This window comes from Equus caballus, chromosome 12 (assembly GCF_041296265.1).
Source record: "Equus caballus isolate H_3958 breed thoroughbred chromosome 12, TB-T2T, whole genome shotgun sequence".
NCBI classification, from domain to species: domain Eukaryota; kingdom Metazoa; phylum Chordata; class Mammalia; order Perissodactyla; family Equidae; genus Equus; species Equus caballus.
In genome coordinates, this window is record NC_091695.1 from 43,059,769 (window position 1) to 43,112,016 (window position 52,248).

General features: G+C 52.9%; 2 protein-coding genes across 4 annotated transcripts; both read left to right on the top strand.

Annotated features, from left to right (window-relative positions):
• The first annotated feature begins 17,131 nt into the window (after positions 1 to 17,131).
• On the top strand, positions 17,132 to 25,282 carry TSGA10IP (testis specific 10 interacting protein). Of its 3 annotated transcripts, XM_001491029.5 has the most exons (8): positions 17,132 to 17,351; positions 18,068 to 18,210; positions 18,307 to 19,031; positions 19,193 to 19,340; positions 21,013 to 21,183; positions 24,003 to 24,102; positions 24,318 to 24,442; positions 25,132 to 25,282. In XM_001491029.5, the coding sequence occupies exons 1-8, from the start codon at positions 17,205 to 17,207 to the stop codon at positions 25,253 to 25,255; spliced, it is 1,683 nt and encodes a 560-aa protein (XP_001491079.2). In that variant the 5' UTR covers positions 17,132 to 17,204; the 3' UTR covers positions 25,256 to 25,282. The 3 variants fall into 3 exon arrangements, 2 of the variants coding, with proteins under 2 accessions (XP_001491079.2, XP_023510244.1); XR_011424124.1 differs by lacking the exon at positions 24,003 to 24,102 and having other exon boundaries at positions 17,184 to 17,351; XM_023654476.2 differs by lacking the exon at positions 18,068 to 18,210 and having other exon boundaries at positions 17,201 to 17,471.
• Positions 25,283 to 25,753: 471 nt separating this feature from the next.
• On the top strand, positions 25,754 to 42,578 carry SART1 (spliceosome associated factor 1, recruiter of U4/U6.U5 tri-snRNP). Its single transcript, XM_023654474.2, has 20 exons — positions 25,754 to 26,703; positions 28,537 to 28,594; positions 28,981 to 29,036; positions 29,597 to 29,723; positions 29,845 to 29,950; positions 30,212 to 30,289; positions 30,383 to 30,482; positions 30,573 to 30,715; positions 30,807 to 31,013; positions 31,735 to 31,859; positions 31,939 to 32,072; positions 32,171 to 32,313; positions 39,556 to 39,729; positions 39,911 to 40,021; positions 40,297 to 40,384; positions 41,138 to 41,228; positions 41,338 to 41,473; positions 42,089 to 42,178; positions 42,280 to 42,401; positions 42,494 to 42,578. The coding sequence occupies exons 1-20, from the start codon at positions 26,202 to 26,204 to the stop codon at positions 42,510 to 42,512; spliced, it is 2,610 nt and encodes an 869-aa protein (XP_023510242.2). The 5' UTR covers positions 25,754 to 26,201; the 3' UTR covers positions 42,513 to 42,578.
• Positions 42,579 to 52,248: the final 9,670 nt, after the last annotated feature.

Sequence of the window (52,248 nt, forward strand, 5' to 3'; positions counted from 1 at the left end):
AATGGGGCTGTTGATACTGCCCCTCGAGCTTGAGAGGGGCCCCAACATGTTGCAGCAGCTCATTGCCCTGTGCTGTTACAGCTGAGTCCATATTAGGGTCCCCTGCATCCTGAGCCCTCTAGGAGAGCTGTCCTCATCACCCCCATTTTGCAGATGAGGAGACTGAGGCTCAGGAAGTAAGATGAGTGGCCTGAGTTTGCACATTGGCACAGAGGTAGGCGGGCCGGGGCTTGTACACAGACCTGTTAACAACTTCCTCCCACCTGAGGTCCCCCGTCCCTCTCAGGTGGCATAAGCTAGGACATAGACGGGACCAAGTTCTCATTCTTCTGGGCTCTGGGCACTGCAGCAGGGGAGTGGCACCCATGACCCAGGTGCTTTGGGTTTGGTCCCTCCTTCATAGGACAGGACCTTTGGTGAGAGTGGCTGGAGGCTCTGGACTCTGGAGGCTCCTCATAGCTGGGGGTGGGGCAGGGGCCATGTGAGCCTCCCTTCCTGTCGTTGGAGTGAGCTGCCTTATTCTGAAATCTTGTCCTTCTTATTTTGTGTGTGTGTGTGTATGTGTGTGTGTGTATTCACATGTCATGTGAAAAAATAGAATAAGGGCTAAGATTTCTGCACCCACCCCAGTAATCAGAGAGCTCCAGAGCAAAACACAAGATCCCACACGACACCCATCGGATTAATCAGAAAGAATAGGAAGACAGATGAGACCGCTCGCTGCAGCGGCGGCGGGTAAATGAAGTCTGGTGCTTTCGGTGGGATGTTTGAAAGGGCAGTTTGGCAGCTAAGTGCCCCCTGGCAGTTCCACTCCTGGGTATACCCTCTCACAAATAGAAAGACGTGTCCCAGGGGTGCTTTGAGGTGGCAGAGAGGCAGAGGCTGCCTGGGTGTCTGTCACTGGGGAACTGCATGGCAGATAGCCATGTGGACAAAGCTTAAACCCATAGTGTTGAGTGAAGAACAGAAAAACACAGAACAAGATCTACAGCACAGCGGTGTTTAGAGAAACGAAAAACAGACAAGCACAACAGTCCCGTGTGTCTCTGCCATCTACTCTGAGACCTTGGGCAAGTGACTTAGGCTCTCTGTGCTTTGGTTTCCTGATCTGTAAAGTGGGGACAACAATAGCTCGTCCTTCAGGGACATGTAACGATTAGATGAGATAATGACACATAAAGTACTTAGCACATTGCCTCGCACACAGTAGGTGGTGCCTCCTGTTACTGACGTGCATGGAAACAAGTGCCTGGAAAGCAGATTGGAAGGACGTGTGTTAAACATGTAAGATTGGGGGCCCATGGGGAATAGGATTGGGGACGAATTGAAGGGGAAAGTCCATTTAAAGGGAGGATTTTGGTGACCCTGGTGATGCATGGAGTGCCCCAACCCAAGGAACATGGACTGCTCGTCTGTGCACCCCATGTTAAAAGAAAACACAAAAGATATTGCCAACTGTCTTCTTCCAGAATGGGCTAAACCAATTTATCCTCCTAGACAGTGTCAGGTAAACAGTGGCGCCACAGCGTTCATGGGGTCGTATATGTTTTCTTTGCTCACTCAACAAATATTTCTTGAGTTCCGCCCTCTTCCTTGTTCCGGATGGAGGGCTGCCTCTGTTTCCAGCTGCAGACTCTCACCATCCCCTGCCCTGGTGCCCAGGGGAGGTTTCACTTTCCCCTTCCCCTGAGTCTTTGAGTTTTGTTTCTGCCTGTGGGTTCCCTGCCCCCGCCACCACCTTTGTCTGGAGTCACCTCGAACGTCACAGGGAAGGCAGTCAGTTTCAGGGTAGGGGGGCCGAGGATGGGGTAGGGGCCTGAGCCCTCTGTTCCTCCTCAGAAGGCCCCGCTTCCTCGCTCATCTGGTCCAGTCTCCCCTCGGGATCCACCTCCCTACCACACTCGAGAGGGGAGAGCACCCCGGGAAGAGTTTGGGGTGCTACTCGTTGTATTTTAGTTCTAGCACCACCCCTTATCAGCCTTGTGACTTTGAGCAGATAACTTGACCTCTCTGTTCCTCAGCTTCCTTATTATAAAATGGGCATCATGGTTTTCCCTACTTCATAGCGTTGTTGTAAGGATTAACTGCTGTTTACAGAGATCTGCTGACCACCTATTTTGTGCCAGGCTCAGTTCTAGGCACTGGCATTCGGCTGTGAACAAACCCCGCCCCTGGCCCCACATACCTGACCTTTGGGGAGGGCGGGAGTTCTCAACCCGACCGCGCACTGGAGTCACTGGGGAGCCTTGAAGGTGACTGATGCCCAGGGCCCGTCTCCAGAGATTCTGATCTAACTGGCTGGGAGGCCCAGGCCTTGGTAGGTTCTGGAAGCTCCCCAGGTGCTTCTACTGTACAGCCAGGGTTGAGGACCACCAGGCTGAGATAATTCACAAAGCCACTTGGAGCGAGCGGTGCATTGCTCCTAAGCCTTCAGGAGGCGGGGCTGTTCTGTCTCCCGTGCCACCATCATCTCTTGCCTGAATTACCCCAACAGACTCCTCACCAGCTGCCCTGCCGTCAGGGTCCCCACTGCTGGGTCTTTCTCCACTGCGGGGCCAGATCCTCTTTGTAAGCTCAGATTTGATCCCATTTAATCTTGGGTCTGCCCCTGTGGACAGGGAATTCCGTTGGAATTCCGTTGCCCTCATGACAGAAAACTCCTCATCTCCCCCCAAAGTAGTTATCTAACCACAACTACTGCCAAACCCCACTTACACCCCACCGCCAGTGTGATAATTAACTCCTTGAATGCACTCACCACACACACACCCCCGTTCTGACTCAATGTCTTTGCCCACGCGCGCTTTCCCGGTCTTCATAGTCCCAAATACTACACAGCCTTTAAAGCTCAGCTCAAATGTCACCTCCTCCAGGAAGGCTTTCTGGAGGCCTGGCTGAAAGTGTTCTCTCCTTCCTTTCAATCTTGGGGATTGTTTGCATCGTATATCCTTTCCCATCCTTTTACATTTAAACCCATCTGTGTCTTTACACTTAGAGTGGGGTTCTTGTGGCCATAATATGATTGGCTCTTGCTTTTTTAATGCAATCTGACAATCTCTTCCAATAATTGGTGTGTTTACGCCATTTACATTTTTTCTTTATTCTAGCAAAATACACGTAAAATTTACCACTTTTGCTATTTTTAAGTGTCCAGTTCAGTGGCATTACGTTCTTTCACGTTGTTTTGCAACCATCACCACCATCCACCTCCAGAACTTTTGCATCATCCTAAATTGAAACTCTGTCCCCATCAGACACTACCTCCCCATCCGTTCCTGCTGTTCCCCCAGCCCCTGGTGCCCATTATTCTACTTGCTGTGTCTGTGTCTTTGACTATTCTAGGAGCCCTGAGTGAGTGGAATCATACGCTATTTATCCTTATGTGTTTAGCTTATTTCACTTAAGCATAATGTCTTCAAGGTTCATCCATGTTGTAGCATGTGTCAGAATTTCCTTTCTTTTTAAGGCTGAATAATATTTCATCAATATATATACCACATTTTCTTTATCCATTCATCTGTCAAGAAACACTTAGGTTGTTTCCAGCTTTTGGCTCCTGTGAATAATGCTGCTATGAACATGGGTGTACAAATATCTATTCCAGTCCTTTTAATTCTTTTTTCTTTTTTTTAAGGATTGGCACCTGGGCTAACAACTGTTGCCAATCTTTTTTTTTTTCTGCTTTATTTCCCCAACCGCCCCCCCCCCCCCACCCCGTACACAGTTGTATATCTTAGTTGCAGGTCCTTCTAGTTGTGGGATGTGGGACGCCGCCTCAACGTGGCCTGACGAGCGGTGCCATGTCCGCGCCCAGGATCCGAACCCTGGGCCGCCGTAAGCGGAGTGTGTGAACTTAACCACTCGGCCACGGAGCCGGCCCCCCAGTCCTTTTAATTCTTTTGGGTATAAACACAGAAGTGGAATTGCTGGATCATATGGTAATTCTATGTTTAAGATTTTGAGGAACCAGCGTACTGTCTTCCATGGCAGCCACACCATTTACGTTCCCACCAGTGATACACAAGGATGCCAATTCCTTCAAATCCTCATCAACACTCATGAGTTTTGTTTTTGTTTTTTGCATTTCCCTGAAAACTAATGATGCTGAGCATCTTTTTATGTGCTTATTGGCTACTTGTATATATTCTTCGGAGAAATATCAATTCAAATCCTTCACCCATTTATAAATAATAATTTATTAAATTATAAATTGGGTTATTTGCCTTTTTATTGTTGAATTGTAAGAGTTCTTTATATATTTTGGATATAAGTCCTTTATCAGATATATAATTTGCAAATATTTTCTCCCATTTTGTGGGTTGTCTTTTCACTTTCCTGATCCGGTCCTTTGAAACACAAGAGTTTTTAATTTTGATGAAATCTAATTTATGGTTTTTTTCTTTTTGTTACTTGTGGAGTTTTTTTGAAGATTGGTGCCTGATCTAACATCTGTTGCCAATCTTTTTTTTTTTTCTTCTTCTTCTTCCCCCTAAAACCCCCCAGTACATAGTCGTTTATTCTAGTTGTAGGTCCCTCTGGCTGTGCTATGTGGGACGCTGCCTCAGCATGGCCTGATGAGTGGTGCCGTGTCTGTGCTCAGGATCTGAACTGGTGAAACCCTGGGCCACCGAAGCAGAGCGCGCCAACTTAACCACTCGACTATGGGGCCAGCCCCATGTTACTTGTGTTTTTGATGTTGTATCTAATGAACCATTGCCTAATCCAAGGTCACTGTTATGCTGTTTACCTAAGAGTTTTATAGTTTTAACTCATATTTAAGTCTGTGATTCATTTTGAGTCAATTTTGGTGTATGGTGTGAGGTAAGGGTCCAAATTCATTCGTTTGTGTGAGCAAATACAGCTGTTCCAGCATCATCTGTTGAAAAGACTATTCTTTTCCCACTGAATGGTCTTGGTGCCCTTGTCTAAAATCAATTGGCCATAAATGTAAGAGCTTTTATTTCTGGATTCTCAGTTCTATTCTACTGATCTCTATGTCTATCCTAATGCTAGTAACACACTGTCTTGATTATAGTAGCCTCGTACTGAGTTTTGAAATTGGGAGATATGAGTCTTCCAACTTTGTTCTTCTTTTTCAAGATTGTTTGGCTGTTCTGGGTCCCTTCACTTTCCATATAAATTTTAGGATCAGCTTGTCAATTCCTGCGAGAGGCAGCTGAGATTTTGATAGGGATTGAGTTGAGTCAATTTGGAGAATATTGCCATCTTCTCAGTTTGTTTTTATTGACAGATATTTTCTCCTGGTTATGAATCACATTTTCCTTCTTCTTTGCATGTACAGTCACGTGTCGCTTAACGATGGGGATGCGTTCTGAGAAATGAGTCGTTAGGCGATTTCGTTGTTGTGCGAACATCACAGAGTGCGCTTGCACAAACCTAGATGGTATGGCCTACAACACACCTAGGCTACATGGTACTAACCTTATGGGACCACCGTTATATATGCGGTCCATTGTTGACCAGCATGTTGTTATGTAACACATGACTATATAGTAATTTTTTATCAAATGCCAAACATTGTGAGTTTTGCATTATTGATCTAGATTTTATTGAAGTCCTTTAAAGAGTGTTGAACTTTTCCTGGCAATTTGGTTGTTACTTGTGGGTTAGTGTGACTATTTGAAGATTTGTTTCAAGCTCTTTTAAGGGTGGGTCGAGAGGAGCCTTCACTAAGGGCTGAATTAGGCCAACTTCTAAGACACGGCCCTTCGGGGTCCTCTACTGACTTTTCTGTGTATTCAGTGAGATTTCTCTACTCTGACTGGAGAGGATCTTCTTCCACAGATTTCTAGTGCTGCGTGAGTTGAGCTCTGGAAGTTAGTTGTTTTACCGCTCTGCAGTAAATGTTCTCCTCTTGAAGGGTGTTCTTGTCCAGCCTGTGGGGTTCCACCCTCTGCCATGCACAGGTTAGTATGCCTCCCAAAGCTGCAGGGGGCCCCTCTATAGGGTTTGAAGCTCTTTCTCTATGTCCATCCCTCCTCTTAGATATTCTGCCCCGCAAATTCTAGGTGCCCTTTGCCCCTCCAAACTCTAGTCTCTGTCTCCTTAACTCAGTGAGGCTGATAGACCCTACTTGGTTCCCTCCCTGCACTGCAGTACGGGAGTTTCCTCTAGACAGATGGCAGGCGTAGATGCCTGGACGATGGCTGAGCCCACCTCGTTTGCTTCCCTTTCCTCAGGGATGACAGGCCTGTGCTATCAGTTTTCTAACATCTGAGAGTAGCTGTTTCTTAATTCCTCATGACCAGAATGAGAAGTCTTTCTCCCTCCTTTGAGCTCCCCAAGTCCTTTGCCTGTCCCTCTTCCAAGGATCTTCCCATTCTCTGATGTGGATTATAGTGATGTGTGCGTGTTTGACTTCCCCCACTGGACTGTGACCCTCTCAAGGGCGGGGGGCTTATCTATTCATGTCTGCATCTCCAGTGTGTCTCACAGGGCCTGGCACGTGGTAGGCATATGGCGGGCTTGTTTTGTGCTTTGCTCTGCCCTGCCCTTAGTCCTTCAGGCCACCAAAAATCACATCCCCATCTTTAGAGAACTGCTGCCCCCACTCCAATGAGGTGGTACCATTAGAAATGCTGGGCAAAGTCCCCGCCCCACTGGGTCCCTGTGATTGGTGCAGGGATGGCCGTGAGGCTCAAGGCAGGACATGTCGGAGGCCTTCCCTGGGCTTTTTCTACCTGTCACAGACAAAGTCTGTGTTTGTGAGAAGAGGCCTCTACTCTGGTAGTAAAGGTACAAGGACAGCAACCTGGTGCTGCCTTCAGCCAACATCCCCGTCAGAGAGAATGAATCCGACAGAGAGAGAGAAATGGAGAGCAAAGGAGGAGGAAAGTAAGACACACACACACGCTCACATACACACACACACACAGGCAAAGGGACTCAAGTGCCTCTATCCAGGGAGGGATAAATTGAGGTCAGGCCCTTTTTATGATTTAGTAAAATAAGCCAATCACTTATTTTATCTTTTTTGGTTTAATTTAGTTCCTTCAATTGCAAACCAAAGGGACCTAACTAGTATAAGGCATCTGTGTATATTTGCTGAATGATGGAATTAATTTGCATACCTGCCTCGTTTGCAATGCACCTGAGGTAGCTTCCAACAAGAACAAGGAAGATAAATAGGAATGGAGACTCAAGAATGTGAAAATATTAATGAAAACAAGAACATGACGATCAGGAGCAAGAACATAAATATATAAATATGCAGTCCATAAAGCACTCTGTTGATTGAACGTCAAATTTGGCTCTGAGCATCCTGGCAGCCAAAGCAAAAAGGGAGATGTAGTAACTTAGCTCCTCCCACCCCACCTTGCCCCCAGAGAAGACAGAGCCTGCAAGTTCCTCAAGGGAAAGAAAATTTTACCTAGATTTTAGCTCCAAAGGAAGAGTTTCAGATGGGGCTCTGTGAGGAGGTGCTGACTGCTGTGGTGGAAGCCGACCCCAGCCACATCCCAAAAGACAAAGTCTGTAATGAGCCTTCTACATCTGGTCCTTGGGGTCTGAGCCTAGGAAACAAGTAAGGTTGTCAAATTTGGTTAACTCTGCTGGCCTTGCCTTGACCTCTTAGTGGCTCTTGTCACAGTTGGTCACTCCCTCCTCTTTGAAACACACTCTTCACTTGGCTGGGAGCCTCACGCTCTTGGCTCACGTCTTCCCCACTGGCCTCTCTTGTCTAGTCTCCATGGCCATGTCTCCCTGACCTCTCCTTACCTCTACATGGTGGCAGGCTCGATCTCCAGACCTCTCCTCTTCTTTCCTCTCTCTGCCTCCCTGGTCCAAGTCCTCCGGTCCACCCTTCCCTGGATGACAGTCCCTCTTCCCACCCTGGCCCTCCAGTCTAATCTCTACACAGCAGCCAGAGGGATCTTCGAAAAACATAAATCAGGGGCCAGCCCAGTGGCGTGGTGGTTGAGTTCACACATTCCGCTTCAGAGGCCGGGGTTCGTGGTTTCCGATCCCGGGCACAGACCTACATACTGCTCATCAAGCCGCACTGTGGAGGTGTCCCACATACAAAATAGAGGAAGACTGGCACAGACGTTAGCTCAGCGACAATCTTTCTCTAGCAAAAAGAGGAAGGTTAGCAACAGATGTTAGCTCAGGGCTGATCTTCCTCAACAAACAAACAAACAAAAAAACGTAAATCAGCTCACATCATTCCCCCTCTTAAAACCCTCTACTGGGAGGGCTGCTTTGACCAAAGAAGACTCAGGAGGTATAGTGAAAGATTATTTTTGTCTCCCGACGTCCCTCTAAGATTTATATGGAACTTCTCTCTCTGCCCCCATGTGAAGTCCTGACTTTCCAGCCCTGCTTTCTCACAGCGCTATGGTCATCTGACGTCATGAAACAGGTTCTATTAGAATGCCCAGTTTTGTGGTGTAGACAAATCTCTAAACTGGATGAAACAGTCTCCACTGCCCCAGGCATTTTGGCCCCGGCTGATGGGGAGTGAAGTCAGGTCTGCGCCTTCCCCCTCCCCTCCTGCTCCCCCAGCTCGGGAGCCCCCTGCTCTTGGAGTGCAGCGAGGAAGGAAGGGAAGTGGGTGCAGAAAGTTCTTCCTTGATTGGCCTTGATGAAAGTGGGCCCCTGTGGGGCTTTTATGGCTCCTTTATGGGCCACCCCCTTGACCGCAATTCCTGGGAAGCGGGAAGGACCTCCCTTAGAGCTGGCTCTGGTAGCCTTTTGACTGGCACACACAGACCCATGATGTTGGATGCCCTGTGCCAGATAACAGAGAGCCCCTGGGCAGGCTCACCTGCTGCCTTGCCACTGGCCAGGTCCCACTGCAGCTTCCGCAGCCTGTCTGGAGGTCTCATGTACCGCTGCCCACCCCCCACCCCCCCAGCCCCCGGACTGCCGTGACATCAGGGAGCCCATCTTGAGCTCTCCAGGTGCCTCCTTGAACCACTTCTCCCCAGATTCAGGATTGGAAGGCAGGCCCTAGCCCCACCCTCTGAGGGAGGTGTTGGAACCCAGCGTGACAGCAGCTCTTTCTAAATCCATCTCATCATGAAATTCTCCTTTCAGAATCCACTCTCCATCCCTTTATACTCTTGAGGTGGTCCAGCAGTTTCAAGAGTGGCAAAATAAGTTCTTTCTCTGTTCTTTAAAACCTAGCTCTTACCCAGGAGCAGCTCACTTTAGAGTTTCATATCCTTTCTATCCTGGAGCCTCAGTCGCAACCTCCAATGTCCTGTCCATCATGTTTAGGACGAATCCAGAGTCTTTCCCATGGCCACCAGGCCCCACATGCTCTGACCCCTGAGTCCCCACAGAAGTTTGAAAGATCGAAGAATATTACAAATAATTGTATGTCAGTAAATATAACAAAGCAAATGTCTTTCTAGAAAAATATGAAATGCCAAAACTGGCACAAAAATATCGAAAACTTCAATAGATCAATAACAAGTAAAGAAAATAATTATCTAAGACTCTAATGTGAAAGAGCCCTGAAGGGGACACTTTTACAGGGAAGTTCCACCAGCCTTTCAAGGAACAGATGGTCCTTATCTTCTACGAGTTGTTCCAGAAGACAGAGAATGAGAGATCGCTGCCTGTTTCCTCACATGACTCCCAAGCCGAAAAGGACAGCATCAGAAAAGGAAAGTATAGCGCACTTCGCTCGTAGCACAGATGTTAAACTATAATCTAGCAGAATAAAAGATAGGAGAATGTCCCCTCTCGGGACGGGGAAAGGACTGCTTAAGACATTCAAAATACAGACTCTGATTCGGAACACTTATGGATCTGGCTTTATCAATATTAAGGATCTCCGGTCCACAAAGACCCTCACAGAGAATGTTAACAGACAGCTGGTTGCGCTCTAGTGAATAAAGAAGTCCTGAAAGTCAATAAGGAAAAGACAAGATACACAACAGAGAAATGGGCAACAAACATCAACAACCAACTCACAGAAAGTTTGGCCCAAATGGCAGAAAATGAATGAGGATGGGGTCACAGAAGTAATGAAGGCACTTCAATTAAAATTACAAGATACCATTTTATAACCAGCGGTTAGTGAAAATTCATAGGGTGAATAAAACCAATGTCCGGTGAGGGTGTGGGCCGATAGAAATCCTTGTCTCTTCTGTAGCCATATAAACTGGTACAGCCTCTCTCTCCAGAACAATCTGAAATGAGCTATACGTTTGTTCCAAGACCCCACACTCTCAATCCTTGGTAAATAAGTTCACATGTGTTCACTGTAGTGTCCTTTGCAGAAACAGAAGTTGGGAGTGACCTTGGCATCCGTCTTCAGGAGAATGGCTGAGTAACGTGTAATAGAGGCCACCTGTGGAACGCCAAGCGACAGCATCAACAGCTTTTAAAAACATTGTGTTCGAAGAAAAGAATGAATAAAAATGAGATCGATAGCCTGCTACCATTTATGTGAACTAAAACCACAAATGCACAAAGATGATACTAGCTGTTTCACAAGGATCCATTCATATTTAAGTATGGTGAGAATGGGGATCGAAGATAAAGGAGAAAAAAACTAAACCAAAACAAGAGAGTGGCCCTTATCCATTGATGATTCTCATACACTGCAAAATAAGAGTTCCAGTGAACTCAGCTCTCTGCTCCAGAGGACCAGAAGAAGAGACACATGCACAGGACACAAATGGGCAATTCACAGAGGAGCACGAATGGACCATCAACGTATGAAAAGACACAAATCTCACACATAACGAAGGGAATGCAAGTTATAGCAACAAATGAGATATTTTTTCATCTATCAGATTAACAATGATTTAAAAAAATTCTAAGATGCTTTGCTGGTGAGGGTGTAAACACTGTTGATGGAAATCTACATTGACTGAGCATTTGGGGGCAGTAATTGGGCACTATCAAAATGTAAACTGCTCAGAGCCAGCAAGTTTGCTTACAGGAACTTACCTTGCAGAAATACCCAACGTGCAATGGTGCATTTACAAGGACGTCTGCTGCTGCCGTGTCTGTGAGCAGGGAAGCTAGCGGAAGCCACAGGCATGTTTGACAGGAGGAGACGGGTTTAGTAATTATTTCGGTCATAGTGTGACACCCAGTGAAGATGGTAAAGACTGAGGTGGCTCTGCATGTACTGACATGGAAAGATGAGCGCAACATACTAGTAAGCACGATAAGCAAAAAAGTATGATCTCATTTTTGTTGAGAAATTGTATATATATATATATATACACACACACGTATAAAATCACAAGATATTAAAATAGTCCACTGTCTCAGGTCTCAGTTTTTGCATCAAAGGCTAAGCATAAAGCAATAGTCAAGGGCCCCCACGTCCAGACCCCCTTGTAGGCAGAACAGGGGGGGAACTGAGAGAGGGCACTGCCAGCCCCGGCACCCACCCTACCCGGAAGGCGTAAAAGAAAGTAGGGTAGAGGGCCAAAGGAGAGGAGTCTGTGGTGGGGAGCTGTGCTTCCCTCTCTCCTCAGGCTTTGAGAGGGGCTCAGAAGTTAGAAATTTCTTTGTTCTTGGAAATTTGGAAGGACTCAATGACTGGAGTCAGATTGGACCCAGGGAAATAGAAAGGTGACAGACTTGGGCAGCCACTGTCCTCCTGGTGACGCCAGGGCCAGAAGAGCTGAGGGGTAGCAAGCCAGGCCAGGGCCAGCTTAACAGGAAGTTTGTCCAAGCGAGCCCCTGGTGATGGCGGGGGTGATGAGGACCACGCAGGGTAAGGTGTGTTCTGGGTGCAGGGCAGCTCCCGGTGCCAGGGGCTGCGGCTGAAGCTGGAAGCTGGAGGCCCACCCCAGGAGAGGCTTGCCCCCTTCCTGCCAGAGGAGCTTTGGTTGAAAGTTCCCAGAGGGGTCTCTGGGGCACCCATAAGGTACCCCAAAGAGAAAGCCTCAGCATGGGTCCTGCCGGTCCCCAGGGTGCCTTCCTGCCCCTCGGCTACTCCTCCCTTTCCCTGCCTCAGAGGAGATATATTTTATACCCATGTGTGTGTTTACATATTTCAAACGATGCTGGTGTGTGTGCCCATCACTTATTGCAAGGTCGTGTTGAGTCCACATCACTTTAGTAACACACTATTGGGTCCTAATCTGGAAGCCAAAGAAAAGGTCCTGAGAGGCAGCAACTGCAAACATCCGTAAGTTATTCCCAACAGGTTTCTCCATGAGATGCTAGGACTCTGCTGTGTATTTTTGTCCATTCATTCACGCAAAACATCGTTACTGAGAGTCCATTATGGGCAGGCTCTGTGCTAGGTGCTAGGGGTACAGCTGTGAACAAAAATTCAGACTCTGCTCTCACGGAACTTAGAGCTAGCCGGGAAGGACAAACAGTGATCATAACAAATACATGAATTTAACAGCAGATGTATTCGTCTGCTAGGGCTGCCATAACAAAGTACCACGGGCAATAGAAATTTAACCAACGGAATCTGGAGGCCAGAAGTCCACAGGCGAAGATGTCGGCAGAGCTGGTTTCTTCTAAGGCCTCTCTTCTTGGCTGGCAGACGGCCGTCTTCCTCCAGGGTGTTCACACGGGCTTCCGCCGTGTGTGTCTGAGTCCTGATCTCCTCTTCTTGCAAAGACCCTGGACATAGGACGCAGTGGGTTAGGGCCCACCCACATGACCTCATTTTAACTTAATCATCTCTTTAAAGACTGTCTCCAAGTACAGTCACATTCTGATGTCCTGGGGTTGGAACTTCAACATATGAATTTGGGGGAGGAGGAATTCAGCCCATACCAGAAGGCGAAGGGTAGAAAGTGACAAGTCCAATGGAAGAAAAGAAAAAAGAGCAGAGAGAGAGGGGTCGAGTGTGTGTGTCTTTGGGGCAGGTTGCAGTTCTAAGTAGGGTGGTCAGCGTGGGGTCTCTGAAAAGTCAACATTTGAGCACGAGCTTGAAGCAGCTGAAGGACTGAGCCACACAGATCTCTGCAGGAAGAGCATTCCGGGCAGAGGGAACGGCCAGGAAGAGGGGAGACCTGGCCTGATGGATCCCAAAGGACGGCTGGGGGCAGGGCCGGCGGGCAGCAGAGGATGAAGTCGGAGAGGCGGTGGGGTGGGGAGCCAGATTACATGGGCCCTGCAGGCCACCGGAGGACTTTGGGTTTGCGTTTTCAAAACCACTGCAGGTCACATCCCCAAGGAGGCTGCTATCAAAAAAACAGAACAGAACAAGTGTTGGCAAGGATGTCAAAAAATGGGAACCTTTGTGCATTGCTGGGGGGAATATAAAATAGTGCATTGCTGGTGGGAATGTAAAATGATACAACCACTGTGGAAAACAATATGATGATTCCTCAAAAAATTAAACATAGAATTTACCATATAAGCCAGCAATTCCACTTCTGGGTATGTGCCCAAGAGAATGGAAAGCAGGGACTTGAACAGACATCTGTACACCCATGTTCACAGCAGCCTCATTCACAGTAGCCAAAAGCAGGAAACACTCCAAATGCCCATCAACAGATGGATGGGTAAACAGAATGTGGGATAGACATACAATGGGATAGTCTTCATTCTTCAAAAGGAAGGAGATTCTGACACACGCTACAACATGGATGAAACTTAAAGACGTTACGCTAAGTGAAATAAGGCAGACACAAAAGGACAACTATTGTGTGGTCCCACTTACAGGAGGTTCCTAGAATAGTCAAATTCATAGAGATGGGAAGGAGATGGGTAGTTACCAGGGGCTGGGGAGATGGGGGTTAGTGTTTAATGAGTGGAGAGTTTCCATTTGGGGTGATAAAAAGCTCTGGAGATTGATAGTGGTGATGGTTGCACAGCATTTTGTGCACATACTTAATGCTACTGAATTGTAATCTTAAAATGGTTAAAATGGTGAATTTTCATGTTATGTCTATTTTACCACAATTAAAATAAAAACACCATTGCAGGGTTTTAAGCAGAGCTTTTGAAAGAATGGTTCGGGTTGCTGGTTTGAGAGCTGGCTGTACAGAGCAGGATACAGGAGACTATGGAGATTCAGGGGAGAGTGGAGTATGGTCTGAACTGGGGTGGTAGGAGGTGTTCAGGATTGGAATACACTTCGACATGAGGATTGACTGCTGGAGACGATGCAGCAAGGAAGAGAATGAGGAGTCCGGGTGTTGGCTCAAGAAACCGGAAGCATAGACTAGCCATTAGGCTAAGATGATGGGGGCTGTGGGGACGATCAAGAGGTCAGTCTTGGATGCGTTACATTTGAGATGCCTATGGGACATCCAGAAGGAGCAGCGGAGCAGGCAGGCAGAGTTTGGGAGAGAGGAATCGAGTTCCCAGTTTGAGAGAGATGTCTGGACTACTGACAAATTTGAGACTCATTTGCAAATAGCCCTTAAACATGAGCCTAGAGGAGGCCACCAGGAGGTGAGCATAGGCAGAGAGGACTGTGGGCCGAAGTTTCTCCTGGGAAGGAGCAGCTGGTGGGGGAGGGCCCACGGCACCTTGGGGTGAGTAATGGGGGGGCCATTGGTGATCAAGGCAGGAGCAGTCTCACTGGGCAGCTGGGGCAGCAGGGGTGATGGGAGCGGATCCAAGAGAAAATGAGAGGGGGAAATTGACGTTGGCAAATAAAGTCAACTCTCAGGAGGTTTTGCTGCAAAGGGGAACAGCAAAATGGGGCAGTATTGAGGATGGAGAAGTGGGATCAAGAGAGAAATGACAGCACATTTGTGCTGGTGGAAATGATTCCAAAGAGCATAACAAGTTGCTGAGGAGAGAGGGGCCAATTGCTGGAGCCACATCCTTGAGCAGGCAATAAACAAATGAATATATATAAAGTGTTGAGAAGTAAAGTAGAGTGAGGGCACAGTGCTACTTAGGTAGTCTTTGACAGGTGACATTTTAGCAGAAACCTGAAGGAAGTGAGAGAGTGAGCCATATGGATTCCAGGGAGAGAACGTTTCAGGAAGCAGCAGCAGCAAGTGCAAAGGCCCTGAGGCAGGACTGACTGGTATACAGAAGGAACAGTGTGGTTGGATCAGAGTTAGTGACGGCGTTAGTGATGGGACCTGCAGTAGATAGGGCAGACGGTCAGGCAAGACCTAGGGGGCCATGGTAAGATGGCCTTTTACTCTATGAGATATGGGATACACTTGAGAGTTTTGAACAAAAGCATGACATGCTCTGGTCTTAACAGGATCTCTCCAGCTGCTAAGTAGAGAACAAAATCAGGGCAAGAGCAGAAGCCAGGTGAAGGGGCTACTGCAGTGATCCTGACAAGAGACGGTGGTGGTTTGGGGAAGCCTATTCATGGTGGAGGCGGGGAGAAGTGGCTGGATTCTGCCTGAATTCTGCAGGTGGCGCCAGCAGGGTGTGCTAGCGCACGGGGTGCGGAGGATGAGAGAGAGGAGTCCAGGGTGACGCCAGGGTTTTGGTCTGAGCAACAGGAAGGATGGATGTGGCCTTGACTGAGGCAGGGCACACAGAGAGGCTGACTTTCAACAGGTCGAATTCAAAGGTTTACTCATCATCCGAGTGGAGACGTCCAGTGCCCGTCGGATATGAGCCTGGACTTTGTGGGGGAAGTCGGGGCTGAGATACGTAAACTCGGGGTAGTTGGAAGGCAGCAGATGTCCCTCAAGGCTGTCAGACAGGGTGAGCTTGCTTGAGAAGTGAGTGTGGCTGGAGAAGGAAAGAGGCCCGTATGCGCCTCGTGAAAATAGTGGCCCGAGGAAGGAAGGAAGTGGCCCAGAGTTTGTCCAGGAAATCAACTGGGCCGGGACCTGGAGGGGCTTGCTCTCTGAAAATGGAGCAGCCTACACATGTACCTTTCACCTGGGGCCCCGGGGGTGACGTTCGGATGGGTAGGGATGGCAGTCCACCAGAAAGAACAGAGTTGACCTATTTTGAGTGGTGAGAGAGCTTCACCTGGAGCCTTATTTAGACAGTTAAATGGGATGCGCTCCCTGCAGAGGTGTCACTGGGATGGAGTCTGAGGGCAGACGAGTGTCCACAGGAACAAAGCTCTGAGAAAATCATGCCTGTCGGACATCTTTTTTTTTTTCTGGGATTTACTTCCGTGACCTGCCTCGCTGGGGCCGCACCATTGGCTAATTAATAACAACTCTTACATAGCCGTTACGAGCCGTGGAATGTTCTGTGTGCATCTGTATATATTAACTGATTTAGCCCTCACCGCAGCCCTGGGAGGTAGACACGACTGTCACCAGCCCCACGTTGCCCGTGAGGAAACAGAGGCCCCCAGAAGGTACGTGATGAGTGGAGGAGCTGGGATGCAGACCCCAGCGCTCCCTCTGTGCTCTGACCATCATGCTCTGTTGCCTCCCGATAATGAGCAGTTATTATTAGCGGTAATAAGAACAAACGTTTACCGAATGCGTTGTCTTTGTGATTTCATTTAAACCTGGCAACAAACCTACAGGATGCGCCCGTGATTCCAGGTTTGCAGAGGGAGAAGTGACTTGCCCAAGGTCACAGAGCCGGTGAGAGCCCGAGCCGGGCCTCCAGCCCTGGCCGGACGTTCCATCTGCAGGGCCTCAGCTCAGCACCATGTCCCTATGCTGCTGGTCGTAGTGTTGGTAACAGTAGTGGTCAGTGCTGGGCGTCCCGCGGGGATTTACCAAGTCAAGCATTTTTCAAGATGCTTAGAGGTTCGGAGTAAGATTGAAAGGCTCTGACTCCCTCCAGAGCCTCCTCCAGGCTCTGGTTTGCCAGCTGCCTTTTTCCTGGGCATGGCATTCAACTTCCTGGCCTTTCCCACCCTGTCAGGGCCTGGGAGGGCACGTGGTTTGAACAGTGTCTTGTGAGAGTTCAGTGTGGCTCCCATGGGGCCTCAGCCGGGGCTGGGGGGCAGCCCAGGAGGCGGGTGGAGGGAGAGGGCCCGCCTCAGGGGCATCTGGCCCAGTTCATAGGGTGTGAGGACCCTTCCAGATGGCTGAGTCCTGAGCTCCCATTTATAGATAGATGGGGACACAGGCCAAGCGAGGTCAAGGATCTTATACCAGGTCAACGGGGAGTCCTGCAGAGTCAAGAGCAGAGGCAGGACTTGGCCCTGGGTCTCTGGACTCCTAGGCCTAGACTATTCCTCAGTATTCTGCTGAACTCTCTTCCCTCTGAGGAATTTGGCTTCATATACCTTGGCTGACGCTTCCTGGCCAGCTTTTTGCCAGAGCCCTGGAGCCTGGCTGAGGACTGGTCGCCATAGAGATGGTAGGGAGGGCAGTTCCAAGGCTGGCATATGGGGGTGGGGGATGGGGCAGGATGTCAGTATGCTAAACACCCACCAACAGTCGGTCAGGACCACACTGGGGAGACCAGGGCAGGACACACGGCTCCAGGATCCAGGGACACCCACAGGGCTGCTCAAGCTTCTGGCCGGCATCTCCCAGACTGAGCAGGTGAGGGAGGCTCCGTGGGGGGACTTCCAACTGCCTAGAGGCAGGCTGGCTCTCTGGGTCAGGGGAGGCCAGGGCTGAGGCAGGCCCTTGAGAAGCCATGAGACTGGAGCTGAGGCCCAGGTAAGAGTTAGGGGGGCCCAAGGGGGGCAGGAACCTTGGGGAGGCCTAAAGGGTGTGGGGCGAAGACAAGGATGATGCCCGGGGATGACTCCCAGACTTCCGTTGGAGCAATTTAGGGAACACTGCAGAGGAGCAGGGTTTCGGGAAAGATAATGAGTTCCTTCCACCTTGGCTTAGTAAGTCCAGGGCCCTGTGGGGCATTCAGAAGAGCCATCCAGGGCCCAGAGGCAGCGCAATGCACTGGTAACTAATCCAGGCCCTGGGGACAGACACAACGTGTTCAGGTCCTGGCTCTACTTACCGGCTGTGTGACCTTAGTCAAGTGATTTCACCTCTCTGAGCCTCAGGGTTCTCATCCCCATGATGGGGTCATAGGGTCCTTGAGTTAATGCGTTAATGCGTGAAAGTCCTGAGCACCCAGCAGGTGCTGAGTAAATAGCTATTTTAGTATGAAGAATTGAGGTCGTGATCAGTTTCAGGGCTAATGAGGGCAGAGGGGCCAGCCAGGGTGCATAGAAGAAGAGGGTCCCTGGGGGAGGTGTGAGGTGGTCCAGGAGGCTTCTCGGAGCTGGACCTCCTCTCCTGTCTTCCCCCAGGGGAGTCTTGGGAGCAGTGATGGTGTAATTCAGGGCCAGCAGCAGAGGTCTCAGAGCGCAGAGCAGACCTCAAAGAAGGACCAGAAGGACCGGAGGCCTAGGGGCCAGAACAAGAAAGGGCATGGCTGTGCTGAGGCTGAGGAGTAAGCAACTGCGGGCGGGGCTGGGAGGGATGCTGAGTGTCAGGCCCCGCTGGGGGCCGGCGCCCTGACTCTGCCCCCTGCCCTCTCCCTCCTCAGTCTCTTCCCCTCTCCTCCTCGGAAACCCTCCTTCCCCTTCCAGTGGGCCTGGGAGAGCTTCAGTGCAGATGGCCGGGCTCTGCTTCAGTCTGGCTCCTCCTCGGCTCCTGGCCACCAAGACCTGCCCTTGCCCCCAGTGGTCCCCCAGCACAAATCCAAGTGCAAGGCCACAGCCAACCTCCTAGAGGCCCCTGGTTTCTGCTGGAAGACGGAGGTTCTAAACCTGGAGAAGAGACAGCAACTGAGGTCCCGGGGCTGCATCTCCATCCCGCCTGGCAAAGGAGAGAGCCAAGAGCTGGAGCCGCCCAGCGAATGTGGCCTCCAGCTTCCCGAGAAGAGGCCAGGATCAGGATCAGAATCTGAGGAGGCCGCTGAGCTGGAAGCCCCTGGTGCTGAGGAGGCTGAGAGGGGTCTGAGCCCTAGGGAGCTGCCCCAGCTTGCCAGCAGGGGCTTGATCTTGGAGGAGCAGTTTGCAGAGGCCATAGAGGAGGCTGAGGAGGGGGCACAGAGCACCCCCCACAGAAGGAGGGCCAGTTCTCAGAGAAAGGGGCGGAATTCTGGCAAGGAGGCCTCAGATGAGGGTGAACCGCAAGGCCAGTGGAGCAGCAGCGCCAGCTCCAACATCCTCCGAAGGCCGCGGAGGAGGAGGTCACGGGCCAAGGAGCTGGAGGGGCCGTGGGACCTGGAGAAGCTACAGAAGCCGTTACAGCCAGACTTTGACAGTGGTGAGTGTGGGGCTCAGCGCCTAAGCTCCCTAGGAAGCTTCAGAGTGTGGGCAGAGAGGTCGGGGAGCCGGTGGCCTGGACCAGGAGCTCAGACAGGGCTGGGTGGGATTGCCCAGTGGGCTGGGAGAGAGGGTAGTCCTTGACCTCTCTCCTGTGGATAGGCCCCGCAAAGCAGCCCTGGAAGGTGCTGCAGGCTGCCGTCCAGGCTTCCCACCTGAGTGGGAAGACCCGTGCCTTGGGAAATGACGAGACTTTCCTGTTTGCCAACTTCCCTAACCGCACCTTCCACAAACGACAGGAGGCCACCAGGTAAGTGGAAGAAGAAAGAGGGGGGAATCCACGAGCAGGGAGCAGAGAAGGGGCCAGTTCTCCAAGAGACACTGTCATTCATCTTCTCATCCATTCCTCCACTTACCCGTTCACCCAGTCTTTCTGATCACCCAATCATCTATTTAGCCAGCCAGCCAGCCACCCGTCCACCTGTCTGTCTGCTTGGCCAGCTGTCTATTGACACAGCCGCTTTTCATGCAGTTCTCATCTTCTATCCATGCATTAATCTGTGAACTAAGTGATTAATGCAACAGACACTGAGGGATGGTAAGGGCCTGAACCAGGTGGCCGTGTGAAAGGAAAGAGGGGGATCCATTTAAGAGATATTTGGAGGCTGGCTCAGTGGGACCCTCGGTTCTTACCCCATCATTCCCTGCTTGAAACCCTCCCATGCTTCCTAGTGCCCTTGGGACAAAGCCCAGATACCTTAGCAAGGAGGCTCCTGTCTCCCATGACAGCTGGTCAGAGCGGCTGTGCCCCATGCTCTCCCTCCCTCTTGTCCTGGGACTGCCCCTCTCCCTCATTCACCCGGCTAACTCAGGTGCATCTTTCAACTCCCAAGTCAGGTGCCCCTCCAGGAAGCCCTCCTCTGTGCTCGCCTCCATCGTGGCTTTTGCCACCCTGCATTGCACTGGAGTGCTGGGCTGTCCGTCCATCCCTTCTATGGGTTGAGGGCTCCCTGAGGGCAGATGCCAGATCTTATTGATCATGGCCTCTCTGGTGCCCTACACAGGACCTGGCACATAGTTGGTGCTCAATAAATATGTGCTGACTGAATGACTGCATCTATGCCTTTATTTGCCTGTCAGTCCATCTTCCTATGGGACCACAATTCAATTATGCATGGATTCGCCAATGTTGAGTTTCTGGCTGTGATAGGCACTGTCCTAGGTGCTGGAGATACATTGGTGGTGAACAGGACAGACAAGGAACCCTCCTCTCATGAGGCTTACCTTCTACTTGGGAAGAAGGATAATTAGTAAAGAAATGACCAAAATGTATAGCTAGAGACTGAAAATCCCTGGGAGGTAGATGGGGTGGTCAGGAATTCTCGCTTTACTTGACATTTCAGCAAAGACCTGGTTGACAAGAAGGAACTGGCAATGAGATCTGGGAGGAGAATGTCCCAGGTCCAGCTAGGTGCTGTCTGTTCCACCATCCAAACCATTCATTCATCCCTTCATCTGCCCATTGATCCCGTCACCATTTTGTTTCTCTTTCTCATCCATTCATCCATTGGTCTGTCCCTCAAACCAAAAGGCATTCACCTAGTTCCTACCAGATATGGGGGTGAGAGGGAAGAACGAGATCTGGCCCCCGCCCTCCAGAAGAGCTGCTTTGCAAGTGAAAGTTAGCAATACAGGTGAGGTCACAGGTGTGGGCATTGAGCTCCACAGGGCGCAGGACGTTCAGAGTTGGGACACACCGCTGGCTGGAGTGGGTAGGAGGCTTCCAGGAAGAGTGGAGAACGGCCTTGAGCTGGGCCTGAGGGCCGAGCACTTCCACGACAAAGCGCATCCCCCAGGCCCTTGGCTCTCTGGGCTCCTGCCATCCCTCCCTCCAGGCCCCGTCCTCCCCTCCCCGCCCCGACCCTCCATGAGGTTCCTGCTCCCTCAGACTTCTCCCACGCCTCTTCTTTCCCTCTCCCCAGAAGCCTGCTCCAGGCCTGGGAGCAACAGCAGCAGGAGGAGCGGCAGCTGGCTGAGCGGCGGAGGGCCCGGGAGCAGCGGGTGCAGCAGCAGGTGTCTCGCTGCCTGGCGGCCTACGCACCCAGAGGGAGCCGGGGGCCAGGGGCTTCCCAGCGCAAGCTGGAGGAGCTGAGGTAGGAGGCCGGGGCTGCGGAGGGCCTGGTGGGGAGAGCCAGGGAGGCAGTGCGAGGTGTCAGACAGGGACCAAGGAGAGCCAGCGCTCGCCTGCCCTCAGGGCTGAAACTCCCCGGCCATCCTCCCGCCCCAGCAGGCTGGCAGCACTTGACACTAAGCCATGGGAGGACAAGGGGCTGGGCCACGGTCACCCAGTTAATAATAAGCCCTACAGCTGTGGAACGCTCAGGTTAAAATGTTCTACCTGCATTATTACACTTTCCAATCTTGGTTTTCCAATTTCAAGTGCCAGGCATGCTTACTATAAAAAATCAAATATTACCAAAATCATTCTTGTAGAACGGGAAGAGCGCCTATGATCCCACTGCTGGAGACAACCTCTGTTCATGGTCAGGTGAAGAGTCATCGGTGTTCTTCTCTTCCTATAGTTTGACCGTTAAAAAAAAGGCGAATGCATCCTTAAAAGCAAATGTTTTTTAGATTCGTAACAGGCCCATGAAGTAGGTGTTATCACCACTCCCATAATTCTGCAGAGGAGGAAACCGAGGCTCTGAGAGCTTCCATAATTTGCCAAAGGTCCCAAGTGAGCAGCGAGGCTGGGATTCCAAGGCACGCAGCCATTTAGCCACCAGCTACACTGCCTCAGAGCGCCGAATACCCCAACTTTAAATAATGTGCCCCAGGATCTTCCCCTAAAGTCCAACCTAGCAGAACAGGTAACACAAATAAAAATGATCATCAATGCCATTGACCTTGAGCACCTACTGGGTGCAGCTGGCACCGGGGCAGCCCTTTCCACACCTCATCTCCTTTCGCCCTGGGAGAAGCATGAGGTCATGGCGAGTGGGCTGCTGCAGAGAGACAGGAGCATTCCTGCCCTGCGGGGGGCTACCGAGGACTCAGTGGGGCCCTGACCACCTGCTCTTTGAGGCTCAGCCTTATCACCGCCAACTTCTCAGATGAGGAAAGCAGAGCCCTTGAGAGATCAAGTGTGTGTTAAGGGAATTCTTGGCCAATGATCGGGGAGATGCCTTCTTGCCAGACTTCAAGTTCATTGTTTTTTTTAATAAGGCAGGAAGCGTAAGGTTCAGAATTCTGAGGGACGGACGTCAGTGAGAGGAATGTCGTAAACACACCCCTTTTATTTTCTCCTTGTGAACAGATGTTTTCCATGGGGTCTCTCAGCCCTTACAGCCTGGGGACTTTGCTCTGTCTGAACTGCTCTGGAGTCTCTGTCCTGCCCAGAAGGGCAGGCACAAAAGAGGTCGCCCTGTGGTAGGCAGGCAAAGTGACTTCCTTTTATTCGGAGATGACAGACAGGACTGGCGTCCACTGAAACCACTTCCCTTCTTGCTTGGGGCTCCAAGACATGGGCTTCCTCTCAGTTCTAGCAGAAATAGCATCAAGAACCAAGCAGGAAAAATGCCTATGACATCACGGGCAAGACAGAAACTGAATGGCAGCTCACATGTCCCCCAGCCCTCACCCCTTGTAACTGCTGTGAATTCCCTCTCCAATGGTGAAGATCTCTTGGTGCAGCAACTTCTGTTCCTGACCATGGTTTTCAAACCCATCCCTTTTTCTTGAATGGAAGAATGTTCCTTCCTGGCACATAGCCAAGGGTCCTGGCCCACGAGCCCGGCAAGGCAGTGTTTCTCCACAGAGCCCAGCACACTTGCCGGAGGTCCCAGCACAGGTCTCAGAATCTTGCCTGCTTCTCCCCTCCTGTCCTAAGTGTGGCTGCTGCCACCAGCCATGTGGCTTCTCTTACGTGCTTTACAAAGGATGCCTGGTCCTGTGTGTGGTCTGGCCAGAGAGCCCCTCTTGCTGCCAGGATGCTCACATTCTTGAGCAGACACATTCACAAACTGGTTTTGTTTTTTTGTTTTTGGGTTTTTTTTTTTAAAGATTGGCACCTGAGCTAACATCTGTTGCCAATCTTCTTTTCTTCCCCCCTTTTTCTTCTCCCCAAAGCCCCCCAGTAATAGTTGCATATTCTAGTTGTAGGTCCTTCTGGTTGTGCTGTGTGGGATGCCACCTCAGCGTGGCTTGATGAGCGGTGCCATGTCCGCACCCAGGATCCGAATCGGCAAAACCCTGGGCCGTGGAAGCAGAGCATGCGAACTTAACCACTTGGCCACGGGACCAGCCAGACAAATTGGGCTTTTGTAAATGGATTTGTGCTTCCTCAGTGGACCCCTGATCTTTTTGGGATGTGTTCTTTCATTTGCAACACATTTCTTTGGTTCTTCTGTCCCATTTTCTAAGCTATCTGTTTACCAGAACCATAGAGGATGCTGACAAGCTTGCCCAATCCGTGCTGTGGCACAGAGAAGAAAACTGAGCCCAGAGCCCAGAGTGGGGCCTTGCCCATGGCCTCAGCTTCCCCCTCACAGGTGCACTGTGAGAGGGTGCAGGGGTGTGGACACCAGGAGAGGGGAGACTTGCAAGCAGATGCACAGTTGCTCAGAAACCAGTGCTGGCCCCTCTCCCTTGGGGGTGGCCAGGAAGCTGGGGGAGCCCTGGCTGCACGGCCTACAGACTGGGCTCAGAGCTTAGTCCTTCACTTCCCAGCTGTGCAACCTTGGACAGGTCCCTCAACTCTTCTGAGCCTCAGGCACATCCTGGGTAAAATGGGGCAAATAATTCCCACCCCACTGACCTCAGGAGGAATCCAGGGCGAGGATGGGAATGAAATGGCTTTGCATAGGCCAGGGCAGAAAGACAGAAACATCAAATCCTTAGCGAGGCTGCGTGGGCTCAGGAGTGGGGATGGCTGTGTCCACGGTTCGCTGCCCAGAGGCCCGTCTCCCCACAGGCGCCAGCAGCGACAGCGCTTTGTTGAGTACCAGGCCGAGTTGCAGGATATCCAGCACAGGGTGCAGGCCCGGCCCTACCTGTTCCAGCAGGCCATGCAGGTGAGGGCCGGCACCTGGGCAGGCAGGTGGCCTCCCTGAGAACAGGGCTCCACCCTGGCTGAGTGGGTAGGGAAGCGAGGTGGGAGTGGGCCCTCTTAGATGGGACCCCTGGCTGCTGCCCATCTGGAAACCCTGGGACCCCCTCAGTAATCAGAGCCCCACGGTGTCCCCGGCAGCCCTGGTGCAGAGCGGGAACCCCTCCTCTCTCTTCTCAGGTCAACGCCCGGCTCAGCGTGACCCGGCGCTTCTCCCAGGTGCTGTCGGCACTGGGAGTAGATGAGGAGCAGCTGCTGGCGGAGGCAGGAAAGGGGGACATGGAGGGCACCTCCAGGAAGCCCAGGTGAGGCCGTCTAGCAGACCAAGGAACCGGCCCTGCCCAGCTGCAGGGAGAAGGGGCACATCACCAGCCCTCCGAGCTCTGCAGTCTCCCCCAACTGTGTCCCTGCCCTGGGCAAAGGAGGCGGGACTCCGTGGGCAGCCACATTGATCCACCCTCCATCTACACTTCGGTCCTGCCCCCGCCACCCCCCGGGCGTGGGGGACTAGCTCTAGCTGTCAGCAGGGCCTTCCCCAGGCCCTGTTCTGCATGTCACCTGAGGAAGGCAGGGCCAGGGTTATTTCCCCTACTTCCCAATGAGGAAGCTAGGGGCCTAAGGGGCAGGGTCTTGCCCAGGGTTACAGAAGCAAATAAGCAACAGAGCCAGTCTGGGAATCCATGGCCATCCGAGTGGCCACACACCAAGCCCCAATTATGGGCTGGTACCCACGCCAGTCACCTCAGGTATACTGTCCCTTATTCTTTAGAACAACCTGGGGGCAGAGCAGGGATTATGAAGCCCAATCACAATAAGCAAACTGAGGCTCAAGGAGGGGAAGTCACTGGCTCAGGGCCACACAGCAGAGGAGCCAGATTTGAACCCGCATCATCAGTGACAACAGCCTTTCCCCTCCTACAGCCCAGGTCACCTTGGGCATGAGGGTGGGGAGCTGCAGGGCCCAGTGGCCTCTATCTGTGTCTTCGTCTTTAAGGAGCCACAGGTCAACAGGGATGAGAATGGAGCACTCTTCTCAGAGCTCCCCAAGGACAGAACCCACGGGCAGCCAGCCTGACAGGCACTCCATCCCAAGCCCAGACCAGGAGTCCAGTCCCTGAGATAAAAATTAAATGTTTTATGGAAAATATAGTGTGGGATTTCTGGTCGTAGTGAGAAGAGGCTGCGCGTTGGGAGGAGGAGGTGGCAGGTGGGCAGGCAGCTCACTTAGCTTGTTCCCACATCCCCCAGGAGCTCCGGCTGTTCTGGCTGCCCCCACCCAGCAGACACTCCTGAGGGGTGGGACATCTCAGAGAGCAACAGCTGGGACGCCTCCACCCCTAGTCCCCAGCACATATGTTGGGTCCCAGAAATTCGAGAACGAGTAGGACAGAATGGCCTCTGCCTTTGACGACTTCCAATCTGGTGGGGGTGGGAGGCAGACCTTTAAAGGGGCACAGACATCACACCATAACAGATGGACTGCACAGGGGCCGCCAGATCTAGCAACTGTGGGGGGGGGTGGTGTCAGGAGGCACTGTGTGAACTGGGCTTTTAATGTTAAGTAACTTCAAGTTAGAGCCCCTCTCAAGAAACAAACACACACACACAGATGTGCCAAATTTTGCACTCGATTTCAAGGGGTTCACAGACACACAAGCTCATATGCAGCTCCTCAGCAGTTCACAGGGCACAGGTAAGACCCAGTCGAGGGAACGTGGGAAGGCAGGCGTTTGCTGACAATACTGGTTGTAGGGGCTCGGAGACCGGGCTGTGGAGCTCCGGGTCTCAGGAGAACAGGCTACGTCGTCCAACACAGGATGGAGCCACGACCCCAGGGAATCCACTAGGAGGACGCCTCCTGGAGCGGCAGACTCTGTCCACGGAAAGTCTCTGAGGGAGGCCAGGGAAGGGCTTCCAGTTCCGGGGACGCTGGCTGAGACGACCTCCAGGTCCTTACATGTTTGGGATCCAGTCTCCCCCAGACCGCGTCCGCGAACCTTTAAGAACGCATGCGCCGTCAGACCACTAGCTCTAGGACCGCCCCCTAGCCCAAGCCAGCCGCGAATGCGCAGTAGGTTCCGATCCCGGCCATCCCATGAGCCTTTGGGGCGGACCCCAAGGCGAACAACGGAAGCAGCCGCTCTTGGTTTCCGGCAACACGACAGCGGCTGCCGGGCGACCCGGAAGTGTTCCCATTTTGCGTCGTCGGGGCTCGGCGGCGGCCGGGCTCGGGGCGGACGTACCACCATGGGGTCGTCAAAGAAGCACCGCGGGGAGAAGGAGGCGACCGGGACGACGGCGGCGGCCAGCACCGGGGGCGCCACCGAGCAGCCGCCGCGGCACCGGGAGCACAAAAAACACAAGCACCGGAGCGGCGGCGGCGGCGGCGGCAGCAGCGGCGGCGAGCGACGGAAGCGGAGCCGGGAGCGTGGGGGCGAGCGCGGGGGCGGGCGGCGCGGGGCCGAAGCCGAGGCCCGCAGCGGCGCGCACGGGCGGGAGCGCAGCCAGGCCGAGCCTTCCGAGAGGCGCGTGAAGCGGGAGAAGCGCGATGACGGCTACGAGGCCGGTGAGGGGCGGGGCCTGCGCGGGGGCGGGGGGCGCGGGTGGGCTGGCCCAGCCACCCCAGGCTCTCTTCGTCAGCGCTTATTGAAGGGTCTTCTTATGGTTGTTTGGGATTAAAGATTGTCTTCCTCTACTAAGCTTTGTGGGGACAGAGATTTTCTGTTTTCCTCAGTTGGCACATCACAGGCCCTCAATAAATGTGTTGATTGAATGAATGAAGTGGTACCAGCCTGTGCATAGGCAAGAGAAAACCTGGTATTGGGCAAATCGTGTAGAGTTCACAATAGAGACAGGAGGCTGTAACATCGGCTGGGGTCGGAACACGAAGGGCCCTGGAGGCCCTGTTCAGAAATTTGAACTTTGTCCCGAGGGTAGTAGAGAGCCATGGATTTGAGTTGAAGAGTGAGTTAATCATATTTTTCAAAGATCACTGCATTGAGATCTGGATCAAGGGTAGACAAGACTGGAGGCCGGGTGAGGGCTGATGGTGGCCTGCACCAAGGCAGCTGCAGTGGGAGGGAGAGACGCAGACAGATTGAAGATGTGTTTTGGAGGAGGAATTAACATACTTGGATGAGGGTGGCAAGGAGAAGGAGTCGAGGATAGCTCCTTGCATTTTGGCGTGAGCAACTAAGTGGGTGGTGGTGTCATTTACTAAAATTGGGTTTGGGAGAGAAGCAGACTTTTTGGGGGAAGGTAATGAATTCAGTTTTGGAGAGTGTTGTGTTTGATGTGCATGGAGAAACCCAGGGTTTGGGCTGGATAGAGCAATTTGGGAGTCACAAGTATTTAGCCGGCAAATGAAGTTGCCTTAGAGAGTGAGGAACGAGAAGCCAGGTCAGAAGTAGAACCTGTGAAATGCCGTGTTTTAGCAGTAGGTGGAGCAAGGTACTACAAAATAGGGAGGTAGGATAACCAAAAAGGTGGGAAAGCCATAGGATCTGGTGTCACGAGATCTGTGGGAACGGAGCATTGTTAGAAGTGAGTGATGAGCAGTGTCAGACACCGCAGGAGATGAAGCAAAACCAGAGGTGAAAAGAATCCATTGGATTTAGAAATTAGGAGGGTGATGACTTTGGAGAGAGCCTGGAGGGCTTGGGATCCAGGGTCCAGGTGGAATAGAAGGGGAGGAGGTGGGTTGTCGGGAGGGGATGCAGGAAGGATGAGCATGTGGTGGCAGTTGGTTGGGGAGCTCCTCTGTGGGTGTCTAGCTTCTGTCTGTGGTGTTAAGTGAAGTTTCTTGCTGTTTGTGAGCTGGGTGGAGAAGCTCCAAAGTGTTTTTTTATCTCTGTGTCCCCAACATCCAGCACAGAGCAGGCACCAGCAAGTGTTTCTTGACTGTGTGAATTGCACGGAGGACACAGTCATGCTACCAGCCTGGTCCCTGCGCCGTGGAGAGAAACAGGCCCATAAGCCACTGATCATGCTGTGGAGTTCAGGGGAGAGCAGTTCATTCTGATCAGTAGTTCAGCAGGACCTTATGAAGGAGGGGGCATTCAATCTTTGCGTTTGGATAGGGTTTGTCAGCCAGAGTGAGGCCAGGGAGGACAGTGCAGGGTGGACACAGAATATACGAAAGTGGAGAGGTGGCAAAGTGAGAGATGCAGAAAGTTGGATGTTTTGGGTCAGCAAAGGAAGGTGTGTAGAAAAGGCAGGGTTCTCAGAAACTGGGAGCCGGAAGGACTTCCTGGGGTGGAAAAAGGCTGCTGTTTTCTGGAGTCTCAACAAGGCTCACGTGCTGGTGAGGGGCCCTCAGCTTTGGCCCTGCAGCTGGAGCCGAGGATGTGGCTTCTGGGCCCTGTGTTCAGCTCCTGAGCCGTGCTTCTTGTCGTTCCAGCTGCCAGCTCCAAAACTAGCTCAGGAGATGCCTCGTCTCTCAGCATCGAGGAGACCAAGTAAGCACTGTCTCCTGTATGTTTCTGCTCTTTTTTTCCGAGACAAGTGGCTCCAGGGGCACCTGCTCGGGGAAGCTGTCACACACTAATCGTTCTGGTTGGAATTGGAAGTGCCATAGAAATCATCTTAGCTGACCATTTGAGTTATGGAAGAGGACACTAATCCCAAGAGGAATGATGGCATTCTACTGGTTAGGGGCAGGCCAGGCCTAGTGCCCATGTTCCCTGATTTGGAGGCCGCTGGCCCTAGGCTGCCTAGGTCAGGCCCTGTGTGTGGGACCCTTAGGACCACCTACTTCCATCCTGTTTTCACCCTGTCTGTCCAGAAATGCGTTGGGTGCCCCCATTTCTTTGAAAGCTTCTAAGACTTGTACTCTTGTCTTCAGTAAACTCCGGGCCAAGTTGGGGTTGAAACCGTTGGAGGTCAATGCCGTCAAGAAGGGTGAGTGTGGGGCTGAGGATGGGAGTAAGGGAGGGCATTGGCAGGGGCAGAAAAAGGCCATCTGAAGGGATCTTTGAAGAAAGTGGGGTTAGAGTACAGGTTCAGCCCCAGTTAGTGGTCATGGGGGTGTGCGTGTGTACTTGCTGACAGGCGTGAGGCCCCTCTTTGCTGTTGTAATGGGGATCTGGGGCTCAGCTTATCCTGTGAGTTTGAATAGTTGACGCAGCATCCTCACTCTGGCTGTGAGGCAGCATTAGGTGGACTAAGGGATGTGTGCAGTTGCTGTAAACTGATCTGGGCTGTGTAGCTGAGGATTTCTTTTACACATCTTACACATGATATGAGGGGCTTTGGAAGATATGGAGGGTCTTGTCATGCCGTGTGGGGTGACACAGGAGTCACCGTGTGGGGATGAAGTGGGAGTAGGGAGGTGCAGGGTTCCTCCCCCATCTCCTGGCCCCTTCTGGCCCCCTGAGCTGGAAGGGGGCAGGGTGAGTGCCTCCCTCCTCTCCCCACCAGCCATGGGCAGGCATAGCCTCACGTCTGGGCCCCCCTTCCAGAGGCGGGCACCAAGGAGGAGCCCGTGGCAGCCGAGGTCATCAACCCTATGGCTTTGCGACAGCGAGAGGAGCTACGAGAGAAGCTGGCGGCTGCCAAAGAAAAGCGCCTCCTGAACCAAAAGCTGGGGTGAGGGGGTCCCAGCCAGGGCGGGCAGGGGAAGGGCCTGAGGAGGCCACCAGGGAGCTCTTGAGTTACGGTGAGGGAGCAGAAGCTGGGCTCCCAGAGGGTCACTTTCTCCCCTCTTCAGGAAGATAAAGACACTGGGCGAGGATGACCCCTGGCTGGATGACACTGCAGCCTGGATTGAGAGGAGCCGGCAGCTTCAGAAGGAGAAGGACTTGGCAGAGAAGAGAGTGAGGACCTGGGTGGCTGGGGTGGTTGCTCTGTGCCTCGGGTGGTCTGAGCGGCTGCTGAGGCAGGAGACTGGCCCTTGGGAGGTGAGGCTGGGTGCAGAGGCAGGAGGTCTGTGGTCGGCGGCGTCTGCTGTGGACTCTCAGTGGCTTGCCTGCAAAGCCTGCTCTTTTTGCACTCCTGCTTGGTAAAGGTCTGCGTGTCTTCTGGTGATCCTGAATGGCCTGAGGTCATAGGTCACCGCCCCCGTGCCCATCCTCTAGGCCAAGCTGCTGGAGGAGATGGACCAAGAGTTCGGCGTGAGCACTCTGGTGGAGGAGGAGTTCGGGCAGAGGCGACAGGTGAGGCTGCTGTGGCAGCTGGCGGGGCACTGCTGTCGTCCGTGCTGGGGGGTGGGGGCTCTGGACTCAGCTAGACCTTCCCCTCCCTTCTAGGACCTGTACAGCGCCCGGGACCTGCAGGGCCTCACCGTGGAGCACGCCATCGATTCCTTCCGAGAAGGAGAGACTTTGATCCTCACCCTCAAGGACAAAGGTGAGTGGAGCTGGGGTGCTCTCGTTGGGGCCACGGCCCTGCTGAGTTGAGGGCAAGCGCGAATGGCCGCCGCCCCTGCCCTGTCCGCAGGCGTGCTGCAGGAGGAGGAGGATGTGCTGGTGAATGTGAACCTGGTGGATAAGGAGCGGGCAGAGAAAAACGTGGAGCTGCGGAAGAAGAAGCCCGACTACCTGCCCTACGCAGAGGACGAGAGCGTGGACGACTTGGCACAGGCAGGCGGGCAGCAGCGGGGCGCTCACGAGATGCTGGCTCTGGCTTTGCAGGAGCCAGGCTGGGTCCCAATCTGTACTTTTTGCCTTGTAGCAAAAACCCCGCTCTATATTGTCCAAGTACGACGAGGAGCTCGAGGGCGAGCGGCCACAGTCCTTCCGTCTGGACCAGGGTGGCACGGCCGATGGCCTCCGGGAACGGGAGCTGGAGGAGATCCGGGCCAAGCTGCGGCTGCAGGCCCAGTCCCTGAGCACGGTGGGACCCCGACTTGCCTCCGAGTACCTCACGCCCGAGGAGATGGTGAGCCCCCTGGCCTCCACCTGTGCTTGTATCTGGGGTACTGAGTCCTTCCCCTCGGGTCTCGTACTGTCGGAATGAGCTATGGAGAGAATTTGAGTGTTCCTGTGGTGCTTGGCCCGTGTTGATGAGCAGTAAACGGCAATCCTGGGAGGTGCTATGGGGAGGCAGTGGGTGTAGACAGAACAGGGACTGTGAGCCAGATGGTCCTGAAAATGCCTCTGCCACGTAGCCAGCTTGTACCTTGGGTGAGTCATTCAACTATGAGCCTGAGGCACCCCATCTGAAATGGGGATGGCAGCCTCTTGAGGGCTGTTACGAGGATTAGCAGTAATGTGGGTGAGTGGTCATTTTATAGCTCGATGTGGATCTTGTATTTGAGATGACTGTGTCAACGCAGAGGTAGACAGCTGGCTCAGTGGATTGGTAGGCTAAGTGGCTAAGAGCAGGACTCTGGAGCCAGGCGACCAAGATTCACAATCCCCGCTCTCCCACTTAGGAGCTGAGTGACCTTGGACAAGGTACTTAACCTCTCTGTGCCTCAGTTTTCCTCATCTCACAGGTGGGATGACAGTCGATGTGCCTCACGTCTTGTTCGTGTATGTGACGTGCTCAGGACAGTGGCTGGCACAGAATAACGCTAGAGAGTCGTTCATTCTCATGGGCTTGTGGCTGCCCTTCCCCTCCTGCCCTCCTGATCCCTTCTCTCCTCTCCTGCCTTCAGGTGACCTTTAGAAAGACCAAGCGGAGGGTGAAGAAGATCCGCAAGAAGGAGAAGGAGGTGGTTGTGCGGGCTGACGACTTGCTGCCTCTTGGGGACCAGAGTCAAGATGGGGACTTCGGTTCCAGGTGGGCTTGGGCACACGTGGGATGTGGGGGCTGGGCTGGCCGAGCGGCCGATGCTCACTGGCGAGGCCTCTTCCTGCAGACTGCGGGGCCGGGGTCGGCGCCGAGTGCCCGAGGCAGACGAGGAGGCCCCGGAGGAGGAGGAGAAGGAGCCTGTGCCTCAGCCCCCGCAGTCAGATGACACCCGAGTGGAGAACATGGACATCAGTGATGAGGGTGAGGGGCCCGGCCCCTGGGGGTGGGCAGAAAAGGCAGGGAAAGTGCCCAGGGTCCAAGGAGATGACCTGAGCAGGCATCCTGTGTGTTTCCCACAGAGGAGGCCGGAGCACCGCGATCTGGGTCCCCAGAGGTGCTGGAGGAGGATGAGGCGGAGCTGGAGCTGCAGAAGCAGCTAGAGAAGGGGCGCCGGCTGCGGCAGCTGCAGCAGCTACAGCAGCTGCGAGACAGCGGGGAGAAGGTGAGCGCTCTGGAGGCTGGGCGCAGGTGGGCGCTGGCCTCCGCAGGGCTGGGGCCTTCGGTGACAGGGGTGTCTGTGGGGACCTGTCCTTATGAGCACGTGTGTCAGTGTGCCATTGGATGCAGCACCTGCGTTCCGATTTGGATTTTCTCTTTTGCTTGATACCATGTTCTTAGTAGATTTCTAGATTTCTGCAGTGTTTTCATGTAAGCTGGCTCTCTCCCTTTTTCCTTTCTGTGTATGTCTGTCACCTGCTTCCTGTGAATAGGGCATTATCCTAGGGCTGGGGGGTCACTGTGAATAGGTCAGCCAAGCGGCCCTGTGCTTGTGGAGCTGCCTTTCTGGAGGAGGGGTGGGGAACAGCAGTGAACTGTGAACACGTGAGCAAACAGGGTAATTTTGGATGGTGATTAGAGCTGGGCAGACAGACCAGGATGACGAGAGAGTAAGTGGAGGGTTGTGTCCCAGACTGGGTGTTCAGGGCTGACCTTTCAAGGGGTGACTTTCGTGTTGAGACTTAAATAACAAAGGAACCAGCCTTGCAGAGATCTGGGGGTAGGGCGGACGGACTGAGTAGAGTGGCGGCTGTGGGGACAGCAGATGTCCTTTGGGGAAATGACCTTAGAATGCTTGAGGACTGGGTAGGCTGGAGCGGAGTGAGGGCATGGTGGTGTGAGCTGCAGTGGAGAGGTCAGTGGGGTTGTCGCTGACCCACGTGGGGCACTCAGGTGTGCCCGGCGCTGCTGACGTGCTTTGTGTGTTGATTCACTTAATCCTCCCAGCAACACCTATGAGGAAGGCTCTGTTATCTCCATTTTACAGATGAGGAAACTGAGGCACAGAGGTATTAGGCACGTTGCCCAAGGTTACATGTCTGATAAATGGCAGAGCTGGGACTCGAACAGCTTGACTCCAGAGTCCACGCTTTTAACCCTGCACCTCCCACCTAGGGAGGGAATGGAGCTGGAGCAGTGAACCGCAGGGTGCCCACCATGTGGGGCAGAGTAGAGGCAGGGGCTCCGGCAGGGGAGTCGGAGAAGCAGCAGCCCGCCCCTGAGGTAGGAGGAAAGCCACAGGAGTGAGGCATCTCTGAAGCCAAGAATGGCTTCAAGAAGGGGAGTCGGGGTCTTCTGACACTACTGAGAGGCAGGTCAAATTTGGCACAGTGGAGGCAGTTCCAGGGGCTTCAAGACGATTGAAGAGATGGGAGTTGAGGAAGTGCGGGCAGCAGCTTGGGACAATTCCTCAGAGCAGGAGTGTGCAAACTTTTTGTTAAAGGGCCCAGATAGTAAATATTCGAGGTTTAAGGGTTTGTGGTCCAAGTCACAACTACTCAGGTGCTCTGCCAGTGTACTGAAAGCCGTCACAGACAACGCGTAAGTGAACGGGCATGGCTGTGTTCCAGTAAAACTTTATTTCCAAGAACAGGTGGTGGGCCATGATTTGCACACACGTGCTCTATAAAGAGGATCAGAGAAATGGGGCAATAGCTGAAGGGGGTGTGAGTTGAAGGAAGTTTTCCTTTCTTATACTTAATGATTAATAGCATTAATATTTAAAAACTACATCCAAGAATCATGGAGTTTATGGCTGAGAGGGTTGTAGAGGTTATGTAGCCCAGTGGTTCTCAGCCTGGCCGTGCATTAGTATCACCAAAGAAGTTTTCTCGTTTGTTGTGTTTTTTTTGGTGGGGAAGATTGTCGCTGAGCTAACGTCTGTGTCAGTCTTCCTCTGTTTTGTATGTGGGACACTGCCACAGCATAGCTTGATAAGTAGTGTGCAGGTCTGCGCCCAGGATCCAAACCCATGAACTCCAGGCTCCTGAAGCAGAGCCTGCAAACTTAACCACTACACCACCAGGCCAGCCCCAGGAAGGTTTTTAAACATATCTGAGCCATATCCCACATCATTTACATGCAGAAAAGTTGGGAGAATATTCCAATGAATGCTTTTATGCCTCCTGTCAGATCCAGTAATTATAAACCTTTTGTCACAGTGCTTTTTGTCTTCTCTTCCTCTTTGTTTTTTTCATCCACTGGAAGTAAGTTGCAGACATTGTGACTTTTCACCTCTAAGTACTTCTGCAGGCATCTCACACCCTCAAAGGAGTTTTTGTAAGTGATAGAGATTCTAGAGTATGTTTGATGCCGATCCAGGAAAGGTATTCATGATGGAAGAGCAGAAAGGAGGAGATATTTTCAGGAGCAAATCCTTAAGAGGCAAGGCAGGGATGGGACATAGAGTACAAGGGAGGGGTGGCCTTTGAGAGAAGCCAGGTCGTGTCATTCATTTCAGGAGGGAAGGCGAGGGAGGAGACAGCAGATGCAGGTAACTGGGTGGAGGAAGTCAAGGGACCTCCTGTCTGATTGCTTCTTTGTTCTTCAATGAGGAGGTGGCAGAGGTGTGGGGGTGGAGAGGTGGGACTTTGTTTTGAAGAGTGGAGATGAGGCACCCACGGGAGGGGAGGAGGTCTGCCGGGCCACGTGGACTGCTCAGGGAGGTTAGTTGGGACTCCTCATTTGCAATAAGCTCTCATGAATTTAAAGTGGATCTGACCAGAACCTTTATGAATTTCTTTAGCCCATTCATCTGCTCAGTATGGTCAGCTGAGTAGGTGACATCTGGGATTAATCAAGATTGGGTTTTCCAGGGAAAGAGGGCAGGGCAGTTAAAGTATTTGCAAAGGAGGGATTGTATTGATGCTCCGTAGGATCCAGGCTGGATGATAAGGGACAGAACAGGAGGAGAGTGATGGATGTGAAGATGGGGACTAGAGTCTTGATGAGGTTGAAGAATTTCTGGACTGAGGGTTATAGAGGAAGTGAGCTGGAAAGGGCGGATGTTGCAGACAGAGAGAACACTTGGAGTTGAGATTTTGAAGGTGGGGATGTGGTCATTGGTGATGATAAATCCAGGCAGGAGAGTGTGGACCCCTGGAGGGAGTGACTAAGGAGGGGTTGAGAAAATGATCATCAGAGGTGAGGACATCAAGGAACCTCTGGGGCAGTTACTGGAGGCATCGTTTTGGATGCGGAGGTCACAAAGAGTAAAGACGAGAATAGAAATGCAGAGGAAGACAGGAAGCTGGTGCTGAAATTCTTAGTGAAAGGGGGTGAGGTGAGGAGGTGAGAGAGCACCTGGTACCCAGGCCCCTGAGGCAGGAGCGACTGAGCTTGCTCAGGCACTTCACTGAGGCCAGCGCAGAGAGGGCAGGGGGAGGAGTGATAGGCAAGGACACGCAGGACAGCGTCAGAGGCCACATCAGGCAGAGCCTGACTGTTGCAGTGAAGATGCAGCCATTAGAGGACTTTGATCTGAGTTCTTTGTTTTCAAAGATCATTCTGGCTGCTTGTAAAGAGGACAAACAGATTCCTGGTGGGAGGAAGAGAGGAGTTAGAAGGCGGATGCAGTCATCCGGCCAAGAGGTGAGGTCTGCTAGGGTGGCGGCCGTGGGGACAGGAAGAAGTGGTTGTCTTGGGAATGTATTTCAGGGGTAGGATCAGCAGTGTTTGCTGATGGACTGCATGAGGGATGCGAGTGAATAAGAGGTTGAGGATGGTTCCCAAGAATTCTGACGTGAACAGCCCGCCAATGGTAGGGCCATTTACTGAGATGAGAAAGACTAGGGGAAGAACAGGTTTGGGGAAGAAAACCAAGTGTTTGGTTTTGGTTAAGTTTGAGACACCTCTTTATTAGAGGTGATTGATGTTGACTAGGCAGTTGGACATGTGAATTTGAACTTCAGGGGAGAGGCTGAGACTGGAGATACAAACGTGGAAGTCAGTATGTAGACAGGAGTTCAAGCCGAAGGATCAGATGGAGTCACCAAGAGAGCGAGTGTAGATAAAGAAGAGAGTGCAGGGCTCCAAGAGAGGAGCCTGAGAAGGAGAGCGAGTGAGGAAGGAAAAGAGGAAAGGGTGTCGTCTTGGAAGCCACGTGAAGAAAGGACCTTCAGGGGAAGGGTATGAGCAACTGTGACAAACCCTGTGGAGAACGTGGACGTATCAGGAGGTTGACAATTGACCTTTGGATTGGGCAACGTGGAGGTCATTGACGGCCTTGTCTAAAGTCACCTCTTTGGGGCAATGGGCAATGAAGGCCAGATCCCACTGGTTTAGCAAGGTGGCTGGATACAAGATTAATAAATGAAAGTCAGTTGTCTTTCTGTGTATCAGCAAGAGATAGAAAATGTAATTTTAAAAAATACACCATTTATGAAAACAATGTAGATAATGAGATGGTGTGGCTAAGCAGTAGAAGGCAATATGGATAAGGATCAGGATAGCAACACAATTAAAAGGAATAAATGATGTGCCAGGTCTGTATGGGAAAAATTACAGTCCATTTTTGAAAGACATTAAGAAGATGTAATTAAATTGATAGACTGTTTCAGTTGGCTGGGGTTGCCATAACAGGTACCTCCCACTGCATGGTTTAAACAACAGAAACTTCTTTCTCACACTTCTGGATGCTGGAAGTCCAAGATTGAGGCATTGGCAGGTTTGCTTTCTCTCGAGGCCTCTCCTTGGTGTGAAGATGATGGCCTTGTCGCTGTGTCCTCACATGGCCTTTTCTCTGTGTGCCTGCATCCTGGTGTCTCCCTCCTTCCTCATAAGGACACCAACCTGTTGGATTGGGGCCCACTCTTATGACCTCATGTGACCTTAATTATCTCTTCAAAGACTTGTCTCCAAAGGCAGTCACAGAGGTCGGGCCTCAACATGTGAATTTTGAGAAGACAACAGTTCAGTCCATAACAACCATGTTCATGGATAGGACTCAATATTATAAAGATGTTGGTCTCCTCAAGTTAATTTATAGATTAAATGCAATTCCAATAAAAATCCCAATAGGTATTTTTGCGGAACCTCGCAAGCTGATTCTAAAATTTACATAGAAGATCAAAGGGCCCCCAATAGCCAAGACAGTGTTGAACCATAAGGTGGTGAGATTTGCTCTAAGATATCAGGGCTCCTTCTACAGTTATAGTGATTAAGGCGGTGTGGGATTGGCATACGGATGGACTAAGAGGGCGAAGTGACACAGTCAGTTTGCTATTTAAAAAAAGGTGAAATTGGGTTTGTGCCTCACTCCTCACACAAAATTCACTTACCGATAAAGACTCAAAGTAAAAAACATTTCAGAACAAAATCAAGGAAATTATGCGTATGACTTTGTGGCAGAGAAAGATTTCTGAAGATATAAATGTAAAAAAGCATGAAGGAAAAAACTAACATTTAACTACTTAGAAATTAGGAACTAAAGTTTTTTTCAAAAAGATAGCATGAAGAATATAAAAAGGACAGGCCAGAAAGAGAAGATATTTGCCCGTACATGTAACCATCACTAGGTTGGTGTCAAGAATATATAAAGAACAAAAGTTGACTTAAAACAGACATAGGCAAAAGACCCTAGGAGGCACTGCACAGAAGTGGAAGGATAAGTAGCCAATAAAATAACCAATGAGGTTCGGCTTCATTAGTGATCAAGGGAAGGTGAGCTAAACAATGATGGGCCGTGTCACACCCACACCATTTGGCAAAAATGTCAAAGTCTGACACTGTCAAGTGTCAGTGAGGATGGGGAGCAGCCGGAATCTTACACACCCTTTTCATGGGCGTGTGAGTCTAAGCAGATTGGGAGGACATTGACATATTCTCAAAGAGTGAAGTATGAGTGCCCTGTGGCCCCACGGTCCCCACTCCACAGTGTGTTCCCGGAGAAACACTTGCCCACATTGCACCAGGAACTAGGCATCAGATTGCTTGTAGCTGCCTTATCTGCGACAACAGAAAAAGTCTGTCCTTGGTGCACCAGACGCCTAGACTGAGGTACATTCATATTGTGGAGTATGATTCTGTAGTGAAAAGCTATCAACTGTAGCCACTCATGTCAAGATTAATCTTGAAAAAATAGACGTATGTATATTTTTTTTTGCTTGAGGAAGATTAGCCCCGAGCTAATATCTGTGCCAGTCTTCCCTACTTTGTATGTGGGTCACCGCCACAGCTTGGCTGCCGACTAGCGAACATCCATGCCTGGGATCCAAACCTGTGAACCTGGGCTGCTGAAGTGGAGGGCACGAACTTAACCGCTATTCTGGCCCCAAAAATATATATATATTTTTAAACAGCAAATCACAGAAAAATCATACAGTATGATTCAAATTACATGATGTTTAAAAAATGCACAGTGAAATAGCATAGTGTTTGTGGGTAGGTCCTTATGTGGTAAAGCTATAAAGACGAGCTGGTGAATCGTGACCACAAATATGGGGGAGGAAACAGGGCGTTAATGATGTTGTTTCTCTGCTGGGTGATGGGTATAGGGACGTTTGATTATTATTATTTTTAAAAAACATAATGCATGTGTCAGAACCCTTTTAGGTTTATGATGACATTCATTAAAAGATAAATGTAATAAAATGGAAGGAAAGGGGGTACAGAAATGGACATGCTGACTAGAAACTTCTCTGAGGAGTTTGCTGTTAGGGGGAAGAGTAGTGGGGCTGCTGGGGTTGAAGGAGGATTTTTGAAAAGGGAGGTCCTAGGTAGTTCTTGTGTGCTGATGGGAATGACGCAATAGAGGCGACAGTGGGTGCAGTCAGGGGGACAATGTCAGGAACAGGGTTTTGAGGGGCCTCAGAGCCGTGTCAGGTGGAGGGTGGCCTGAGGTAGGAGCAGGGCCGGGCTTCTGCTGTGACAGGAGGGAAGGCAGAGGGTGGGGGTGGGGGTGGATTCCGTGCTGGAAGCATGTGGAAGGTCCACGGGGCATCACATCTGGGGCCTCAGGGAACGGGTTCTGGAACAAGCAGTGTTTACACCGAGTCCTGAAACAGGAGTTTGTTGGGGGAAGAGCGGGTGGCAGAGGAGTGGCAAGGGAGGCCTGGCGTGTTCCAGGTCCTGAGGAGGGCATGTGAGGCTGAGGTGGCAAGTTGAGGGGCTTTGGAGAAGGGTCGGTACAGGCCTGGTCCTGAAGGGCTGGGTAAAATTTTGGATATTCAAAGGGCAGTAGGGAGCCATTGACGGCTTTGGGGGCAGAGGAGTGACAGAGTGAAACTGGTGCATGTGTAGAGTGGAGAGCGGACTAGGGGTCAGGGAGGAAGTGGAGACCAGTCTGAGGTCCACTGTGGGCAGGGGGAAGGGCTTGTCTTACTGCCACCAGGGAGGATCTTGGGTTCCTGGTCTCAATGGCACCACCCCAGAAATGTCTGGGTTTGCCCACAGCCACTCCCTCCCCCAGGTGGTGGAGATTGTGAAGAAGCTGGAGTCGCGCCAGCGGGGCTGGGAGGAGGATGAGGATCCGGAGCGGAAGGGGGCCATCGTGTTCAACGCCACGTCGGAGTTCTGCCGCACTCTCGGGGAGATCCCCACCTACGGGCTGGCCGGCAACCGGGAGGAGCAGGAGGAGCTCATGGTGGGTCCCCAGACAGCTGCCCCTCCCCACCCCGCCCCCCGGCCTGCTCTGCTCCTGGCTGGGGGCCCTTGTGGGTGGTGATGTCAGCCCCTGGTCCTCAGGGACCAGCCTCAGTGCTCGGATGGAGCGGGCGGGCTGTGGGCCAGGCCACCCGGGCCGACTCTGGTCTTCTGTCCCCCAGGACTTTGAACGGGATGAGGAGCGCTCGGCCAACGGCGGCTCTGAGTCGGACGGGGAGGAGAACATTGGCTGGAGCACAGTCAACCTGGATGAGGAGAAGCAGCAGCAGGATGTGAGGGGCGCGGGGCTGTGGGCGGGCAGAGCGAGCGCAGAGGGCACACAGTCCGCTGGGGTGGGGCTAGCTGTGGCTCCTCAGTGTCCCAGAGCCCCGGTCCCCTCTGCCGTTCATGGGCTCTGTCAGCCTCAGGGTTGTCGTGGAGATTAGAGGTGGCAGCTGGTTGCCCAGGCCTGTGCACGGGGTGGACACAGTCTTGTGTGGTGGGTGCTGACTGGTGGGTAAGCCCGGGGGGCCACTCATCACCTCCCTCCCCGTGTGCTGCCCCCCAGTTCTCGGCCTCCTCCACCACAATCCTGGACGAGGAGCCCATTGTGAACAGAGGGCTGGCAGCCGCCCTGCTGCTGTGTCAGAACAAAGGTGAGGGGCTTGGGCGGCCGTGAGCCCGGTGGGGCCCGGGGGCTGTGGTGGGAAGGGCTGGTGGGCGATGGCAGGTGAGGCAGGTGCTGGCATGGCTTCCTCTGGTCCCCTTTGCTGCCACTCTCTCATTCCTGGTGCCGTGAGCCACTCCTCCAGGACCTGTGAGCCGCCCCTGCTGCACCCTGCTTCGAGAGCAGTCAAGGAGCGGCTGGCCTTTCTGCTCTGTGTGCCCTGTTTTTGATGGCTTTGCCCACATAGCTCCTACAGAGCACCCTTCATCCTTCAAGGCTCGGCATCTCCTCTGGGGAGGAGGGGCGGAGTTGGAGCAGTCCTGGCTGTGGCACAGAGAGACCCTGGTATTGGGCTCCACTCTGCCATTTGCTTGGCCAGTGGCCCTTGACAGGGGCCTGATTTCTTTTTTTCCCCAAGTAATTTTATTGAGATCATAACAGTTTATAACGTTATGTAATTTCGGGTGTACGTTATTGTTTGTCAGTTTCTGAATGCGCTTCATCGTGCTCACCCCAGGAGTCTCATTTTTATCCGTCACCAAACGTATGTGCTGACAGGGGCCTGATTTCTGAGTCTCTCTTTTTGACTGTTTGTTTTCAGTGTCTGTCTACAAAATGGGCCCCAAGGCCTTTACTCTTGCGGCCTGGCTCTGAGGGGCCCGCTGGGGCGTCAGGCCTGCCCGGGGGCTGCCCCTCTCTGAGGGGGTGGGCAGCCTGGAGTCTGACCGCCCCCTCTCCCCAGGGCTGCTGGAGACGACGGTGCAGAAGGTGGCGCGCGTGAAGGCGCCCAACAAGTCGCTGCCGTCCGCCGTGTACTGCATCGAGGACAAGATGTGAGGATGGCAGGGCGGGCGGGGGGCCGGGGCCGGCGGCAGCTCGGGACAGCTGGGGAGCCAGGCCGGGTGGGCAGCAGCTGGCACTGAACCCCCTGTCTCGGGCCAGGGCCATTGATGACAAGTACAGCCGGCGGGAGGAGTACCGTGGCTTCACCCAGGACTTCAAGGAGAAGGACGGCTACAAGCCCGACGTTAAGATCGAGTACGTGGACGAGACGGGCCGGAAGCTCACCCCCAAGGAGGTGAGGCTCTGAGGCGGCTGCCGAGGCAGAGCGGTGCCCCGGGGTCTGGGCTCGCCGACCGCTGGCTGGGGGCCTGGCGGAGTGTCAGAACCTCTGTGCTTGGTTTCCGTCTCTGGTGGGCACTGCAGTCCCCCTTGCAGGCCTGGCGGGAGGCCCCGACAGGCACCCTGGCTCCTTTGCCTGCCTTCCCCCTCGGTGGCTTGACCTGGCCTGAGGGCCGCCATCTGGCGGGCAGTGTCCAGACCCTGGGCTGACTCCTGAGCTCTGAGACGCCCCAGCTCCACCTGGCGGCCCTCGGCGCCTCTCCCGCCCCCTCTCTCCCTCCCAGCCCCGCCCCACCTGCGCCCTTCCCCACCGTCCCCGGGTTTGCTGCCCTCCTCCCTGCAGCCCCAGCCCAAGTGTTCTGGCATGGCCTCCGCACGGCAGGTCTCAGCGCAGGTCCCAGCACCCCCATGGCAGCTCATCCATCTCCCCCACTCTGCTGGGAGCCCCTGGGGGGGCGCCAGGGTCGGTGCCCTTCTCCCATCCCCTTCCTACACACCCCCCAGGCCAGCACTGAATCCCCACCCTGGGGACACAAGTGGCTCCAACAGGCTTCCTGCCCCTTGTCCCCAGGCTTTCCGGCAGCTGTCCCACCGCTTCCACGGGAAGGGCTCGGGCAAGATGAAAACGGAGCGGCGGATGAAGAAGCTGGACGAGGAGGCGGTGGGTGGCCCGCGGGGATGGGGGGGTGGCCTCTGCCCGTACTGGGGTGGCTGATGTGCTGGGGCCCCTCCTGCGCCGTGCTGACCGACCCCGCTCTGCAGCTCCTGAAGAAGATGAGCTCCAGCGACACGCCCCTGGGCACGGTGGCTTTGCTCCAGGAGAAGCAAAAGGCCCAGAAGACGCCGTACATCGTGCTCAGTGGCAGCGGCAAGAGCATGAACGCGTGAGTGGGTGGCGCAGGCGGGCAGGGGCGGGCAGGGGCGAGCGCAGGGCCTGGGCCCACTCTCCAGCCTCATGGCCCTCTTCTCTCCGCAGGAACACCATCACCAAGTGAAGCCAACCTCCCTTCCGGTCCCCACCCCAACTTTAATATTAAATAAAGTCCCCTCCTTATTTTTTCCCCCCTGGTCATGGTACAGATTCTGGGGTTAGACCTGGGAGGAGCATCAGCGACACCACCCTCAGGCAGGCTCTGTAGTCAGCTGTGTGACCTCAGGCAAGTCACTGAACCTCTCTGGGCTTTAGTTCTGCCATTTGTACAATCAGAACATTTCTGCTTTCTAAGCTGTCTTGTGAAGATCAAATGAGCTCGCTCATTCATTCATTCATTCACCTGGAATTCAGAAGTGGGCAAGACCCCTCAGAGGTGGCTTAGAATCTGGCCTCTGCTAGGTGAGACCTGGTCATCAGATGACACGAATAACTAAAGGAGATGACGGGAGAGGACAAGCCCCGATCCTCTGAAGCCGTCCTCCACCCCACTCTGGGCCCCAGCCCGCCAGAGAGAAGCCAGCCGGTTCATTTTCCCAGGCCCCGTCCATCACCACCTGGCCCAGCGTGGAGCACCTGTCTCGGCCGATTGTTGGAGGTCACCTTACCCCCTGCACGGCCGGCTTTCAGGGAACAAGTGGGAGGTGGTGTAGAGACTTGGTCACCCTGGTCTCTCCCGGCTCCTGGCGCCACCCCAGTCACCGCCCCCGGGGCCAGGACTGCGCAGCCCAGCAGGGCCCGGCCTTGGCTCTGTGCCCGGCGGAGGGGCCACCCCAGGCTTCTCCCGGAGGAAGGTGTACAGAACCCGTGTCCTGCCCCCAGCTACGCCCAAGTGCATTCCAGATGGTTCAAGGGTTTTTTTTAATGAAACAAAAAAAATACAAGAAAAGGGGGAATTTTAAAAAGTAAACTCAGGGTGGGAAAATGTAAGCAAGGGCCAAAAGACAGTTTTAACCCATGGCTTTTGATGACAGTTTTTGTCTGGCACACCCACCAAGCACAGTCCCCCCACTCTCCTTGAGCTCGTCTCCCTGTGTTTTGAGGTCAGATTCTGATGTGTCTTCGCTTGGGCTGCCTCCTCAGGGCTCGGGGACGGTGGCCTGACTGTGTAGGCCGAGCCTAGGGTTCGGGGCCTCGCTCTCCATCTCTCCTGAAAGCCTCGAGGCCCACCCGGTGTTGGGGCGGGCGGACCAGTGGCCCTGCCGTGGTAGCACCCAGCTCCTGTCACAGCTCATGCCTTACTCCCTGCAGACAATGGCCCGTTAGGAGACTGTCACTGCTGTCAGAGCCAGAAAAGACCAAGGCCTTGTTTGGAGCAGTGGTGGCCAGGGTGGGATGACCAGTTTGGTCCAGGCTCTCTGACCCTAGTGACGGGGTGGACAGTAAGTGGTGAGCCAGAGACTAGGAGAGGCTTCTGGAGACACTTGGGGGCCTCCTCCAGGAAGCCTCCCTGGGTGGCACCTTCTGCCTGCTTCCCCTCCCCTTCCTGTGGCTGCTGGTCCCTTGCCAGGTGCTTGCCCTTCCCTGCCCTGCGACACACTACCCTCCTCCCAGGCTGTGCCTGCCCTCCTGGCCAAGGCTGGGAGGCACCAAGGAGTCCGCTCAGCCCCCAGGGGTAGTAGGAGGGGCTGGGGATCACCAAATCCTTTGAGGCCTGAGCCCCCAGGGCAGGCAGCACCCAGGGAGAGGCTCAGCAGTGGGGCCCACAGGGAACACTCCGCCCCTCATTCCCACCACCCCCCGCCCCGCCCCCCGGCCTGCGGGCACTGGGGGCAGCGATGCCTCCATGCAGGCTGGTGCGAGGGCCAGTGAGCTCTCAGCCAGGGCCTGGGGGCGAGCCAGCTGGGGCGCTCACGGGGCTGCCCTTCCGTTTACTTAGCTGTCTGACCCTGAGTCTCAGTGTCCTGGTCTGCAACGTGGGGGCCGTGATCTCAGACCTCCAGGGCTGGTGCGAAGCATGGTTGAGAACATCCCTCCATTACTTCAGCAAATACTGTGTGTTGCCCAGCGGCAGGCCTGAGGATAAGGGGCAGAGCCAGGCAGGCTGCCTGGGCCCATGGGGGTCTGATGGGTGGGAGCCACTGAACAAGGACCGCTAGGTGTGAAAGGAATGGGAGGGAGTCCGCCCCATGCCACTCCACGTGGCTCCTGGGTCCTCAAAAGGGCTGCAGAGAGCCCAGCTGTAATTTCCAGAAGCCGGTTCACGGCCTTCTCTGTCGCCAGCCCACAAGGCGCCCTCGCTAAGGCACCCGGGACCGCCCAGGACCCTTTCGCTCTCTGCTGCTGCGTTCCCACCCAGCTCAGCCCAGGGGGCCCCTTCTCAGAAAGGCCCCTGCTGGGCGTGGTGATGGGATCCTCAGTGCAAAGGCCAGACTGTCCGAAGCGGGTTGTGGCCTGAGCGCTGAGCAGGGGCAAGGGTCCCCTCCTCACTCAGGTGGTCCGGCTCCCTCCGGGCTGTGCCCACGCCCTGCCCCTGTCCTCCAGACCCCTTCAAGCCCCAGGGGCCATACCCAGCCTGTGGCTCCACCTGTCAACGGATGGCCCCTTTCTGTGCTCCCCCACGGTGTGGTGAGGTCTGTGAAGCCCGCAGGATGGGGAACCCGCCCCCTCCCAGCCCCAGCAGCGGCCCTGGCTTCTCTCCTGCGCTTTCTCCCAAGTTTGTACCCTGGAGGCCCAGGCGGGGCCCTGGCACTCTAGTGCACTTGGAAAAAGGTGCCCCTCTGGGCTGCCGGACACGGGCCCTGGGAGCATGGCTGGTGGGCTGAATTCTCACCCATCTGCCCCAGAGGTGCTGTCCTTGGTGCCCCCCAGCACTGAGCCCATGAGTGACCGGGACCTAGGCTCCCTGCCCCACCTTCCCCAGCTGGTCCTGTCTGTGTCCCTTGGTGTCCTCAAGAAGGGTTCTGCCCAGGTGCAGACTAGGGGGAGCGGAAGGGGCTGGCTCTGCGGCGCCTTCCATGTCGTGGGCAGGGAGGGGCTGTTCCCCAGAGGAGGTGGGTGTGGCAGCATGACAAACATTCACGTTCTCTCCCTCCTTGTCCCTGGGCTGGATCTCCCCGGGTCACCCTCTGCACGATCCTGGCCACATTCCCTGACCTTGCTGAGCCCTGTGTCCTCGGGATGGGGAGAGAAGCTCCCACCTCAAATTGTCCTGAGTTTTACCAGTGGGAGCTCCCGGAAGTTGGCTTCGATGTTCCTTTGACATGTCTCCCTCACTCTTTAAGCACTTTCTTACTTTCTGGTAAAACAACAATGAAAACTGTTCCAGGCTCGTCTTGTACTTTCCCTGCCCTGACCCTGGAATCCGCCATTTTCTCAAAGCGCCCTGGTTCCTTTTAGTGAAGGGTGGTGTTAAAAACCAAGATCTGGATGCCCTGGTGCTCACGGCTCCTGGGGTGTCGCCGCTCTCAGGCCCTCTCCGTGGACAGAGCTGGGAAATGAATAGATCACGTTTCAACCTGTATTTACTTTTTTCTACGTTGACCGAAAACCATGACTTAGGCGGTAGCTCCGATTCCAGTCTGACACACCACGGGGTTCACTCTACTTTTCTCCCTTGTCATATTCACCTCCCTTCTCTGATAGTGAGAAGCTGCCTCCCTTTCTCCTCTAGATATTTACTTGGATCAATTTCCAGGACAGAACTCCTGTCCCTGCTGTCACCCTCTTCCCCTCCCCACTTCACTCAGTTTCTGAGGCTCCTGGCTGGGCCGTTGATGCCACCACTGCCCATGCAGACTCTTCCTCGCTCCACCCCGACGAGGGCCCCTCACTGCCCTCAGGCCCCCGCTCACCCCCCAGGCTGCCCCTCCAGCCCCTCTGCCCTGAGATGCCCACACAGGCTGCTCGGGCTCTGATGCCCACCCTGAGCTGCAGGGACAGCCTCGTCACCCTGCTCAGGCTCCCACAGCCCACTGGGCCTCTGACATCCCACTCTAGGCTGCATGGCCCCCCAGCTGCCCCCGCAGGGACACAGACCTGTCTGGGTCGTCCCTACCTATACAGGCTTTTAGTCTCAGAAGTCATCCTTTTAGCAGTTGTTTTTAAAGTGCCCCGTTGTTTTCTAAACAAAACAGTGCATGTTCCTTGTAGAACAGAGCGAAAAGGTTGAAGAATAAAAACTGCTGAAGTTAGACAGACCTCCAACCGCCGTGTGAAAGGTCAAGAGGGAACAGGTGCACCTTGCCAACAGCACTGGAGCCCACTCATCGGGTTCACAGCATTAAAAGCAGAGCGCGCCTCCCAATGCGCTGCAGTAGCAAACCTGGGAAATATTCTTTCCAAAATAAGGGCCCCTGGTTGACCCACAGTTTACAAGGAAAGCGGGGACGGAGGAACATGTGAGACCCCAGCTCTAGGATCCGATCAGCCGAATCAGGCACGTGGGAAATTCTACAGGCAAAGGAACTGGTTTCCTCAAAAATAAAAGACATGAGAAAAGGTGAGAGGGGAATGTTATAATTAAAAAGACGCAAGAGACAGCCCGAGGAACACAGCGTAGACCTTGTTTGGATCCTGATTCAAACAAATGATTAAAAAAACATTTTTGAGGGCTGGCCTGGTGGTGCAGTGGTTAAGTTCGCATGTTCCGCTTTGGTTCGCATCCTGGGTGCGGACATGGCACCGCCTGGCAAAAGCCATGCTGTGGCAGGCGTCCCACATATAAAGTAGAGGAAGATGGGCACGGATGTTAGCTCAGGGCCAGTCTTCCTCAGCAAAAAGAGGAGGATTGGCAGCAGATGTTAGCTCAGGGCTAATCTTCCTCAAAAAAAAAAAAAAAAGAAAAAGAAAAGAATAGAAACAAACAAACAAGAAATATTGGCTCCGTCTTTAAGGTCATAGATTACCCCTTACCAGTTAAATTTGTTAGGCTAAAGTAAATTCCTATTACTGGCTGTATTATCGTAGAAGCTGGTTCTTACATTCTGTGAAGTTCGTCTTTTTCTCTTTTAAAATAAATTTTGAGTTCATGCTAAGATATGTCAAGCATTGTTTTTGGATAATTACATAAGTAACAAAAACGTCTAGCGTGAGAATTAAGGAAAGTCCGTAAACTCTCCCAGTGGTTATTCACTGGATGTGTAAAGAACTAGTAAACAGCTCAGAAGTGCTGCTGTCTCCTTTCTCTCCTCTCTAAGGGCCTGTCATTTCCCAGGCCTGGAGCTTGCTGTCTTCTGGCTACAGCCGCGTCTATAGAGAGCTACTATTAGTTTTCCAAATCTAAACACAATGTACACTTTCGTTGTGGTTATTCTTTGAACCGTGGAAAAAGGCACTGGACCCCGACAGTTCCGTCTTACCTTTACATAGCAGGTCGTTCAAATGCTATTTAAATATTCCAGACAAGGGGGGCTGGCCCGGTGGCTGAGTGGTTAAGTTCGCGCGCTCCGCTGCAGGCGGCCCAGTGTTTCGTTGGTTCGAATCTTGGGCACGGACATGGCACTGCTCATCAAACCACGCTGAGGCAGCGTCCCACATGCCACAGCTAGAAGGACCCACAGCGAAGAATATACAACTATGTACCGGGGAGCTTTGGGGAGAAAAAGGAAAAAATAAATAAATAAATAAATAAAAATAAATATTCCAGACCAGAGGAAAAGGTGGCAACCCCTCTAATGTATTTTATGGTGTTGATAAAATGTTGATAGCCACGTCTGACAAGGATACTACAAAAAATAATGTTGCTTATAAATATAGATGCAAACTTTCTAAATAAAATACCTAATCGAATCTAGCAATGTTTCAAAAGAATCATACACTGTGAGGTTTATTCCAGAAATGTAAGGATGATTCTCCAAGGGAATCTATTGACATAATTGATTATATATACAATTAAATTGAAAAACTACACAATTATATTCTATTTGATAAAAATACATCATCCGTTTCAAATAAAAGCTCTCAGTAAACTAATGGCGATGATGGTGAAAGCACTAACATTGGTTGACCTTCCAGAAGAAACAGTGATGGGGGTCGATGCTGACGTCCTGGGCCAGCCCGGCGAGATGCCTCCAGAGCAGCAGTTTCCCCGCGGGGGCCACCGGCGGCTTCAGTTTGGTGCTTCTCCTGGCTGTGTAAGCGCTGGGACGGGTTCTTGACCCTCTTGAGATTCCATGAGTGCATTAGCCAGGGTTCTCCAGAGAATCAGAACCAGGATATAGATGAGGAGATGTATTACAGGAATTGGCTCACAAGATTATGAAGGCTGAGAAGCCCCACAATCTGCCACCTGCAAGCTGGAGACCCAGGAAGTCGGTGGTGTCACTCAGTCCAAGCCCGAAGGCCCGAGAGCCAGAGGGGCCGATGGTGTAAGCCTCAGTCTGAGTCTCAAGGCCCGAGGAGCGACGATGTCCGAGGGCAGAAGATGGATGTCCCAGCGCAAACAGAGAGCAGATTTGCCCTTCTTCCTCCAACTTTGTTTGCTTTTAGGCCCTCACCGGATTGGGTGACGGCCACCTGCATTGGCGAGGGGGCCTCCCATCCTCAGTCTACGGATCCAAATGCCAATCTCTTCCAGGAACGCCTTCACAGACAGACCCAGAAATACTGTTCCACCAGCTACCTGGGCATCCCTCAGCCAGTCAGGTTGACATAGAAAATTAACCATCACAATGAGTCACCTAAAATGTTCTAGAAAATTCCTTTTCTGCTTAAACAAAAACAGAGTAGTTTCTATCTATACAAATAATACTTTTCTGTTTGTCCCGCTTTCTATTGTTTTTCTCCTTCCTTGCTTTCTTTTTGAAGGATTGAGTTTTATGCTTTTCTTTATACCTGGTTTGGAAGTTAGACACTATTTCTACTCTTTCGGAGATTGCCCTGGACATTTTTACAGTCTAAGCTTAGTCAAGAGATCTATCTCCCTTCAAACAAAGCCTAAGAACCCTTAAATAACCACGGTTCCCTCTCTGTTACTCCCTGTTTTTGTTCGCCAGTACTTTATCTTGACCTTTTAAGAACCACCCCCAAATTAGACATCATCATCATTAATGAATTTGCTCCTCGTTCCTTTTCGTCTCAGACCTCTCCTCTGGAGGCATTTTCATTCTTTCTGAAGTTCGTCTTCTAGAAGCTCCTTCTGTCTGTCGGTGATAAACTCCCACATTCTGTTGGTCTCAATGTCTTCACCTGGTTTAGGGCGGGGATGGCTGTCCCCACTCACAGGGCTGTGGGGAGAATCAGAGTCGCTCCCCGATGGGCATTCTCTGTGGCCCTAACACCCTGGGAAGACGGAGTCGGCCTCAGTCAGGCTCTCCGCTCCGGTCAGGCTGCGTCCTGGCCCTTCCCGCAACACCCATTCCCCCCGCCCCAACTCTTGACGTACCAGATGCTGCCATTTCAGGCGATCCTTGTCAAAATCCCTTAGCCTGCCATTCCAGGCCCCGTAGCTTCCAGACTTAACATGCCCCTGCCTGACACAGACACGCCACGTTACCTGCCCATCCTCAGGCCCGTGGTCTTTCCCTCTTCTGTGCACCTGTTCCACGGGGCACTAAGAGAAATAAAATTGCCCTCTGTGCCAATGTATGCCCCACCTTGGGGGGTAGGGGGGACAGACAGGAGGGGTTCCAAAAAGTGTCTGATTTGTCAGCCCTGGACAGAAAGAAATGGGGAACCAAAAAAGGGGAGGACCTCCGTGCCGAGGCCCCCTCTCGCAAAGCCTTGTGTGGCCACGGACGGTAAAGAGGATTGATAAGACAGACCTTGATGGGCAAAATGCTAAATTGTAGGAGACATAAGGTGACTGCGGGCCCCACGTGAAAGAGGAAGGCACCTGGCTTCAGAGACGAGGCCAGTGAAGGGAGGCAAGGCAGACAGAGGAGTCCGAAAGCTTCAGCAGTTTCTAGCAGAGGAACAATTGAAACAGCGGGGTGAGGAGGTCCCCAGGAAGCAGAGCGCTTTAGAGACTGCCCTGTGGTGTCACCCACTCCCCCCGCCCTACAACGTCCCGCGGCCTCTGGAATCCCAGGCCGTTTCCTGAAGAGGGTTTTGGGAGGGGAATGCACAGTCACAGATCCTACTATGTGAGTCCCATGCGCCCTGATTTGGGTTCTTTAAAACTGACAGATGACTGGGGCAGCTCCTCAGCTCTCTCCAGGTGCTCTGAGCGCTCTGAGCACACGCTTCCGTCCGCGTGTGCTGCGCGGGTGGGGGACCCATAACGCCTGGTCGGTGAATTCCCCTCTGTGGAACTTGTGTTCCCAGCGGAGGACCATCACAAGTGCTGTCGGGGCACTTGGACCCTCGGGCTAGACTGAGACCGCTGTCGTGTTACCAGAGTGTGTAGCTGGGATGCACGGTTTGGGTGCTGCCGCCCGGGGACACTTGCTGGTTGGATGTGTTTATTGTGACCCCTGCTGGTAGCTTCTATAAATGTCGACTGAATACGGAGCCAGGAACTGACTACACCTCGTCCCCTGGGCCGAGGTCATGCAGTGGGAACCACAGTGCACACGACAAGGAGGAAGAGAGTACTCTTCTCATACAAGAATTAAGGAGAACCGAGTGATACGCAGCACTAGCTCCACATTTAGCAACCTGGACTAGTTAGTTACAAAGGTTTCTGGTACTTGGCACCTCACAGTGAACTAGCAAGGGTTCATAAGGACATGGACATTTGGGCATCATCAGGTTCCATCATAACAATAACTGAAAAGATTGCCGCCACCACTGGCACCTGGTAGACAGCCTTGGACATTGGTAATACTTTATTCCTGTGTCACCAGGCAAGGCAGGCAGTGTGCCTTTACACCTTCCATGGGGACTTTGGATTCTCTTGCAATATGTCATCAATGGACCAAACTTGAGCACAACACAAGCCACTTGGTGGCAGTCCTGACTTTCCTTTACGTCGATGATATTCTGACAGCAGTTCCTACTGAGGAAACTGTCCACACTGCCTTGCATGTTCTGCAGGTACAGGTAAGCAGACATGGTTGGGCCTTGAAGGCAGACAGAATCCAGGGTCCTGTAACCCAAGGGACTTTCTTAGGAAACATCTGGGCAACTGCTAAAGATAAATTGCTGGCCTGACGCCTCCAACCACGAAGAAAGAGGCCCTATACCAACTTGGCTTCTTTGTACGTATGGCTTCTTTGAGTATGAAGGCAGCATACTCCACGTTTAGGAATTTTACTAAAGCCTTTGTACTGGACCAGCAGACAAGAGACCAAGTTTGAACGGGCCCCTGCAACAGGAAGCCTTGGAAGATCAGGAAGCTGTAGACCGAGCCCTGCCACCAAGCCCAGTCTCCTTCAGAGGCCATGGAATTCACGTCAGCTTTGGAAATTACATCCCACCAGCACTCACTGGCCCCAGGGCTTTTGCATTTATGGACTTGCGTCTCCTACTGAGAAGTGCACACTCTCTAGAATCCCACACGTATCCTCTCAGCACGTAACAGACTTGTGCACGCTGGCCAGATTTCAACGGCAAGCACCTGCCGTTGCCTTTGCCTGAGGACTTTCCCCGGCCACTGAAGCCAGCTCACCTACTGGTCCACCCGCACATGGGTGGGCTGGCAGCTAACGCCTCCAGAAGCAGCCCGCCCACAACGGCTGGTGGGAGCTGACAGGGAAACACCCGCTGCCTTGCCCTGCAGGGGGCTATTGTTGAAGTGTCTCAGACACTGGCTCCCAGAGTTCTCTATGCAGGAAATTTCCCATATGGTCACCTGTAGTTTAACCCTGCTAGAGAACTCAGCCTGAGCTGAAATAAAGAACACAAGAGACAGGATATACGACAGAAGGAATACAATTTAGAAATGAAACATTGACTAGAAGACTAGATTGAGAAAACCT

Bases quoted from the DNA above. Each gene is read 5' to 3' on its own strand.
- TSGA10IP (XM_001491029.5), top strand. From the start codon at position 17,205: ATGGGGCAGGATGTCAGTATGCTAAACACCCACCAACAGTCGGTCAGG. The intron at 17,352-18,067 runs GTGAGGGAGGCT...GTCTTCCCCCAG, and splicing joins GCATCTCCCAGACTGAGCAG to GGGAGTCTTGGGAGCAGTGA. The intron at 18,211-18,306 runs GTAAGCAACTGC...CTCCCTCCTCAG, and splicing joins GGCTGTGCTGAGGCTGAGGA to TCTCTTCCCCTCTCCTCCTC.
- SART1 (XM_023654474.2), top strand. From the start codon at position 26,202: ATGCGCAGTAGGTTCCGATCCCGGCCATCCCATGAGCCTTTGGGGCGG. The intron at 30,290-30,382 runs GTGAGGCTGCTG...CCTCCCTTCTAG, and splicing joins AGTTCGGGCAGAGGCGACAG to GACCTGTACAGCGCCCGGGA. The intron at 41,229-41,337 runs GTGAGGATGGCA...GTCTCGGGCCAG, and splicing joins TACTGCATCGAGGACAAGAT to GGCCATTGATGACAAGTACA.